This window comes from Macrobrachium rosenbergii, chromosome 43, assembly GCF_040412425.1.
Source record: "Macrobrachium rosenbergii isolate ZJJX-2024 chromosome 43, ASM4041242v1, whole genome shotgun sequence".
Lineage (NCBI taxonomy): Eukaryota > Metazoa > Arthropoda > Malacostraca > Decapoda > Palaemonidae > Macrobrachium > Macrobrachium rosenbergii.
This window is the reverse complement of record NC_089783.1, coordinates 679760-751848: the sequence shown is the minus strand read 5'-3', so window position 1 is coordinate 751848 and position 72089 is coordinate 679760. Positions and strand designations below refer to the sequence as shown.

Below are 72089 nucleotides of genomic sequence, written 5' to 3'. Positions count from 1 at the left end.
ACAGAGATGGTTCCTTCTCTTTTCTACAGAAATGTTTCAATGGAACCATGGCTAATTGGGGTGGACACACATCTGTACGGATATGCGTGCAATATAGCCATAGTGGAAAATAATTTGGATAGCCTTAAGTCAATCTTGGCATATAAGAGGAAATAAGACAATGAGTTTTTAAAGTTGCTTAGAAAGAGACTTGGTGTTATTATGGAACTTTAGGAGACAATGACAGGGAGTGGGAATTAGTTCCCACGTATTATGTTCTTTTGGTGACTGGGAAATTTCTGCATTTGGGTTTCCATAACTAACGTGCTTATTTTAATTTTACATTGATGAGTTGTTGGGCTTACTTAATAAATGTTTATTTTTGTAACTGAGGATTGATTATCATGCATTTTAGAATTAGGAACTGAGTCCATGTGAGAGGGAGAGAGAGAGAAAGAACTTCTCGGCTGCCAGCGAACAGGTGCAAACTGATCCGAGGAAGTGCTATTTGTCAGAGTTGACAGGGGCATAACAGTGGCGGCTAGCGGTAACAAAATAGATTTCCGTGTTTGAAAATCCACGCGGAAGATAGAATATATGGATGATGTTGAAGTGGGAGATAGGGCGTTGCCTGGGGACGGTATCCGTGATTGCAATCTTGCACTTTTTGCGAGGCACAGTTACTCTGTCGTCATTTTAACAGTCAGTCTTGATAAGTGGGTGATTTAGGGAGGAGTCATTAACGAGTATCGGGGGTTATTACCGCGTTTTTTGGCGAATGATATATTTGGGTGTTTTTAAGTGAAGTGCGGTTATATCTCAGTGAGTGTAGGGATCATCACGCTGATACTGAATCAGATTTACAGGGTAACTACCTATAATTCCCCAATTCAGCCTTTTCCAGGCTTAGTGACAGGCATTTTGCTACAGCCTGTTCAAAATTTTATTAAGAGTGCTCAGAACCGTTTGAATACGAAGTAATTCACAAATGAGACAGAGGCGTTTAATGAAGCTAAAGGTTTTCTGGCTTTATACATGGGGATATTGGCTGATGCTGCCTTAGTTTCCATTTCAAGAAATGTCAGACTTGGGACGACCTAAAAGGGTTTCTTAGAACTGCTTACAGGGCAGCTGAGTGTGGGGATTTATTTCTGGATATAAGAGCCTTCTATAAGATTAGGAAGGGGCAGAGTTCGATGGTAGATTTTAGCTCACAATTATTTGACGCAGCAACAGACTTTGTAGAGAAATTAAGAAGTTCGAGGTGGGTATATGGTGATTCTGTATCTTTAGAGAATTTTCAGAAGTTGTTGCATTTGTCTTGGCTTTTGAATGAGGTTCCGGATGCTGTGGTAAGCAGTTTTGACAGTCGGGTAGATAGTGCAGCAGATTGCTGTAAAAATCGTTCAGATAGTGAAACAAGCATGAAATTTGGCACAAACATTCCTAAGACTACGCTCTCTTAGAAAAGGGCGCTGGCCACCTGAAATCCAAGATGGCGGCTATTTTTCAAAATGGCCGCCATCTATGTTGAGATTCACTGGTTTGGGAGCATCTATTGATGGAATATGCCAGTTTTTTTTTTTTTTAAACCTCGACTTTTAGGTTATAAAATGTTCCATACCACACATTTTATTGAAAACCCTTACTAAATGAATTGTAACCAAGATGGCGTACAAAATGGTTGCCATAAAAGTTTTTTTTTCTTTCCACAGCGCTAGCAGACATAGAGACCAACTGTTTTTATTTAATGGTATATTCATGTGATCAGACAGTTTAACTAATATGCTATTTTCAACTGAAATAGTAATGGTATGGTCACATACAACATTGTGTCTAAGACTGTAACCATAAAAAGAAAAGAAGAGAAATACGGACTAAACGCAACCAATCTATGTATAGGTCTCTCAACCTACACCTTGAAAAAATTCGAGGATAAGAAGGTAGGCATAGCATGACACGTTGGATGCTCAAGCCAGATTATCTACTGAAGAGAGGGCAATATTTATCTAGACTTCACATTTGCAAGTGCACAGAGCTGTGCAGGGAATACCCAGCTTGTAGCACTTGCACCTTCCCTGACAGCCTGCTTTGCATCCACATTTGGTAAGCTGTTGGCAACTCTTGGCTAAGGGCGAGTTGGTTGTCCAGAGGACTTGCCATGCTTCACCAGACTTTGCCATCCCCACTCAGCAGGGTTCTCTGGCTGTGGCTGACACTGGTGGCCTGCCCCCACACACAACCAGCCTGGCACGCAGCACGCTTGGTGTGTTGGAGGAGAGCTCCTGGTTGGTGGAATGGCCTCATATGCCCTTTGTTTTCTGGCAAACATATCAAGTCTAGCCTCATCCACAGTGCCAGCAGTGCTGGATCTTTCATACATAAGTATGACAAACCTCTCCAGGACCTTCAGGTCACTCTCTTCCACTCTGAGAGGGTAGTGACTCAGTTTGGAGAACACAGTGGAGGCCTCTGGAAAGATGTTCCATGTCTGCCAGGCGGTCTTCTTGCCCTTGCTCCGGAAGGCTGACACTGTATCACAGCCTGTGAACGCATGGAAGAAGAGCATGCCATTCACCTTCTCCTGGCCCAGAGAGTTGCACAGGTCATGCACAGCAATCCAGCGCAGGCTCTGGCCTTAGCCAAATGCCACCCATAGCTTCTCTAGCCCTAGATTGTGGAGAGTGGAGAAAGCACTGACTGCAACGACAAGAACATCTGTGTCATTTGCTTTAACCGTGATGGTCTTGGCTCCATGTTCTGTGGCATATTTGGCATGGAGAAAGATGCGGGTGTCAGCTTCCTCATGAGAGCACTTTTCCAGTCCCTGAAGACTAGCCTCATGAGTGCTGAGGACAGCAGACCCTTTCGTGGCAATGACAACATTTGTGGCAGACATCTGGGCAACTTTGTCTGCCAGGAACTGGAACAACTCTGTCTTGTTGGCATCGTGTCTTAGGAAATTGCGCCAGTTGGATGGAATTGTGTTCTTGTCTGTCACCTTGCGCCTTCCTCCTTGACCACGTTGGAGCCTGGTCTCAGCTTTGAGGCTGGATGTATTGTATACATCAAATACAAGATGTGATGATGTGTACTTCCTGCTATAGGATTGTATCACAGGCAAGAAGTCGCAAAGTGCATAGCCCTCAAAGGTCTTTCCTTTCTTTGGTGGCAAGGCATGGACCAAAGCTGATCCATCTACAATGAGGACATCAGTCTTTGGTTCTTTGTCTTCTAGTGTAACATGACTCTCCAGGACCGAGGTCAGCTGAGACTTCTGACATGTGTACAGCCTACCACCCTCACTAAGGGAAGCTGGGAATGTTTGATTCTCGTGCTGGAAGAATTCCTGCAGATCACATTCACGGCTCTGACAGGATATAAATAGCTTTGAGAAAGCTGGCAATCCTCCTTCAGAAGTTTCTGCTTTGACTGTTCTACAGGAGCAGCTTCTTGCCTGAAGAAGTCAGTTCTGTTCTTCTTTATCGGCTCATAGAAGGAGACTGCATTGTTTGCCAAAGAGTCTGAAAACTTCTGAAATTTAGTGCGGCCTCTGTCAAGGTGTGTCTGTAGAAGTTCTGCTGAGCTGGGGTGGGCAATGTCTTTGTTGTCAATGGAATACAGATCCTGGCTCTCTTCCTGAAAAGGACTTCCCAAGTGTTGCAAAGCCAATGACAGCTTGCTGACTCTCTCCAAGAATGTCTTCTGCGCATGAGGTGTTTGTTCATGGTGTGTTGTCTGCTCATTAGACTCCTTACTTTGAACCTCTGTTTCGTATGCAGACACCAAGCGGATGATCTCTGGGCCAGCCACCATCCATCTTCTGAGTGCTGACGGATCTTCAGTCAGCCCAATGGCTCTCGCCATCAGCCTTTATAAAGGCATTGGTCTGCTCATGAGCTTGGTCAAGAGCCATTGCTGAGAACTGGCGACTGGTCTTGTGCACAACAAAGTTGCCAGCCTTGAACTCCTTGTGCAACTCTGGGTGTGAACTCTCTAGGGTAAGCATGTCCCTGAGGTGAATAGGCAGCCAACGAGCATAGTTTGTATTATTGTTGGAAAAGAAGTAGGGTATCAGCTCATGCAATGCCTGGCAGTAGAGGACAAAATTGGCCTCACGGAAGGACCTGATCAGTAGGAATATCACAAGTTCCATAGACAACACCATGTGCCAGAAGTGGAACTGTGGACTCTGCTGTCTTCGAAGGTCACACCACTCCTCAAACTCTAATGCCTGCTCATTGTTGTTTGCTTTCTCAGCACAGTAGTCAGTGTATGCTGTCCTCAGGAGTTTGTACAAACTAGAGGCTGTAACCTGGTGCATCTGCCGTGTCCTGGTTACACTTGCAGCTGACAGGAAGGATTCTGCAGTTCCAGATGAAGCAACTCCTGCCTCCACCAGAGCTCCTGTCCAACCACTGCCATGAAGAAGAGTACCAAGAGATGTCATTGCTGCCATCTCAATGTGCAGACCACCAAACATTACCAGATACTTGTCTTCGCCATACTGATCAGGCCACTGCCACTGCACCTGCTTTGCTACGGCATAGATTGGCTGATCAGCTGTGATTATGGGTATCTGGCCAGGGTTCAGAAAATCAGTGACATCCTGCACTTTCTGCATCACGTGTTTGATCGTAGCAACAGAATGAGCCTGATCACGCAGGAGAGGAAGCAATGAAGTTATGGTTACTTCAAATTCTGGGCTTCTCTTCATTGAAGCGTGATGAGCTGACCACGTCAGATTCACTGCATCATCTATTTCCTGGGTGACTATGACCTTGTCTAGCCACTGATACTCCAGTGCAAGCTGTGGCCCCAAGATATCTGTGGGTGGCTTTGGTATTGCAGTGTTTGTTGGCACAGGGTTCTTTGTTTGAAAGGAAGCTGGTGAGATGTTTGTGAATATGTCCGGCAATTCAGGCACCGACCTCACTTTCTCAGGTGCAAACTTTAGTTGCTGTCTTTCCTGTCCAGTGTTCTCCTTGGTGGGGTGCTGAAATATGGAGATGCTAGTTCCATGGAAGGAGGTAGTGGCAGTAGTTGCAGATGGGTTGTGGTCGATGTTGTCCATCACTGCAGTGGTGAACAACCCTTTTGGCAGTACTGGGGGACAGACCACACCCTCCTCCACATATTTGCTAACTGTGGCATCTCCTAACTGTGCAGAGACCTCCAGTACTCTGTCATAAGAGATACTGAGGCCATACTGATGTAGCATTTCAACCAGGTTTCTCTTCCTGGTTTTGGCATAGACTGAGAGTTCCATGTAGACTGGGAATGGTGTTTTCTGTCTTTGGAGTGTCTATGAGTTGTTGCTCCCTCTTTGTATCGGGAGTAGCAGTTGAACTGCATGAGCTGTGCAATGGCCTGGTCTGACTTTGATGCTCCAAATCGTAACTGCGACTTGATGTCAGCCCCATGCTCAACCATCCCTACAAACTGGAGCAGGAGAGGAGGCACAGAATTTCGTACACAAGCCTCAGAAAATGTGCCATCAAACCGTGACTGATGATCAAGTATAGACTTTCTGAGAATATTTGCTGCTTTAGCAATGATAACTGCCTCTGAAAGATCAGATGATTGAGCAAGCGCTTTTCCCACATCCTTTTTGAAATGCAAGTAATACATCTCTGCCAGATTTATGAGCCTCAAGTTCTGGAATTTCTGCCAGAAGTTTGTCTTTGAGTCTCGTGGAATTTACACTTGGTGACTCTACACCTAATTGTTCCAGACGTTGTTGGTAGAGGTGGCAAATATCTGCCAGCCGAAATGTGACTGGATCATCTGAACAAAGGTTGTTTTCAACAATGTATGTCATCAGTTCTGACAGAACTAGTGGATACACATCTGATTCTGACTCAGTGCTACCTTGGTCTTTCTCAAGGCCTCAGGTAGGACCTTTTTCTGTTGTAGAGGGCACAAAGACAGGCATGGTGATACTTAAACTCCTGTGCAATAACATCCCCACCAGTCAACTTAGCAAGGAGCTTGCCATCACTAAGTATCTCTGCACATTCACGCAATTTCAAGTCAAGGCCCTTAGTACTAGCCTGTCTGAGATCAGATGCAGGTGCCACTTTCTCACAGAAAATGCAAACTTCATTGTCATGACTGGTTCGGCGCAGTTTTGCACGACTAGTCTCAGTGTTGCTGGTCTGGTCATTGGATTGTCGCTTTCTTGCACGGTCCAGTTTAGTGTTGTTAAACAGCAAGCGACAGTTCACATGGTATTTTGCTGCATTTTTCCTGAGAGTGGCCTCTATGCCATCACCTTCATCCAGCCTTGCTGGATCCATTATCAGTGGCATTTCATTAATTTCACTGAACATGGGAATGTTCCTTGCCAGCATTGTGTACCCATCATGGTCTAGGACATGATGACTTGGAGGTGATGTCAAGTGCTCACCTCTTTTGTCCTTCTGACAAAGACAACACAAACTCCAGTTTGTTTTTCTACTGCTCAATATTGATTGGCATCACATTCTGCCATGATTTCACTTTTGATTAAGGCCGAGGGGTTATCCTTTACCACCTTAAACAAAGCACACATTCCTGTATGGGATTCAACTAGGTTCGGTCTCCCTACACCTAGCCCGATCATTCATCCAGTGCCATTTAAGTCCTGTGTGATCTGTACACCATCCGGGTAAGTACATGAACCATCATGTACAGCCCCCATACCTTGGCTCGGCTCTCCGCGCTGGCACATCCTGTCTATTCAGGTGCGGCTATCTAACTATAGCTGGTCTGGGGCTGTTAGAAAGCATTTGGGACACTAAACTAAACTATACTACAACTACTAGTCTAAGACTACAGGATTAGTAAAGCTGGATTAGCTGGCACTGAACCCCATGCTGAGTTACACAGCAGTGATGTCACCAGTGTGCCCTGGTTTGTGCAGACATACACTCTTTTACATTTATTAATTTTCCTTCAAAATTGATGAGTTATTCGAAAGAGATGGCCTCATTAGGATCTAAAACCACAGAAACCAAGATCCATGCTTAAAACGATAATTGTTGAACGGGCATTATTTCTCATTATAATTATTGTTTCTACCTTTTCTTGGCAGCCATATAGCCCCATATTTAAAGGTAAACTGTACTGGGAAGCTACAGAAACATAATATTCACAAGAAATAGTATGGAAGAGCTTTACCATATTGCTAGAAGCAAATACATGCCATTCTAGTGAAAAATTAGCCAAAATCTGTCGATACTGGCCGCCATCTTGGAATTTGGCCGCCATATTAAATTTTTTTGTGGCCTTCCCTCTTTCTGATAGAGGAACTTTAAAGAGCACTTGTGCAAAATTTCATGCTTGTTTCACTATCTGAACGATTCTTATGAAATATGCAATTATCTGCTGCACTAAGAGCCTACAGCTGATGAGACATTGATTTTTGGCGAGATTCGAAAGCACATGTCGAAATGTCCAATGGTGAATGGCATGCCGAAAGCCACATCAGTAGGCCAGAGGGTCTTCCCACAGAGAGAATCTAATTTTACTGCCAGTTGTTTTTGCGGTAAAGTAGAGAGTGATAGAAGATCTAATTTTGCTTCTAGTAGTGTTTGTGCCAACGTGGAAATTGATAGGAAATCAATGGATCAAACACCACAGTTTTGCTGTTTTAACTGTAATAGGCCAGGCATACGAAGAAGTTTTGCTGAGTTAAATACTGTGGGGGGTGTCGTAGTTTAGACCATTCTTGGCAGTTTTGCCCATCACTCAAAAGAAGTAATGTTAGGCCAGGAACTCAGGATTTTGGTGGTAGCTATAGGAAAGTTCCTCAGGAGGGATTCCAAGGTAGTCTAGAAATAGACATAATTTTTGCAGGACAGATCAGCCAAAGAAGAAAGGTGAATCTGTTCATGTCATAAAAGGCTTTTGGGAGATGTAATGGAACCGAAGCCTGTGGTGAAGGGAGCCGTGAGTGGGTCTAGTATTTTGATTTTTGTAGATACGGGTGGATCAGTCAGTTTGGTGGATTATGGTTTTTATCAATTGAAGTTTTCCCAGTATTGGTTAAGGCATTCAGAGGGGAAGGTGTGTGATGTTCAGGCTCATAACCTGGATGTTGTAGGTGAGGTGGATATCTGGTTTTTGCTGGGGAACCAGTTAATAAGGGAATCAGTTTTGATGGTGAGAGGTGTTAATTTGGGTAATAAGGTTTTATAGGGGCATCCAGTGTGTACTAGGATTGAGATTTCTATATACACTAGTAAAGAGATATAACAGATGGTGACACTGGAGGTTTTATCCTGTATGTGGGTACTGAAGAAATGGAGGGGATTATATCTAGAAATGGAAATCAGGAGGAAATTGTAGATGATCAGTCATAGGGAAATAGTGAGACTAATGGTGAGAGCAAGAGAACATATAAACGTGTCTTTTTGGAGGATATTAGTTTAGAACCCGGTATGGTTGGTCTAGTGAAAGTTAAGGTGGGTGATTTAAAGGCGAGTAAACAGGTATGTGTGGTGGAAAGTAGTGAGAAACTTAAGGGTGTTGTGGGTATGGTTTCAGTAAATAATGTGTCAAATAATGGAGTTACATGGGTGGAATTGTTAAACTGCAATAATTCAGTTAGGAGATATTAGAGGAATACCTATATTGTGGATTTGTAGGATGGAGACAGAACACAGAATCAGTGACGTTCATACGGGAGGAGAATGGCTTCTTGCAGGCTGAAATGGAGGTTAGAAGGAAGACTTTTAGGGGTCATTTGGCTGAGACAGACTGTAAAGAATATATAGCGGTGTTAGGTGAGTTGTTAGCATAATATGCAGATGTTATTGCTTTAAAGGGAGATAAGAGAAAGGTATAATTAGGCCTAGCTCGTCACTGTTTAATTTCCTGTTGTTCACAGTACCTAAGAAAGATGCTCAACCCGTGTATGTATAGATTTTAGGAAATTGAATGAGAAGACCATTCCAGATAGGTGCCTAGTAGCATGTTTACCAGATTTATTTCTGGAGATGGAAAGTAGGAATATCTATGCATCAACTGATCTCATGTAAGGGTTTTTGAAAGTGCCATTGAGTGAGGAGGGTAGGAAACCTACAGCATTTTCCAATCCAAAGAGGCATTTTGAATTTACACAAATGCCTTTTGGCTTGCCAGATAGCCCTATGATATTTACCAGGCTAGTGAATACAATCCTGCACAGGATATTGGGGAAAAAGGTGTTTGTGTATATGGATGACATTTTTATCGCTACAGGAGATTCCCTAGAGGAACACTTAGAAGTGCTTAGGGAAATCCTTAGGATTCTTAGAATGGCGGGTCAAAAGGTTAAACTAGCCAAGTGTGATTTTTTCAAGAGATGGATTATTATTTAAGACATGTAATTTCGAAAGAACGTGTTCGAGAGAATAACAAAAAGGTCAGAGCTATCGCAGATTTTCCTACACCCAAGACTAAGAAACAGGTCTGCTTGTTCATCGATATGGTGGTATTTTTCCATCGGTTTGTGAAGGGGTTTTCTGCATTGTCAGCACCTTTGACTGATGTACTGAGGAATGATGTACAGTTTTAATGGGGTGAGGCTCAGCAGGCAGCCTTACAGAAAGTCAAAGAGACTTTGATGAGTCCTCCAGTTTTGAGATTTCTTGATTTCTCTTACCATTTACATTAGTGACAGATGCCAGTCAAGAGCAGGTAGGTGCCTGCTTGAGGTAAGTTACATCCTATTGCATTTTTCAGTAGGAAGTTCAAGACATGAGGAAGTAAAGAACGGTTAATGGCAACGGTGGATAAGGAGGCTTTTGCAGTGGTGTCTAGTTTGGTTCATTTTAAGATGCTACCAACTGGGGATAAGGTGGAAGTTCTTACAGATAATAAGCTATTGTTGGATCTTTTTAATAAGACATATCTTTCTCCTAAGAGGGTTAGGCGGCTTTTGACAATTAGAGATTTCGATGCTAAACTTAGATATATTGAGGGTAAACATAATGTGGTGGCGGATGCTCTTAGCAGGAATTTTGTGGAAACGGAGGGTGAGCATGTGTGTACTGCAACTAGTGAGTATGTGGATTAGGATATTAGTTAGGTAGAGAAAAAACAGATAAAGGTGGTGTTTTAGCAGACGCAAAGGCATTTCTTAGAGGTGAATTAGCGAGAAAGAGTTATAAGTTGCCTTATGCAGGTTTGGAGTTAGAGGGTAATTTGTTGGTGAGGAGAATTAAATATAAGTTGAGGAGTAGTGAGGATAAGGGTGATACGACACAGATCGTGGTGCCAAAAGAAGTAATTCCAGTAGTTTTGGAGATTGTACATTGTAAATTTGGTAGTCCACATTTTGAGATTGAGAAGACGTATCAGAGATTACATGATCAATTTTTCTGGAGAAATGTTTTCTTAAGTGGAGAATTTTGTGAACAGGTGTTGTGTGTGTAATTCTTGTAAACCAGCGAGGGTTACGTTGTCTAAATTGGGGTCTTTCCTATCCGTAGTAGACCATTTTTGAGGGTTCACATGGATCTGCTTAGGAAATTTTACGAATAGGCATTTGTTGGAGATTTTTTAATGGGTTTATTTGCTGATATGCAGTGCCAGAGGTTCTTGTTACTGATAATGGGAGAGAATTTATGAATAGAACGTTAGAGTGCCTCGTAGAAGTTATAGGGATACAGAAAGTACACATTCTTCCGTATAGGCCAGAAGCTAATGGGTTGTGTGAGCGAGCTAATAGGAAGGTGCTCGAAGCCATTAGAGTTATAGTGGATGGTAATGATAAGAATTGGGAAAGGTATTTAGATGTGGTGAGACATAGCATAAATGCAATGGATAGCAACACGATTGGTGTCTCACTGGTTGAAGCATTATTTGGTTATCCAGTTCGGGGTGCATTTGATTTGATGTCCATACCCTCACATTGTGATGTTGCAGTTAAATCATTAATTGCTACAGCTACAGAGAGACATGCATGTCTTAGTAGTGATTTGGAGTCAAAGACTTGAGAAATGGTCACAAGAAGCAATGCGAAATCGGATGGCGTAAGAGTTGCAGTCGAGGATAGGATGTTTTAGAAGATTAATGTCAAGAGTTGCTTGAACTATAAGCTGGGTTCAAAATTTGACCGCCCATTTCCGATTATAGAAGATAAAATGGGAAATAGGTTCTTAGTTTCAGATGGAGATACGGGGGTGACGAGGTTAACACACATTTCAAAGATTAAAAGAACAGTTTAATGTTTGTTTTGTGTTTTTTTTAGGATAACAAGATTTGAAATGGGGGTGCATAGATCATGGAATTTTTTTTTTTCCTCTGCTTTCTCTTTGTAGGTTGAAGCATTTATTTATGTTTCTTTTTCTGTATTTACTTGCTCTTCGCCTTGATGGCGGCAATGGATGCAAAAGGAAAGGTGTACTTGGGACCGGCTGTGGTTATTGAGAACGACCACGAAGTGTGGTTGGCCTCTGATAATGTTTTGTTGAGTGTGGAATTCGAGGATCTGGGATCGGCCAGATAAGAGTTGAAAAGTTCTCAGGATAGTGTCGAAACGCTAAAGAGGACACTAGAGGAAGCGAGTATTCAACGTAATTTGTCCAACCCTTTGGACGTTTGTTATCAGAAGTTAAGGTTACAGCAGACAGAATTAAGGGTAAAATTACGAAAGCACAGAGATGGGTTCCGGATGCATAGCCAAATAATACACAGTTGGCAGTTACTCGTCCTAGGAGGCGTGAATGGGCAGTGGTCGCTTTGGTGGGAACAGCAGTGGCCATAGCAGCAATTGGTGGGGTATCTATCAATTACACGTTTAATGAAGGCGGGAATTTTGGAGACTTAGCTGGCTGATCATTGTCGAACTCAGGTATTTGTAATTAGAATCGATATCAACCCACCTCTAACTCGGAATAATATATTTTCATAAATGTTACCGAATTGGATATTAAAGGAGGTTTGTAACTTAATGCTTATATGTGAATCACGGTGATGTGATAAAATTCATTCATAATATGGCTGCGTGCGACAAACGCACTACATGGTTAACATGGCAAAGGTGGGTTGATATCGATTCTAATTACAAATACCTGAGTTCGACAGCGATTCGTAGGTGGGGAGTCGCTATCAACTTATACTTCACTTGTTGACGGTGTGGTTGAATGCACATCACTGTAGTCCTGAGTTCTTGTCTTCCGTGCTTCGAAACAAAAATAACAAAGCTCAGCCAAAACTCCTTCATTATAAACCGTTGGGTCATTTAATGTTCAAAGTTTGTGGACAGTTATTAAAATATTATTAATGAAAGACATTATTATTGAAAGAAGACATCTTCACAACTCCAGGATCCTTCGAAGCAGTCTTTAGTTCCTGAAGCATTCCTGGAGAAACTCCCATTTGATTATAAAGTCTTCTTAAATTCTTAAAGACTGCAGGATCCTGTGAAGCCGTCTTCAGCTCCTAAACGGATTCCTGTCGGATCCGCTTCCCTTCAGGGAAGTGTTAGCAGGCAAAATTTATTGCATGATATGGTGACGAATAAGATTAAATAGAAAACTGGACCATTCTGGATTTCTTCCCCGAAGGGAAGCGGATCCGACAGGAATCCGTTTAGGAGCTGAAGACGGCTTCACAAAGTCATTTCTTCCACCTCCTGGAGAAACACCCATTGGATTATAACGTCTTCTAAAATCTTATAGACTCCAGTTGTATAACAGGAGTAGTATTTACTGTGATCCTTATAATGCAGGTGGTTTCATAGTTACCACATGAGGTTAATTAAATAAATAATTAAATAATTCATAAATTCTAAAGGTCAAGCAAGTTATATTTTGATTTGAAAAACCTGTTCATTACCTTTAAAATATAAAATGGTATCCTCAGAAATCTATAAACCTTTTGTTAATGGTGCTCATCTCAACACCTTTTATTTCATCATAAAACATGGAAAAGGAAGAGGAAAGGAGGAGGCGGAGGGAAGAGGGATGGGAAAGGAGGAGGGGGGGGGAAGGGAAGGGGAGGAGGAAGGGGAGAGGAGGGGAAGGGGAGGGTGGACGGAGGAGGGAAGGGGGAGTGGAGGGTAAAGCTGAAGGGAAAGGGGAGGGAGGGGAGGGGAGGGGAGGGGAGGGGAGGAAGGGTAATGGGAGGGGGAGGGGAAGGGGAGGGGATGTGAAGGGGAGGGGATGGGGAGGGAATGTGAAGGGGAGGGGATGGGAGGGGAAAGGAGGGGAGGGGAGGAGAAGGGGTGCGGAGGAGATGGGAGGGAAGGGAGGGGCGTGTGGAGGGAAGGGGAGGAGTGAGGGGAGGGAGAGGGTATGGAGGGGAAGATGATGGGAGGGGAAGGGGAGGGAATGGGGAGGGGTATAGAGGGAAGATGAGGGAAGGGAAGGGGGATGGGGAAGCGGGTGGGAGAAGGGGAGGAATGGGGAGGGGAAGGGTGAGAAGGGAATGGGGAGGGGGAGCGGGTGGGGAAGGGGAGGGAATGGGAGGGGAGCGGATGGGGAAGGGGAGGGAGGGGAGGATAGGGGAGGAGGGAGAAGGAGAAGGGTAAAGGGAAAGGGGAGGGGAAGGAGAAGGGATGGCACATACACACACACACACAGAAAGGCAGCCAAGGAAATTAATATAGTTGAAGATATCGAAAGCAAAATCGACACGTCAGCAATAACACTAATAACAAATCCAAAGGTGAGAGAAAATATAAGAAAAATAAATTTTTAAATGTGTATTAACAATTAAATATTTTGTCATATTGTTTACTACAAGTCTTGTTACAAACATACTATTATAATATAGCCAGAGGATAAATGCTTTGCCCTCTGAAATGCGCAGTAGAAATGAAAAACATAAAACTCTCTCTCTCTCTCTCTCTCTCTCTCTCTCTCTCTCTCTCTCTCTCTCTCTCCTGTGAGTGAAAAATTCAGAATATTTTAAGAATCTTAGGTTCTTATCATGGCAGAGCATTAAAAAAAAAAAAAAAGCCAAACCACTGAGGAGTGTTAGGCGCCAGAATCCTGAAAGATGAAACCAATCAGTCAAAGTCAAAAGCAATTATGCGTATAGCTGCTTCAGGACCGTGTCCCTGTTTTCACAGAGCAGACGGCAATAACGGAAAGGAGACAACTGCAGCTTAGAGTTATTGTTTCATTCTCTTTACTCATCCGGCCTGGCACTGGCTAAGTGCTTGCTGCCTCATTATTGAACTCATATGTCACCAGCTTCATTACCATTTTACTGAGATCATCTTTGTTGTGTTGGAGGAGTGTTTGGAGACCAAGGAGACGACAGGTAATGCTCATACGTATGTATGTAACCCCAGACGTATTTTGTATTCGGGTCTTACATTTTCCAGGTCGAAAAAAATAAAATTAAACAGTTCATCTTTGAAGCTGATTTCCAGCTGGCTTGGTTCCTCTGTTTTTGCTCTCGAGGCAACCTGCCATCAGTTATGTGCTTTTTCCTAAACATTTATGCCAAAAATGGTATTTTCATGCTGTTCTTTTCCTAATATCCAATAAATCTCGAAGATTAACTGTTACAGAGAAACTGGCACTCCGTGGACCTGAGCGGAAAGTTCAACTTAGTTGAGAGAGAGAGAGAGAGAGAGAGAGAGAGAGAGAGAGAGAGAGAGAGAGAGAGAGAGAGAATACCTAAGATTGTTTTTAGTGGTATATATATATATATATATATATATATATATATATATATATATATATATATATATATATATATATATATATATATATATATATATATATATATATATATATATATATATATATATATATATATATATATATATTATGTTTATTGGCGGCTATGATAAGTTTACCTTACCAGAAATCAATTAATAGAGGGCCTTGTGGCCCCCCATCAATATTCATACACGAAACAAAGGTAGAGGGTAAAACTAAATTACTCGACTGAGGTGTAAAACAGACTCAGGGAACAGTTAACTTTATTCATTTACACTAACACCAATCAAAACAATCAAGGGGATAAATTTACAGCTATATAGGCCGAGAACTGGTTCATAGGCCCTTCTCGGAGAGTTTGAGTCACTTGCATAAGGTTGGAACAGCGTGATGGAGAACAGCTAGAAAAAAAAAAAACACACACACCTCTGCAAATGGAAAATTGCAGGAATTAATAGCGATAGGGTCATGCACAGTATGATAAAGGCTTTGGGCAGCCCTAAGTGACTGATAGACTAGGGGTGAGATTGATATTCTTGGATAAAGTTAGTTATGCACAAAGCCCTTCAAGATGGTGGCTGGGATGTAACACACTAAACTAAATCACAAAATTTCTCAAAGCATTACTTACGTTACTCCAGAGATTAGCCAGTTCCGATGGGGAAAGTTGAAAGGAAATTACAAGCTCAAGGGAATGTTGGAGGGTGATCTTTCAGAAGGCATGCGGGAGAAGAACAAAGGGCTGAGGGATGGAAGCCGATGGGTTCTGACAAACTCTTACCTGGCGTAATAAATTCTAGTGCTTTGAACTAAAAGCATAGATTCAGACTCCGAGCTACAGGTTATCGGAAGATTGCCGTCCTCTCTTGAGTTCCTCTGCTCCCTGTAGTTGATAGTTTATGCTTGATGAGTCTTTCTCGTCTCAGATTGGTTGAGAGTATAGGCACAGAACAGCACGTCCTTATGAGAGGGAAGCCCAGATCAGAGTAAGAATGATACCAGGTCTCTCTGGGTCAGATGCCCGCTCCAATTTCAGTGGGGCTCTGAGTTGCCAGATAGAGCCTGTCAAAAATTCCAAGACCTTGGAACTACAAAGCAAAAAGACAGGCGATAGGTGTGTGTGTGTGTATGTGTGTGTGTGTGGGTTAGATATGGCTAGCTGGCAACTTTCCAGACTCACGTATGCAAATCAAAATGTCTGGATGCTGACTGAACCAATGGTTCCTAGTTTGAATTAGAATATTAAATTGAATATCAAGGTAGCAGCCTGATGAGTTATATATATATATATATATATATATATATATATATATATATATATATATATATATATATATATATATATATATATATATATATATATTGCCATTAATGTACGCTAGGCTTTTTAGGTTCTCAAATGTCAGACGGCATATACCCCTTAATTAAGAAATCACTTTACCCAGGGAATAATTTAAAGCAAAAGGCACCATATTTGATGAGTGAATCTGCCTTGCAAGAATTCTGACCTATGCTGGTTCGAATTTAATGCAGGAATTATTATAACTACTATCTATTAGCAATATTATTACAAGCCAGTAACTTATTAATTCAGCCGTAAGTTGATTCTGACTTCCCTCTACTGTACATGTTGCTGTCTCATTGGAGCACATTTCTTATAATCGAAATCATCTCATCTCCATCATTACAGCTGGGTGCCAAGTTTGTAAAATCTTGGCGATTTATGATAATCTTGTTGCTAAATTACGTTCAATTTTTATATTATCGAATATTAGAACACAAATACCAATTTATTTCGAATTTACTTATCCATGGAAAGAGCTTAAGGTCTTTCCAAGGAACATCTAGGCTGAGCAGAATTCGAACCTATGCCTACTGTATTTGATGCAGGGACGAGATTAACTTGTTCGTTCATCAACGGTGAGAGATGAAAGCTGATTTCTCGTGTACATACACATTCCTGGTTAGCTCAGGTTTTGAACTTAAAATCAAAATCAATTCCTCTCCATCGCGATAGCAAGGTTGTGAGTTTGTAACACGTGGCTGTCTGTGATAACTTGGCATTAATTCACATTTGACATTTTAGCACTCTCAAATATTAGACCGCAAATACTCCTTACCTTGGAATTACTTACACGGCCAGGAGATCATATACGATAAGTCCATCTGCCTTTGCTAGGAATCGAGCTTATGGCTTTTGAGTCTGGATCAGAGACAACAGTAACTTACTCATTTAGCCATCAAGGGAGATATAAGCTGAATTAGACTATGCTGAATTTGTTCATGCGGAATTCATAAGCTATAGCCTACTTAGGTTGGAGTAAGTAAGTATACCTTAGTTTTACCAGACCACTGAGCTGATTAACAGCTCTCCTAGGGCTGGCCGGAAGGATTAGACTTATTTTACGTGGCTAAGAACCAATTGGTTACTTAGCAACGGGACCTACAGCTTATTGTGGAATCCGAAACACATTATAGCGAGAAATGAATTTCTATCACCAGAAATACATTCCTCTAACTCTTCATCAGCCGGCCGCGGAAATTGAACTCCGGTCCATCGAGCGACAGTCTGAAGCTCAACCGGTTCGGCTAACAAAGGGCTAATACTTAGGTTGGAGATCAGCATATTCCTACCACACTAGTCAACATGCTAGCTTGTAAACACGACTATTTATGATAAGTACCCTATCCGACCACAAATACCTCTTGACATCTAATTCACTTAGTATCGAAATATTATTTTTCTTAATTACCTATAGATTAATTCCTTTGCATCCGCTAGCCCTTCTTCCTGTTTTGGCTGCAGTGATTGTTCTCTGCAATGGAAATTACCCGGGACTGTCGTTTTAATGAGGATTTCTAGCTTTTAATGATATTTGGTGATATCATTTTGATCATATCCATTTGTATGAATTATAATATCTATGAAAGTGCACATTAAACTCTGCAGCTCTCTGTGAAAGAGATTATCGTTTTGGTGTTTATGTATATTTTTCATTTCATTAAAGGAGACTACAGGTTATTCATCAGATTCCTAGGCTAATTTGACAAGAGGAGGGGGATTATGTAAGTCTTAAGTGTGTTCGTGTTTTAATTAACAATGTTTACCGGTCTTTTCCCCTACCTGATCATATAGTATTATTCTCTGTCTGGGATCACAGGAAATGCCCCCTCTCTCTCTCTCTCTCTCTCTCTCTCTCTCTCTCTCTCTCTCTCTCTCTCTCGGTAGTAGTAGTAGTAGTTGTTGAGGGATTTGTTTGTAAATTTTGTTAACTAAATCATAAATCCCAAAAATAATACTTAGTAAAAGAAAACAAAACGAACCTATTTGTGAGACAGTGATTATCGAGCATCAAAATACTGGTGAACCTCTCAGTGATGTAGGACCGTTGCTTGTGTGCACAGGTTTATAAATAAATCAATGCACGGTAAAATTGGGTTAAGGAAACGCGAAAATGCATTAACAATTCATTACAAAAAATATTATGTAATACCTAATCCTGCGATAGCTAAAATTAATCAAAGTACAACATAACAATACGACAAGACCTTCAGTAATAAATGAACATATACATGTATTCTTTTGACCACTCGTATAATTATCGAAGCTCTCGCAGGCAGTCGGGTAGCGTGAGTCTAAAACAGACAATCACCAACACATAGTGACACTAGAAGGCGATGGTACTTGGCATAAGGTGAAAACCTCTGATTCAAACTCTGCAGATTCTAGCATTATAAACCTGCTTAATTATCAATAACTATAATCTTTTCCTGAATATACATCGTCGAATTTAGTGCTTCAGAAGGGTTTGTAGAGTTCGGTAATATTTCACTAGTATATTCGTTATAATTTTTCTCTGTAAAAAAGGAAATTATAAGAAAACGGTAAGAGCATAAGTGTATGCCACTTCTGAACCCTGTTTTTCTCAATTTTTGCATTTGGATTGAAGAACACAATCTTTGCAGCAAATCTGTGACATTACTAATTTTTCAGGGCATTTATATGTATCAGCTCTCTAAATCATTGCCGTATATCGGAACTTGGAGGAAGAGCTGCGGAAAAGAAACAAAAAGACAAAAGTGCAAAGAACAGTGTCATAAAATGATAGTGAAGTGACCATAACAACCTAATTTATTACGTTAATTAATACTACGTTTGTGGGTTGAACTATTGGGCAGTTGTTGGTCTTCCGTGCTGTGCGGAGTGGACGGTGGGATCCTTACATCAGAGAGTCACTTGAGCACTGAAAACCCTGAGGACTCTGTAGGGATAGGAAGTGTCGTGGAGTACGGGGTGGAGTAGAGAGACTCCACTTATAAGTCCAATCTCTACTGCTTATGTATTTTTCAGGTGTGCACACACAGTAGCCACTATTTAATACACTGATGATTTAATGTGATAAGTTTTTCACTAAAGAAAGCGTGAGATATGTTTCAAGAAACTATTTATTACAGGTACAGGATTAGGAATATAGTGGCTAATGTGTGTGCACACCTGAACAATACATAAGCAGTAAAGACTAGACTTACAAGTGGAGTCTCTGCACTCCATCCCGTACTCCACGGCACTTCTATCCCTACAAGATCCTCAGGGTTTTCAGTGCTCAGTGCCCAATGACTGACTGTGATGTGAAGGCTCCCACCGTCCACTCCGCGCACCAAGGAAGACCAGCAACTGCCCAGCAGTTCAGCCACCAAACGTAGTATTAATAAAGTAATAAATTAGGTTGTTATGGTCACTTCATTATCATTTTATGACAGTATCCTTAGTAGTTTTGTTTTTTGTGTTTCTTTTCCGCAGCTCTTCTTCCAAGTTCCGGTATGCGGCAATGATTTAGAGAGCTGATACATATCAATGCCCTGAAAAATTATAATTTGCTGCAAAGATTATGTTCCTCAATCCAAATACAAAAATTGAGAAAAACAGGGTGAAGAAGTGGCATAATTATACGCTTACCCTTTTCTTATAATTTCCTTTTTTACAGAGAAAAATTTTAACGAATATGCTAGTAAAATCTTACCGAACTCTACAAACTCTCACGGAGCAGTAAAATAGACGATGAATATTCAGGAAAAGATTATTGCTGCTGTTGATGATTAAGCCGGTTTATAATGTCATGGGAGCATCCCTTAAGAAAAAGACTTTAGTTCTGATTCGACTTTGTTTTTTCTGTATAATGAACAGGCGAGTTAATTTTCAAGCAAATATAGTGGGACAAAATTTGTTTATAGTTGAAAGAAAAGCATCAAGATACTTTTAGGGAAAGTAAGTAATTCTTCAGAGATCGTTAGATGATGTGGGCTGTTGAGCACGCTGCAACTGTGCATACGAATCACTGTCCTTATGCACAGCTGCAACGTGTTGAACCGTCCACAGCAAGCGTTCTCTGTGAATCGTCCACAAACAGCGAACGACCTCTGGCACTTGGGCATCATGGGGAATATCAACAGGTGACGGAAGATCTGCTCACCGTGTTTGGCGCAGCACGTGCTTTCTTTGTTTACTCAAACAAATCTAGATCTATTTCACAGTCCACCAGTTAAGGAATCTAACATTGACATCTAGTAACATGTACGCTTTTGCCCCATCACTTGCGTAGTGAAGAAAAAAATGTATATTCATTTAAGAGGAGTAGAATATGAGCGCGAAGAGCAAAATTAACAACTGGCAACTAACTCAAATCCAAGGGGAAAGACTGCCAAGTATTCGGTGCTGGTCTAGTGAGCCAGTGTGTGATGAAGGTTGGTCGTGGACGGTAACTGGAAAACGCCTCCCGCCACTGTTCCCCTGGCTCGCTTTCTCGGCCAGCGTCGCCATACTGTAGAAACTGTTTGATCTCGTAATCCTTGGCGTTGTCAGGGAATGATAAATTTCCATACATTTTAACTTATGATATTCTTTTTTACATTCATCGTGATGTGAATTTGGCTTTTAATATTTATTACAGCGACACTAATTGATGGAAGAATTGTTCCAAATAAAGAGAGATGTACTGATTAAGGTAACAGTCCTTTAATCAAATAAGAAGCGACAGTTGCACAAAAATTTGTTTTGTCATTAATTGTTCAGTAACGCTGTTTCATAGTTACACTATCTTCTCTGTGTAGCTGAGGTACATGACTTGCAAGAAAAGGAGAGTCGAAAATGTGAGAGTGAAAAGTTCGGGTTCGCAGCCCCCTGAGGAAAGGGGAGAACACGTGACGACTTAAATGCGTCAATATTTCGCGATACCTTTGTGAAACGAATGTCCTGAATCCTACTCAAGCAATTAAGGTAAGAATAGTTTGATGCACTTTTCAGATGAAGAAAAATCGCTCTCTCTCTCTCTCTCTCTCTCTCTCTCTCTCTCTCTCTCTCTCTCTCTCTCTGACAAACACAAAACATAAGTTATGGAACCATTTTCATCTTAGACAAGGAATTCACTAAACCCAGGCTCACGTTTCTTCACACGCGCACAACGATTTCAGCATCCATCAACTTTAGAATTATCAAGCTCAACAGAGTTCATCAAACACAGACATCAATTTCCGAAACAGTCATTGGTTTCTTCTAATATTTCCAACGAATGCATCAACACAACAAACTATTTCTTCAACGCAGACACTTATGTCAAAGAACAGAAACTCAAATTTCATAGAACAAAATCACATTTCATGAAGGTATTAAACACTGATTTTTAAAACCCTTGGCCATTGCCGTTTAAGAAGAGCACAGCGCAGGCACATTATTGTCCAGACTTAGAAGCTTATTACTGTACATAAACTTTTCAGCTTTCCCACGCACTGAATAAATCTATCTGAAACAAAAACTGACTTCATTACAGGCAAACATATAAAACGCACGGACTATTCAGATGCAAATACTTTTTTTTAATTAAATCTAAACACTGATGGCATGATAAAGTGCACATATTTCATGAAATACTAGCAATAGCACATGTAAACATATCCACGGTCACGAAACACTGTGGTTAAACGATGTACTTTGAAAAGTAAAATGATCAAGGCAGTTGGTAGAACATAAAAAAAAAACTTCTTTATAAGGCTTTCGTTACCTTTTAACAGGTTTTTTACTTTCCTATTGAAACCACTGTTCACATTGTCTAATGGGTTCTTATTTATTACTTTATATGTACTCTCATCACCCAAAAGACTATCCATTTTTTCTGTATATTCACTTTTATTTAAAATTACAAGAGCGCCTGAAAAAAGAAAAAAATATACACATGACAAAAGCAGATAAATCAGGCGCTCTTGTAATTTTAGGTAAAAGTGAATATATAAAAAAATGGATAGTCTTTTGGGTGATGATAGTACATATAAAAAAATAAATAAGAACAAGTTAGGCAATGTGAACGGTGATTTCAATAGGAAAGTGAAAAACCTGTTAAAAGGTAACGAAAGCTTTATAAAGAAGTTGTGTGTGACCTCTCCATCGCTACCGTATATGTATGGTACAATAAAAACCCACAAAACAAACTTTCCTGCCAGGCCAATTATCAGTTCAGTTGGTTTCGCATCTTACAGTCTAGTGAAATACCTAGAGGATATTCTCAACCCATTGGTAGGTACTATCTCAAATGCCAACATCAAGAGTAATGTGGACCTGATAAATAAACTAAATAGTGTACAGATTAATGAGTTTTGATGTAATCGCTATTCACAAAGTTGCCAATTGATGATCTGATGGAGTTTTTATCAGAATTATTAGAGAACACACAGCTGGCTATCCCATTTTTTAAAAGCACTTTAACTGAACTGATTAAATTATGTGTGTAAAAGAATGTAAATTTGAATATATACATACAAATTGATATACAAGGTATGACTGAAGCTACGGTACATATGGCTGAAATGCTGACATTGCAATGCGTACGGTGACAATAATACATTTGATCTGACCATAATATGAAAGAAGATATGTGTATACAAGATGTGTGATGTATATATGCTGTTTCTTGTCTCCTCACATTTTGCACGCGGAGGTGTTGTTGTGAGGAGATTAGTGAGCCAGGTGAGATGATGGTGGGTGGGGTCCACGTGGGACCTACACCCTAATATCGGAACTGGCTGCATAAGTCTAGGCTTTATTTCAGTTCATGTGGTCTATGTGGAATTGCTTATGCAGGTCAACACCAATTTAAAAAAAAGAAAAAGCAAGATGCCTGTGTATTTAGGCTGCTCATCATCTAAATATGAAAAAAAAAGATGCTCAGACATAATGCACCAAGATCTTCATATGATATTATATAACTTAATGTATCTTTTATCAGAGATATCAGTTGCATACTTCACAGTTGCGGAAACTCAAATATATGGTGTCATCATTCATGGACGGAGCTCATCATGACCGAAAGGAGTCAAATCCGTACTGGCAATCATTGGTGTGATGCATTCCCCTTTCGAGAGCTAGCCAATCACTGGTGTGTAGTGGGCGGGACTTAGCTGCAAAGGGCCATGGATTTTGCTACAAACAAGGCCACCGAAAATAGGTCTATCTTTCGGTGGTTTCAGTATAGTGCTGTATGAACCACGGCCCATGAAACTTTAACCACTGCTCGGTGGTAGCCTATCCTATATCGTTAACAGAAGCACGATTATGGCTAACTTTAACCTTAAATAAAATAAAAAACTAATGAGGCTAAAGGGCTGCAATTTGGTATGTTTGATGATTGGAGGGTGACTGATCAACATACCAATTTGCAGCCCTCTAGCCTCAGTAGTTTTTAAGATCTGAGGGCGGACAGAAAAATTGCCGACAGAAAAAAAGTGTGGACAGAGAGAACTAAAAATTAAGTCCAAAAACGGTCAAGTAGGAAAATAAGAAAAAATATTGTTGAGAAAACATTTATAAGAAAGATTAAAGGAGAAATCTGAGTTAAAAAATGATTAAGGAAGAAAATGAGTTGCTGCCTAAGAGCTAAAAATGAAAAAAAAAAGATGAAAAATAAAATATATATATATATATAATATATATATATATATATAATATATATATAAATATAATGTATATATATATATATGTATATATATATATATATATATATATATATATATATATATATATATATATATATATATATATATATATATATATATATATATATATATATATATATATATATATATATATATATATATATATATATATATATATATATATATATATATATATATATATATATTTATATATGTATATGTATATATATATATATATATATATATATATATATATATATATATATATATATATATATATATATATATATATATATATATATATATATATATATATATATATATATATATAAGGAAAAGAATGAAGACGCAAACTGAGAAATAGAGATGAAAAAAAGAAATGATTAGAAGAGGAAAATGGAAAGATTAAGCAGGAAGGAATTAAAAAAAGGCAAGAGAATAAGCGGAAATAGTATCAAAATCTAGTATTTAGAAGGGGAATAAACGGAAAAAAATAAAAGGAATTAAAAAATAAGATTAGCAAGAAAAAAATATTAAAAATGGAAAATAGAGGTGAGTAAAATCTGCATTAGATAACTAATATTGTAGTCATATGCAAATACATTCAGTAACAGATCACTGATTTATAATTTCATGCGTCTCTGTCTCTCTATCTTTTTCCAAAATTTCCGGGTAAAATTTATATACAGCCAGCACCTACTAACGTTTCGTTCATATTAATGGAAACACTACTCTGTTTCACTTACGTTTTTTTTAACAAATGCCAGAATGTAATTCCGCTCTATCTCGGAAAAAATGCCAAAGGGGCAATTATAACTAATAACTGGTTAGTCACCTGGTTGATTAGAACCACCAACAGCAACTACCTCAGACTTCAGAGACGGGTTGTTTCACCAGTAAAAAACACAGCACCGTATACTGTTTTGAATCTGTCTAGTGTGAAGGCATTTTCATTCTCTTCAGTTGTATTTGTTAATAACCTGATTATCTTTTTTTTTTATTACCCTGTGACAAATTAGCTTTCGACGGTTCCATTCATGTGATTCTCTTCAACTCTTGTAAAATATGAAACTCTGCCTAATGCAGCAAAACAACGATAGACGTTGTGTGGAAATATTTTCTTTTCACAAAATTCATGGAAATGACATTTATCGGCGGTTATGTACATACCCTTCCAAACCACACATCCTCGTTGTCAGTAGCCAGAGATGCACAAGCTGCATCGAGTTCGACACCTTTTCACCTATATTTTCATAATACTCAAACAGAAAAACTAATATAAAAATGATAGCAATTCTGTCTTGAAAATCTGGCATCTTTCCCTTGTCTATATCCCTCGTGGCGCAGTCATCAGGGATATAAGTTCCATGTCGGCTCAATTACTGTTTCACTCACTCTTTTTAAGGAAAATAAAAATACTATAAATAAATACAATTCATTCTAGGAAGTCTGGTCTCATTGACATTCAGGTCTCAACTGCACGGCCAAGACGCAAGCATACTAGCCAATAAGAAAGCATCGCGCTCGTTATGTCCAGTCTTTGTTCTGCGAAATTCGTGGCTTTCTCTCGGCACCCATAGTTCTCAAAAAAAAAAAAGTCAAACAATTACTATAATCACTTTTATAATCACCTCCTTCGTAACCCTTAGACTCGTTTATCTTTTACAAGCTAGTATGGAGCATCTATGAGCTTAAGCTTAGACAGACTGGGCAATGTTTTTATTTGTTTGTCATTCTTATAAGCTTTTTTTTTATTACGTAAGCAGTCATACCATTGAAGAGAGCAGAAGCAGTGGAATGGAAGCGAGATACTTGCAGGAGGAAGAAGAATAACGGTTTCTTATCGATGAATCATTGTATTGCTATTGTGTCTATAATGAAATTTCTTTCTGTTTGCCTAGTTATATGATTAAATATGCAAGTAGATTCATAAATACGATATGCCTAAACACAGCAAATATATGACTAGAGGCACACTCTGAGAATAGAGAAAAGTTGTTTATAGTAGGAAAGGGAGAAGGTGTGTGATTTGAAAGAAATTTTTAAATCGGTTTTGTGAGTGGCTGAATGTACAAGCGAAATTAGGAGTTTGATAAATTACAAGAAATTTTGTGTGATATTACGAATAAAAAAAGATTGAAACACCATTTGCAAAAGAACATTTGAGGAAAGAATAAGCATTGTTTCCATATTTCGTGTTTATTAACAAAGTAATTATGAAAGTATGCGGAAGAAGAACAGGTAATGGAGAATTGACTATGATTTACAAACTACTTAGCACCGATTGACGATAGTGAGGAAAGTCTGAATGACGTGACAGGGTCTTCATCAATTAAAAGAAATCATATCACACTACAAATAATAATACGAATAAAGGATGTGAGCGAGAGTGAATACGCATCATGCAATGATGGAATGTCGAATGTCTTATTCCTGTATTTGGGAAAATTTTCTACAGACTGTGGCAAAAAGAATACAGTTAAGATTTATATTTGATAGTAAGAGCAACGCAGCTGAAACTCAGAAATTGTTGCATAAAAGAAAAAATCAGGAGAAAGTTATGAAGTTAAAGACTGAAAGGGTCCGATAGGCAGATTCAAGAGAAATCATGAGACAGACTAAGCTGAGGTGACATGCCTCTATAAACCACCTTTCTGTTTCTATAAATTGTCAACCTCAGGTTAGTCTGTATCATGTTTCCTCTTGTATATATATGTATATATATATATATATATATATATATATATATATATATATATATATATATATATATATATATATATATATATATATATATATATATATATATATATATATATATATATATATATATATATATATATATATATATATATATATATATATATATATATATATATATATATATATATATATATATATATATATATATATATATATATATATATATATATATACACACACATATTTATCAGAATGAAGAGGCAAAGGCATGTATGTTTCTCACAGGAATACAGTTTGTTATCTCGACGTTTCACATCACCGCTGCAACTTCAAGGCTGGTAAATAGACTATAAATACATAAAACGCCTCTTCTATACCGGAAAAACTTTACTATTTTTATTTATATTGACAAATGCAAGAGATGAAAAAAAAATAGACCGAACTTGAAAAAAACACCCACCAAGGCAAGAGCTAAAAAGTGACTAAACAGACAGGGAGAAAATAAACATAGATGTAAATAAGCGTGTAATTAGTCAACAAACAGCTAGGTGGCCGAAGATTGGGTGCCCAGTGTAGTAAAATAGTTTTTTTTTTTTTATTTTTTTTTTAAGAGACGTCATCTTTCTTTCGGGAAGCTCCATTAATTCTAAAATCATATATGTCCAACCGGGTACCATAAATTTGAGAATGGCTCCGAACATTGGATAATTGAGGACTGGACAATCTGCAACCCAATCCTGGTCCACCCACCCAGCTGTTTATAGCCTAATTACCTGTTTGTTTACATTCCACCTTCGCTTTGGGTATCTTTCGCATGTTTATATTCTCCTGTCTTTTTAGTCACTTTCTAGCTCTTCCCTTAATGGGTGTTTCTTTCAAGTGCCGTCTATATTTTTTTATCGCTAGTAATTGCAAATTAAAATAAATATATAAAGTTTTTCTGGTTTATAAGGGAAGTTTTACGCATTTGTAGTCTATTTAATTTTCCAGCGAGAGACAAACCTTTGCCTCTTCATCCTGGGATGTTTGTCGGGTCTATTACTCCTACGAGTCTTATGTATATGTATATATATATATATATATATATATATATATATATATATATATATATATATATATATATATATGTATATATAAATATATATATGTATATATATATAAATATATATATATATATATATATATATATATATATATATATATATATATATATATATATATATATATATATATATATATATATAAGGATCGAGATCAGATATAAACGAATTCCATTGGTAAATAAAAGTCACAAGTACAATACGAAACACTTTTGCTTCACATATGTTTGGCAGCAAACAGATAGTGTTGAGAACAATTGGTGAAAAGTAATAAAATACGTAATATTATCCTTTGTGAATTTCAAATGGCTTGGGTTCATAGTCATATACCTAATTGTTCCTTGAGTAAAATACCGAAATAGAATTTCCGAATGATATTCTTTTCAAAGAAACCCACCCCTACCCCTCAAAATTAGGAAAAACGTGTTTTATACTTAAACATCTGAAGATATTTCTTTGTTTTTTTCACAAGACGTACTGTCAACATTTTAATTTTTCTAAACATTTTCTTTCTGTTTTAATTAAAGTTAAAAAAAAATCATACGTATGAAAAACAATTATTCACTGAAATGAATAACACTGCTTCTGCTCTCTTCAATGGTATGACTACTTACGTAATAAAAAAAAAAGCTTATAAGAATGACAAACAAATAAAAACATTGCCCAGTCTGTCTAACCTTAAGCTCATAGATGCTCCATACTAGCTTGTTAAAGATAAACGAGTCTAAGGGTTACGAAGGAGGTGATTATAAAAGTGATTATAGTAATTGTTTGACCTTTTTTTATTTATTTTTTTTTTTGAGAACTATGGGTGCCGAGAGAAAGCCACGAATTTCGCAGAATAAAGACTGGACATAACGAGCGCGATGCTTTCTTATTGGCTAGTATGCTTGCGTATTGGCCATGCAGTTGAGACCTGAAGGTCAATGAGACCAGATTTTCTAGAATGAATTGTATTTATTTATAATATTTTTTATTTTCCTTAAAAAGAGTGAGTGAAACAGTAACTAAGCCGACATGGAACTTATATCCCTGATGACTGCGCCATGAGGGATATAGACAAGGAAAAGATGCCAGATTTTCAAGACAGAATTGCTATCATTTATATTAGTTTTTCTGTTTGAGTATTATGAAAATATAGGTGAAAAGCTGTCGAACTCGATGCGGCTTGTGCATCTCTGGCTACTGACAACGAGGGTGTGTGGTTTGGAAGGGTATGTAGATAACCGCCGATAAATGTCATTTTCATGAATTTTGTGAAAAGAAAATATTTCCACACAACGTCTATCGCTGTTTTGCTGCATTAGGCAGAGTTTCATATTTTACAAGAGTTTAAGAGAATCACATGAATAATTAGTGTGGCTCAACAATGAATGGAGCTAATTTGTCACAGGGTAATAAAAAAAAAAAAGAGAATCAGGTCATTAACAAATACAACTGAAGAGAATGAAAATGCCTTCACACTAGACAGATTCAAAACAGAATACGGTGCTATGTTTTTTACTGGTGTTTAACAGCTTCTCTTTTTTATCGAAGCATCAAATTTAAAATTACTACCTGACTAAATCCTCCAAGTTATAAAGTTATTTTTTATGACGTCAGTCATTTATTTCTTGTTCACAACAGCATTCATCTAAACAAGGTATTTTTCTTAATCAACCAGAGGCATTGTTGAATTTCGCATTACTCTTTGTTTAACATTGAAATTACTCAAAACTACCTTGATGCTAAAAAAAAAAAGAACGCTTAAAAATCGTAGCCATGCTTTAATTTTTTTTTTTTTATTTATATCAGTTCTTGGTTTGCTCTTTCATTTAAACGAAATGTTTTCCTGGCTATTTTCCACGAGTGTTTATCATTCAGCCAATATCAGGCTCGTCGTGCGGTAGAAGGATAGCTCTTCGTTTGTACGTAGTCCGATTTTGATTTCCAGATATTAATATTATTTTCAGAAATGATATTGAAGAGATATTTTGAATTCTGCTGTCATAGTGAAGACCATGAATTTTATTTTAAAAGTGAATTTTATTTCATAATAATAATAATAATAATAATAATAATAATAATAATAATAATAATAATAATAATAATAATAATAATAATAATGTTTAATAATAAAATAATAATAATATAATAATAATAATAATAGTAATAATGAATAATAATAATAATTAATAATAATAATAATAATAATAATAAATGTTTTAGTTATTAAAGCAAAAATAATTAATTATTTTACAAATTGACAAAATCTTCGCTTCCTTACCTTTTGTCAGACCAATAGTTAATACACAATATAAATTACTGTTGAGAACGTTTCTTGCTTATGTTGATCGAGGAAGACAGTAAAATACATGTTGACTTAATCTTATTATAATATCCTCCAGATCTTTCAGCATTTTTCCATTTCGTTGCAGGATATAAACGATGGCGATAAAAAGGGCGACGGAGGGCCATCTTGATTTATCCAGCTTCTTCATGTCGTTTACTTCATTGCCGCCTAAAAGTTCGCAAGCATTACCATTCATCCCCGGCTGCGCGCAGAAATGTTTAACCTCACCCCACCGCTGTGTTGAGACTTCCAAGGCGTCGTGTCCAAGCTTACAAGCGAGACTCCTCCTCCATTTCTTTCTCATTCTCCTGCACCTTGGATCAGGTATGAGATTTAAGTAAGGCGTGAGAATGCCAGAGGTACATTCAAAAGCAAAGTACTGACGCGTAGAATCGTGCTGTAAGATATCAAGAATCTGAGGCTCAAAATTTCAAGGTGGGTGGTCGGGGCTTATGAAACGATTTCGTTCTGTTTAAGAAATAATAAAAAATGGTGCAATGAGGTAGGATTTGCTGGGCCTTCAAGAGACATTAGGGGACTCTAAGAGCCTAAAGTATTTACGTGTATATTTACATAAAACTTAGGTGCCTGTAAATTATTGCAATTATGTTTTATTTGACCTTATATCTAAGTATGTGATGTGATGAAATTGCCAAAAGATTTCTGACGCCAGGAAATAAGTAGTAATGGAAGGTGGCAACCACTTTGAGCGGAACCAAAGCAATACAGTTGAACATAAATTTTCATTATTTTCCCTTCAGGTTTAAGGTAAATTGACGAACTGTGTTGTTAAATTGCAACCCACTTTCAGTTATGCAAACACGTTATTGACACAGTAAAACACGGATATATTTGTCAGTAAAGGACATTCTGGAGTGTTAGTTGCTATTAGATTTGCTTTAAAACAATCCCATGTTAGCAACGATATTCTGCCGGGTTTTTTTGAGAATTGATGTATTAACAGATAATGTGAAAATGTGATATATGTAACCTTATTTCTTGCTTTTGAAAAAAAAAAATTATTTGTAAATTGCCAATATATTTAATTTCTAACAGTCATTTCACATGATAAAAAAGAACAGAGTTCGACTGTATATAAAGGGGTTTAGTATTCTTTTAAAAATTATTTGCTTAAATAAAATGTCGTAAATCATACCTATAATTAAACTTAAGTATCACGAGAGCGTTCGTACAGAGTTCATTTCACTTATTGTCTATTTAAGTGTACTGGTATTCACAAGGTGAGACGCCAAGCATCCACATTCCATGTGCACAACTTAGAAACTACCAATAAGAGGAGGTGGAAATTCTATATAAATTATTAATTGACAGTTTACTTATACTTGTGACAGGAGCGTTTGGCATCAAAGTCCAGAAGATAATTGTGCCGCATCCTGGTGTCGTCGAGCGTCCAGCGACGCTCGAATGTGTGTACGACACACAACAAGATAATTTCTATTCCATACGATGGTATTTAAACGGGGAGCAGTTCTACAGTTTCATCAAGAAAAATAATCCAGAAAAAATAAACCATAATCATACAGATGTTGATGTTGAGGTAAGTTGGACTGAATAGATTGTAATGAGAAGAAAAGCTATATCTTTTTATATCTCTAGATTATAAAAAGTTTGCCATCTTCTGACGTTGGATCATAGGTAGTATAGATTTATTTACTTATATATATATATATATATATATATATATATATATATATATATATATATATATATATATATATATATATATACACATATATATATACATATATATATTTCTTTTTCTTCTTAATAAAAAGTTGGACCACTCAGACACGAGAAAAGTCACCGTAAGAGAAATCACAGCTGCAGCCGAGGGCCAGTACAGATGCGAAGTTATGGGAGAGGCGCCCCTCTTCGAAACGGACTCGACAACGCAAAACCTCTCAGTCGTCAGTAAGTATACCTCATGGAATTCATGGCTAGCCCACACTCTCTCTCTCTCTTTCTCTTTCTGTGTTTGTGTATATATATATATATATATATATATATATATATATATATATATATATATATATATATATATATATATATATATATATATATATATATATATATATATTTCACTGGCCAGTTGTGTCTGTAGCCATTATCAGATGATCCATATAACGATGTACACCTTTACTGAGTAATCCAGTCAGAATCTTATCCATTAATCACACAAAGGTCACTCTATTATTCCTTCTTTTTCCATTTTTTAGTTTTCTGTAAAAGAAAACTATTATGCCGACTATGTATGTCCGTCCGCACTTATTCTGTCCTCGCCTTTTTCTATCCGCCCTCAGATCTTAAAAACTGCTGAGGATGGAGGGCTGCAAATTGGTATGTTGATCATCCCCCCTCCAATCATCAAACATACCAAATTGCAGCCCTCTAGCCTCAGTAGTTTTTATTTTATTTAATGTTAAAGTTAGCCATAACCGTGCATTTGGCAACAATACAGGACAGGCCACCACCGGGCCGTGGTTAAAGTTTCATGGGCTGCTGCTCATACAGCATTATACCGAGACCACCGAAAGATAGATCTATTTTCGGTGGCCTTGATTATACGCTTTACAGAAAACTCAGTTGCGCTGAAAAAACATCGGCGCATTTTTTACTTCTTAACTTTTCTTTCAATAATCTCCTTCGGGGAATGTACAGGTATGTACTGTAGATTGTTTTGGTATATTTTGGAATATCTATCTATTCTATGATATGAGTTATCTCATCTGTATTTCCAAGATTGTCTCCATCTGTGGCAACTACAGTACATCCTTATACTCACTCAGTTAATCCATGAGTGACTCCAAATTTGAACTCTTCTCACCTCTGTTTCATAAGCTGAGTTTTCCTTCGCATTATTAATCAAGTGCCATGGTTTCCTTCTCTACAATTTGAGTAGGAATGGAGTAGACTTCAGCTAGGGCTATTTCTGCTACCTGTTTTATCATAATCTTTCCTCCTTGATTGTTTGTTATTTCTAAAGCTATCTTGCTCTGACTAACTTCATGTAAACTTGAGGAGTAATGTACTCCATGCACTTGTGACATTTACTATACATTCTATCCATGTGGTTTCTCCAGGTTAAAGTTTTAATCTCGCCCGAATATTATTAAGTATATAATTTATAAGTTTCTTGGTTAGACTCCACGTTGTCAATAATTTGTTGAGAATTCGTGCTGAATATCTGATGCCTTCCCTCTTTTTTCTTCTAGCCATTCTGCACATTGGAATAGTAGATGTCTATTAATCCCTTTTTTATCACCAATTGTTCTTTAGGTGCTTCGATAGTAATCCTTTTTCTGGCCATACTTAGATAACCATTTGATAAATGGGAGAATTCTAAATGTGCTTCTCTTACAACCAGAACCTTTTCCTTAAGTGAGAATTATCCCAAGTGAAAAGGAAAATCAATTTGTCCGAGGTTTTTAATTTCATTGCTGTGAGCATTTTGAATTCTACAATCTACAACTGGTTTCAAATTTAAGTGGATTAAATATGTCTGGTATATCTTTTCGCTCGTAATGTCCTTCAGCGACCCATATCAAAGAATACAGCAATTGGCTTCCTTAGGCCGTCATATGCAGGATATACTGGTCTACAATCAGATTCACCACCAGTTAATTTTACTAGCATTTGCTACTTGACTTAATTCTGACGTTCCAGTCTTCTTCTCAACTATATAAGATTGTGCATTATTCCGGACGTACGGAAATTTACTGTTGGTTCATTTGATATTGCTTGATCTTGTTACATTAAATTTGCAGCTTGGTTAGTGTTCTTGTTCTAATGCCTCCTAAATGGTGGAGATTGACTGCGATCTCTACCTCTACCTCGCGGCTGAGATCTATGCCTAGACCTGTTTCTATAATCTCAAGTGCCATGTGCTGTTCTTTTATGATAAGAGCAGTACGCTGGTCCACGGCAATCACTCGCATAATGGCCCTTCTTATGGCAATTATAACATGTGACTGCTGGAGATTCCCTTGAGAAGAGTTACCTGTGTTTCTATTCAGGTTTTCATCTGGTGTCATAGACCTACCATGATTATTGTGCCTTTTTATATTTTGCCCTATGGTGACTGAGGGTCTGCATAGATAATTTCCTTCAGGATTTCTACCTAAGATTTTCTTTACCTCATTTTCAATCTCAATGACACCATCTTCTAATTTTCAAATATGGGTCATCTTTTCAATTGCCTTTGACGACAAACTTCCCGATAACAGAGCTAACATCAATCAACTTTTCAATTGTCAATTGTTTTTACTTGTTGACCTGCCACTATTGATGTCTACAGAGTAGTTGAAATCAAATGCCCCAACTCATTCAGCTGGGGACCCATTCTGAGGTCATTCGTCTCATCCAATTTCCTGCTTTGGATTCTGTCTTCGGGGTCTGTCTCGCTTTCTGTGGAATTTATTTTCCTCAAATATTGTTTTAAATCCTCCTAAGTCTTAAGTCTTCGATAGGCATCCTATATCCCATGTAGAGAGATCAAGGAAGCTTTTGGGATCATTTAATTTCTCAACATCGCTACCCGTTAAAGAGTTTAAATGTATATCCACTCGCTCAATCCAGTTCTCAAAGTTGCAAGCATCATTTTCTGCATTCCATCCCAAAAATTTAGTTATGTGGCTATTCGTCTGGGCATTTTTATGGGTAACTAAAGCACTCCCAGTAGCTGACGTAGTCGGAGGATTTGGAGTGGTAGCCATAGTTAATCTACGTGCTTGGCCTCTTGTAACAACTGAATGGATTGGTTTCCCAAATGCAGGTATCTTACTTTTGGGCATATAACTAATCAGTGGTAACTAACCAGGGTTAGTTCAATTTTAATCCTAAAAAGACACTAAAAGACACAACGGGAATCGTCTGGGAACGTAAGGAATGGAAGAAAAAAATAGTCAACTCGCAATTTTTTTTTAATTATGCCCTTAAATAATTCCCATGAAATAAAAACAAAATTAAACGAGATAAAATGCTAACACAAGTTAGTAAAAATCACAACAAAATAAGTCAAAATTTTTATTAAAATTGTTAGTAATATAATTAGTAAAGAGAGGTAGAAAGTTTGCCAAAATTAGTTGTATGTCTATTTAATTCAACTGGAATAATTGTTTCAAATGAAATAATTAAATGAATTATAGTGTCAAATTAGTTTTAACACTTTTCTTCCATTCTGCTGTTTTAAATGGAAGTGCCATCAGCTGTATAGAGAGAGAGAGAGAGAGAGAGAGAGAGAGAGAGAGAGAGAGAGAGAGAGAGAGAGAGAGAGAGAGAGAGATACTCCGAAACACTCGTTAAAAGAAAAGATAAAATGAGAAGAGAGATTTTATCCGAAAGGCATAGGAGTAATTAGTGAATTAGTGCTGGACAAGAAATTTTAACGTGTCTTTCGGCGTAACTCTCTCTCTCTCTCTCTCTCTCTCTCTCTCTCGTTTCCTATGTAGAACTGTATATTAAGTACGTTTGGGCTTTAATGAGCTCGTGTTTTGTAAACTTTAAAGGGCGCTGTGCTTACGGTGGAAATTTTTACAATGTGTCGCGTTGTTTTTTTCTTCTCTTGCAGTAATGTTTGTTGAGTAATTCTTCTCTACTTTTTCAACACTTTATCTTCTTCATCTAAGTCCCACTAGATCTGACACCAAATTATCTACCCTCTGTTGCATAAAGAAAGTAAATCTAAGGTAACATGAGCCGAGAGCGTTGGTGGGTTCAAATCTCTCTTGGGAACAATTAACCCTTTCGCTGAGAGCCTGTTGTTGCCACGAGTGACGAGAGCACTGTCCTGCTAATCGTGCAACTGACTAATTTTCTTCCTTTTATATTTGTAATTAAATTTTTTTTTCATTACTGTTATAATATTACACTGTATATATTATTATGATGTTTTATTGTAGTAGAGTAAAGAAATATGCAACTGATATGTTGATAACTATCAAAATATCAAATTGTGTAGTTTTTACAGGTGATTCATTTCAGGGTGATACCTCTCAAAGGATGGAGTAAAGTAATGCCATTCTCCTTATTCAGTATGAAAATCTTTATTACAAACTTTGAACGCTTGCTCTTGGCGAATAAATTCGTGTGGAAAAACAAAGGAAAAAAATCAAATATAGACTTGGCACTCAGTAAAAAATATGAATTTATTATCACCAATAAAAGTTTCAGACCACCGATTTTTCACGAACTAAATCTTCGCAAATGTTATCACGTCTTCTTTGTTTACTCAACAACTCTGGTGCTTGAAAAATCTACTTCCTCTGTCATTTCCTCTGATCCACGATTATATCTTTTAATACCTGAATTTAAAAAATGATCAAAGGTAGGTTTGTCTATAACTACGATGTAATAAACATCCTTCATTCACCACTGTTGTCACTATCAGAACTATTTGATAGTTCAGGTCCACTGCTATCCTGTCATTTCCAAATAAAAGTCTCTGTATTACTTCATCATAGAGAGAAAATTCCTGCCTCTGTACCATTTTGATGGTTACTGAAGGTCTAGCCCTTGTTCTCAGATTATCTTTTAAATGGGAAATTAGAAGTTGTCATTTGTTGCTAGAATATAGAATAAAGCTCCTAAAAATAACGAGGAAAATGTGTTATCTATTACGAGCTGCCTAAATAGAACCAAAAGAAAGATGACTGTGACCTTTTGATGACTCTGGAGATCGATCCAGCACAGTAAAAGGGGTTAATCCTATTGCAGATGATAGCCTAACCTTCAAGGTTATTCAGCCAGGTATTGTTCCTTGGAGCAGTAATCCTTCAATTATCCTGATTAGGAGAGGCAAGGCCCCGTCGGATAATGGTAACACCCGGATGATGGCGAGTAAAAAATTCTAGGGGTGTCCAAGGGCAACTCCGTACCCTTCCTCACCTAACCTTGTCAATACCACATAACTGTAAAAACTCAATATGCTTATAAACAACAACCATCAAACTTTCAACTTTAAATTTTATGTAAAAGTCAATTATCCACTTTTTTCCCAAATATTCCTAACAAAAATATACTGCACAAATACGCTTTGAAAAAAATGCAACCCCTCCTTTTCTCTCTTTTGTAAATAACACATTTCAGTAGGCAAGTAGCCCAAATATGTTTACATTTCACAGTCAAGTATGGTTTTACATTTCCATCAATGTAGCCCAAAGCATGTTTACATTTCAGTAGGCAAGTAGCCCAAATATGTTTACATTTCAGTAGGCAAGTAGCCCAAATATGTTTACATTTCAGTAGGCAAGTAGCCCAAATATGTTTACATTTCAGTAGGCAAGTAGCCCACACGTTAACACACAGTCTCGCATGGTTTTAGGTCCATCAATGTATTTTCATAGAGCAGCTTCCTTATCAGGTGTTATATATTGTATTATATACACGGGATAAAAAAATATATGTGAATATAGTATTACATATATATATATATATATATATATATATATATATATATATATATATATATATATATATATATAATTTATATGTGTGTGTGTGTGTGTAATCTTATAAATTGTCCGAATTGCTTAATTTTCACAAAGGACTCCCGGATAAGCCTGAAATCCGAGTTACGAGAAGCTCGTACCGAGTGGGAGAAGTCCTGGAGGCGACTTGCACGGCGCGGCACTCTTGGCCAGCTTCGGCGATTTCCTTCTCTGTCAACGGCGATTACATTTCTGTGAGTCATTCTTTGTTTTCGACATTTTTTATTTTTAGACTTTATATCTGTATTAATTTTCATAGCAGAAATAATCTGATACTATACTGTTATTGTTTGTTGTTAAAGAACCTGTCTTTTCTAAGTACGATATTGTTATTAATTGTTGTAATTTCTACTGTTTATTTTTCCTTGGGTAAATCGAGCCGTCCATTTGGCTGTTAATCTATTTTCCTAAGTCGTCAAGACCTATAAACCTTTTACGCATGCCAATGTTTTAATTTAAACAACTAAACGTGTAAGGAGAGATGCAAGCGCTTGCAATGATCGTAAATTGGGGCCAGTTTTTTTTTAATTACTACGTGAACACCGTCAATTGAAGCGTTTTAGTGGTCTGAATTACAGGAGAATAAGGAGTTATCGAATAAGTTCACAATCAAATTAGAAATTTAATAAACTAATATTTTCAGCTCAAACGCGGCAGCAATGACTTTTGAAATACACAGAGCAACAAAAACACAGTATGGAAACAATGACTACGTTCATTTGCAAGTGATTAAATCGAAAGCATATAAAGAGGATCCCTTCCGACGAAGAGTTATTGACCCTCAGTGTCTTAGTCATTCGATGGGATTAATAGATGTCGATACAGTTTTGTTACAGGAATATAGCCTCTTCTGCAATAGTTACAAATAAGTTATGCCATAGACCGGAATACCTATCGGTATAGATTCTATATCGATGGTCCTCCGTTCTATAGTATAACTTATTTGTAACTGCTACACAAGAGGCTATATTCCTATGATATAATTACATCGACATCTGTAGTAATTATTATTATAGATGATGAATTTCGTATCCAAGATCTTGGATATGCATGAGGCGTATTGCTTATGATTTAGTTCTTTTATGGGAAGAGTATAGTTTCTCTGGAAATGCGAGCACGAAGAGACTAGAATAGTAGTTCATGTTTCCCTTAGAGTTAAGATACTCTTTATTGAAGAAATGCATCGGTTTAGCGCATAAGTAGCTCACCTACATAAATTTTGATATGCTTTACAAGAACTATTTCTGGTCACTTACGAATCCGTAGTGCTAATGAACAGTCACAGTGAGATATTACAAGGACACATGAAAAATTTTCAAAGAAGAAATAGAACGGGAAATTCTTGAGTTTGCTGTATCTTGCCATGAGGTCAGGAAAGCTTTAACACTTTGCAGCAACAATATGCGTGACCGTTTGACAGGACAGTAAAACGGACAAGAGATATAAATAAATAAATAAATAAATAAATAAATAAATAAATAAATAACCTAGGTAAAATAAAAATAGGGAATAGAGGAAGGATTTTTTTTTACAGAAACTAGGTTATGATTTTGGGCGAAGCGTGGTTTCTACCAGGATGATTTCAGTATTAACTGAATATTGAAATAATATTGTGTAGTAGTTACTGATTATGAATGTCTTAGATATTGGCGTGTTTTAGTTCTGAAAACTGTGTTCACATGTATTTTTTCACATCACTGAAGGGAGATGAATAATAAATAAGTATAGTGGTGCCAGACGCACGACCATGGCTAATTTTAACCTTAAATAAAATAAAATTAGGGAGGGTAGAGGCCTGCAATTTTGTATGTTTGATGACTGGAGGGTGGGTGATCAACATAATAACTTGCAGCCTTCTAGCGTCAATAGTTTTTAAGATCTGAGGGCGGACAGAAAAAGCGCGGACGGACAGACAAGTAGCCATCTCAATAGTTTTCTTTTACAGAAAACTAAAACCAGTTTACGTCAACGCCAACTTTCTGTAACAAGAAATTCGGTATGTGGCATATATAAATAGAAATTGTTTACTCAGTCTGACCAGTGAGGGCGGTTGTTAGACGCCACTGGCATATGGTTTCCATGGCCGTTCCCAGACTTACCATGGACTTTGGGAGCGGTTGAAGTGATATTCGGACACAAAGGAATGATAATCTAACATGCATACACCAAGAGACTATCATACCTGTAAGAACAGTACACAATAAAGTAATGTTTTGAAGAAAAAGAAAAAATCCAAAGACAAACAACACATCGCTTACTAGAGATCATAGGTACAGCCTGTACTTTTCACATGTTCGTAGGAAATGACACGGGAGGAAAAATCCCTTATCTTTTAAGAGCAAAAACATTAGAAAATATTGGCGACAGGAAATCCTCCTAACGATTCTGTCTCCATGGCACCCACTTTTCTTTAAAAGAAGAAAAGTATCTCCAACGCTAACTTTGGGACTAAGCAGGTAAATGAAAGCTGAGGTGACGGTAAAACGAGATGAAGCTAAACATTTTAAGGTCCTGTGAAAGTCTGATGTAATTAATGCTGCATAATACTTTTATTCAACGCTTTTTGGTTGCATTTTTCGCAAGAATATAAGTTTCTAGGAGGTCACACCAGCATCTGGAAACTTTTATTTCTTCGTTATTTTGAAACGAAAGTTAACAGTTTTTTCTAACGAAGGCTGTTACATCGTCGTGAGAGTGTTCTCCACTAGCTTGTCTGTCAAAAGGGAACTATCTTGGTTTGCCTTCTTGGTGACTGAGTTCCTTCTGTTAGAGCCTATCACTTCCTTCCCCGAGCATCAGAAAACTTAGTCCAGTTGAAGTAACAGATTATCAAATCGTCCTGTTGCAGATTGTTATTATCATTATTATTACAACATGAACTTGTTGCCACGCGCTACGCGTGCTGGGACCCAGGGCTGGTGTCTCTCCTACCCCCCAATCCCCTACCTACACTTCCCCCGGACAAACAGGTTTGCAGGAGGAGGGTAGATGCCTCCCATACCCTCCCATTCCCCTACCCACCCCACCCCCACCTGGGGAGGACAAACTGGTTTGCAGGGGTGGGTTGTTGTGTCATGTCTCCCTCTTTGTTGCTCAGGGGAGGACAAACAAGATCAGACCCTCTTGGATTTTATTATTATATAATTTAATTAGATCATTAAATCCAATTTCCAGGCCCCCATATTGCCGCTCGAAGGACTTGTTTTTAATTGGAATGGAAAGACTGGACCAAGGTAAAATTTAACAGCCAGTTGAATGGTCAATCTCTCACCCTCCATTCTTTCCACATGACCAAACCATGCAGTGACACTCAAGCTCTGCTGTGAGGAGCAGTTCCACAATAAGCTGTAGGTCCCATTGCTAGGTAATGTAAAATAAATCATAATCCTTCGGGCCAGCCCTGGGAGAGCTGTTGATCAGCTCAGTGGTCTGGGTAATCTAAGGTATGCTTAACTTTAAGCTCTCTACCTGGATGCAACTGTACAAGGGTCATCATGGCAGCATTATAGATATTGGTGATGGAAATTTCAAAAGAGGCTGATCTGCTTCTTTAAAGTGGTATCTATTTCTCATTTGTTTTATATATAGTACTGGCAATCTTCTTAGACCCCAAGATATGTTATTCAGTTGTATTCCACATAGGGAAACGAAAGGTGTTTTTGTAAGGATATGCCCAACAGTTTCGTCCTCCAATGGACCTCTTCTTGGAGCGTTTATTAAGGAAAGAGAAAAAGTTCACAATGTATGTAGCCAAGAAAGGCCTAAAACCTTAAACACATGAAATACCGTTACCAGAAACTACCAGTTAAAAAAAAAACATATAACAGTAAAACAATACAATAAAATAAGAACAATAGTTGAGCAAATGAAAATTACCAAAATATCAAATGAGGCAATATGTCCGTTTGAAACAGTAAAACAGTAAGTACATATTAACAAAAGTATATTATATGATAGTTAATGGATAACATTATCCAATTTGTACTGTCGTATTATAACATGTAAAATAAAAGGATCAAGTTTATATAAACAGGCGATAAATTAAAATTTTTACCTTTGCTCCTAAATAAAATCTTTGACCCGAGCCAGTCAGTTGGTAAATTAAACATTCTAAGTATATTTTTAAACTTATAGCTAGAACTTGCAACTGACCTCACAACTGTAACATCCCAAAAATGAAATAATGCCATTGTCTTCTTTGTCAACAGTAAAAGTTATAGAGGAAACTAAATGATTGAGATCTCTTTAGGTTTTCTGAATGTCAATATAAGTTTTCTGTACAGCAAATACATCGTCAACATATCTCACCCAGGGAATAATGTCTGTCATAATCGAATTAGCTATTCTGCACTCATAAAATTCCATGTAAACATTTGATTATTTTTGTCGGTAAAATTTTCTATTAAAAACAAAACAAAACAAGTGTCAACCATGCAGAGTCTGATTAGATGTAAACTGACATGGCTAAGCAGAGATATGACATGCTTATTTAGTTCACTGTTTAAAAAATCTAAGTCGTCGTTGACAGGTACTCTAGTGAACAGACTTTTAACATCAAAGCTTACCATTATTTCATCATCTAAATTATTTTCAACATGAGAATCAGATATTGTACCTACAAATGGCTGCAATAATGTGACCAGGAATTTAGACAATTTATAAGACACTGAACCAATAGTACTAATTATAGGACGTAATGGTTGTCCTTCCTTATGGGTTTTAACAGTACCATACAAATAGGGAAGTCTAGCATTTACAGTAGTAAGCATGTTTACCATATCCTGATTATTCCTAAATATCTCTCTCAATCGTTTAGGAAATTGTGCATTTACACACTCACATAGATTAGAAATCAATTGTTCATAAGTATCTTGGTCATTTAACAGAACGTTCATTTTATCTATATAATCTACTCGATCCAAAATAACAATAACGTTGGTTTTATCTGCCCTGGTTGTCCCCAGTATTATAAAATATTTATATGGAATTTTATGAATGTAGAATAGCTAATTCAGTTATGGCAGATATTATTTTCTTGGTGGGATATGTTGACGATGTATTTGCTGTACTGAAAACTTATCTTAACATTCAGAAAATCTTAAGAAATCTTAATAATTTAGTTCCCTCCATAACTTTTACGGTTGACAAAGAAGACAGTGATATTATTTCATTTTTGGATGTTACAGTTGTGAGGTCAGTTGTAAGTTCTACCTATAAGTTTAAAATACACAGAAAACCTACAAATAACAATCTTATAATTAACAATTACTCCTCCCACAAAATAGACGTAAAACTCTCAGCATTAAGATCAATGTTTCTTAGAGCGTTTAATATTTGCAGTCCAGAATTTATCAATGAGGAATTAGAATTTATATACCAAGTTGGTATTAAAAGTAACTTTGATACTGACTACAGTCTAACGTTAGCTAGAAAAGCATTTTACTCATGTGAGGAGAAAAGTAGAAAACTGAATTTTATATCTTTCCCATACCATCCCACATTAGAGTCTATAGTCTACCCCCTAAAGTTACCTGGTTCTAGTGCAACATTTTCATATCCTACCACTATTGGAAAAAGTCTAAATTGTAATAGTCCGGAAAGCAATGAAGGAGTCATTTATAAGATACCAGTGCTGTAGTTTTTATATAGGACAATCTCGGAAGGAACTCGAAAAACGCATTTTAATTCATAAATATAACATAAGAACAAATAATACAAGTAATGCTTTATTGTGCTCACAGTAGCATGTGTAGTTTACCAATTGACTGGCTAGGGTTGAAGATTTTATTGAAGAGCACAGGTTTTATTGAAAGAAATTTGACAGAGACAGCTTGCATTGCTCATGGCAAAGGTAAAAATTTTAATTTATCGCCTCGTTTATATAAATTAGATCCTTTTATTTTACATGTTATGAGACGACAGTACAAATTGGATCATGTTATCCATTAACTATCATATAATATGCTTTTGTTAATATGTACTTAGTGTTATGCTGTTTCAAACGGACATATTGCCTCATTTGATATTTTGGTAATTTTCATTTGTTTAACTACTGTTCTTATTGTATTGTATTGTTTTACTATTGTATGTTTTTTTTTCAACTGCTAATGCCTGGTAACGGTACTTCAAATGTTTAAGACGTGAGGTCTTTCTTGACTACATACATTGTAAACTTTTTCTCTTTCCTTAATAAACGCTCCAAGAAGAGGTCCATTGAGGACGAAACTGTTGGGCATATTCTCACAAAAACGCCTTTCATTTCATTTCCTATGTGGAATACAACTGTATATATATATATATATATATATATATATATATATATATATATATATATATATATATATATATATATATATATATATATATATATATATATATATATATATATATATATATATATATATATATATATATATATATATATATATAATATATATATATATATATATATATATATATATATATATATATATATATATATATATATATATATATATATATAATTTTAGCTTATTTGTTATATACATCTTGTTTTGCTTTGCTTCTCTTAGCGCTAATTGTTCGTTTTAACTTTAGGCCATTTTATCTATCCAAAGATAAGTAAAGAGTTCTGGAGGGGTAACTTGTTAATCTTTATTAGGGGAAATTCGCCATCCTCCAAGAACTAAACTTACACCCCTCAGACCTAATCCACAGAGGGCTCAGACAAAGAATCAAAAGAACGCAGACCTCCAGCTATCATAATTTCATCAAAACTAGAGAAGAAAAAAGTCTGTCTTTAATTTTATATACGACGCTAAATTTGTCGTGGTTGAAATCATTTTGAAGATCACCAATCGTAACGGTACATACCTAAGGCAATATTAGCTATCACAGATCAAAAGAAATTACTGGCCAAGTTGGATCATTATCATTCTAAACTCAAGAACAAACAATTAAAAAATGCGCAGAAGTTTCTTCGGTGCAATCGAGTTTTCTGTACAGCGTATAATCAAGGCCGCCGGAAACAGATCTATTCTGTGATCTCGGTATAATGCTGTATGAGCCGCGGCCCGGTGGTGACCGGTCCTATAACGTTGCCAGACGCACGATCATGGCTAACTTTAACCTTAAATTAAAAAAAAAAAAACTACTGCTATGTTTGATGATTGGAGGGTCGATGTTCAACATACCAATTTGCAGCCCTCTAGCCTCAGTAAAAGTACGGACAGAAATTGTGCGGACGGACTGACAAAGCCATCTCAATAATTTTCTTTTACAGAAAACTAAAAGGACAAAAGGGTCTCCATCCATCAACTTATATAAATGGCCCTTATAACAGAACAATAACGCCTGATTGATCGAAAATCATCAAAATGAAAGCGAAGGCTATTTTGATGGTAGGACGAGAGAGCTATTCATTTTTCGAGCTAAAACTCTCAGAGAGAATAAATATCATTAGTAACTCAAGACCCAGTTGATCTCAACTTACCTTCTGCTTTCCTCTGTGGGTTTTTTCTTTGTGGTTTTATATAGCTTCACACTAATAGTTCAAGGCATAGTTGTTAACAACCTGCAAGATATATTTCCAGTATGCACATAGAGACATAACTGCATGTCTGCGCAGTAGATGTATATGCTTGAACATATAAGAAGATAATACACACAGATTTATGCATCAGTTTAATTTGAAATCCGTATCACATATGAATAGGGAAATGTGACGCTGAAAGCGACAGTATTACGATACTGGACGCACTCATCTCTTTCAAGATGCCATTAGTCATACCAGCCAACGATTCCTTTCTCTCCCTTAGGCAGAGCCAGGACGCGTGCGGAATATGGGCGTGTCCAAGGACGAGGGTCATTCCTATTTCCCGAAGGGATCCTACACCTCCACCAGTATGCTGATCCTTCCCGTAGAGGGGCGATTCTCTTCCAGCCTCCGCCTGGGGTGCCACGCTCATGTGCAGTCCCTGGAGAAGGCCAACTTCGTCACCGTGGAGGTGGACTTCGGGATCTCCAGCCTGTTCTCCTTCTTCAATGCAGGTGATGTGGACGCTTCGTTCTCTCTTCTGATGCACGTTCTTCTTTCCACTGCCTTTATTAGTTGATAGCATCGAGGGAACTAAAAGCACGATACGAGGAAATACGCTTTGGAAACAATGCAGGAGTGGATACTGATTTTCATATACTTTCCTTTTTGTCCTTGACATCCCATGCTACATATCGCTGATGTGTTGTCATACTTGATATATTGTCGCTGAGCAACAGCAACTTCTTCATTTCTGGTGACAGGTTCCCCTAGTATGTTTTTTAATACTATTTGTATCACAACTGAGATGATAACTTGCCAGTCACTGAGGACAGTAGTCTTACCGAAAAGCATTATTTGTAGAATAGCAGTACATGATTTAATTCAGGTGAGCACAATTTTCATAATGAAAGCATAAACCTGTATAACATTTGCCCTTTTTTATGTAATTATATAGATATATATATATATATATATATATATATATATATATATATATATATATATATATATATATATATATATATATATGTGTGTGTGTGTGTGTGTGTGTGTGTGTGTACATATATATATATATATATATATATATATATATATATATATATATATATATATATATATATATATATATATATATATATATATAAATTGTGTCCTTCTTGATCTACAGCTAATTTTGTAGGTCATCAAGGGTCAAAAGTTCAAAACAATTCACCAATATTACAGTGAATATGAGCAAGTACTTGTAAAAGTCAGGTCAAATGACCTCAGCCTAATCATGCAAATTTTAGTTACTTTGTTTGCTGCAGTTATCATAATGTATCATTTACTATTCATTAATTATTCGGTCTAGGTTATTATCTAACATGACTATCACTTCAGTATTGAGCCAATTACCGCTTTTCTATTAAGTTTATGAAGGTTTTCTAGAATGAAAAGTATTTTTTCAGTCCTTTAATTCTTCATATATCATATATATATAATGAAAATTATATTTTGAATTTAATATACAAGTGTTGATCGGAACATATTTTACTTACTTCACCATTTAGTAAACGCTGAAACATTTGAGTTTAACACGAAGTGCAAAACAGAAACTACTGACCTCCAGAACTTCTTCAACTTCAGCACCTGAGGGCATTTAACCTGCACTGCACTTGATATTAATCCTAAGTTCATTTAAGTGTGAGTCTAATATTCTTTTTCATGGAAGAGAGAGAGAGAGAGAGAGAGAGAGAGAGAGAGAGAGAGAGAGAGAGAGAGAGAATGACGATTCTTTAATTTTCACACGAAATGAAATTGTTTCTTTATTTCAGGATTTTCCCTCGTGACTAATGTTTATGATTGTAATGTAATGTGAAAAATATGAAAGGACTTTGCAAAACAGCAGTTGCCTCTAATTTGGCTGCCGTTCATCGGGGGAGCCAAGAGAGACTCCAAAATATCAATACTTCCTGTCCCTTTTGCTCACTCTATTTCTAAACTTTTTGTAACTAGCTTATAAAGAAATAAACCACACTACAACTGTTGCTTCTACTCGTGCACGCAATCTTTGGTTAAGAGTTATAGTTGAATAGTATGCGAAGAAAATGTCGTATATGGGAGTTTATATTAAAGGGTCTGTGAATATCAGTATAACTGACAGCATGAGGCTTGTGCACGTGTAAAGGATTCCAAGTAGTTAAATAGTAATTCTTTGTGGGAACAACAATATGTCCATTATGATTCGAGTGAACTGGGCTACATCAGACAGGGCTTCAATGGTAAACTGTACTGTCAAAGATTTATTAGTAGTGTAGATGGCATATCTTCTTTTCTGAAAAGCTGACTTTCATACAAGAGGAAAGGAGTAAGTATAGTAATCTCATGCATACTTGCAATCAGTGTCAGGCTTTACTAACGAAGTCGACAAGAGGGGCGTGGACTGTGACTCAATTTTTAACAAAATTATCAAATGAAGTTTTGCCTTGTTCGGAATGAGGGATGTTAATTACCTTGTATATTTTAACATTTTCATATTCTAACATCACGTTGAAAGATGGACAGTATGTTTATTACAGCAGGCAAAAGACAGCTGTAAACAAATTTAATATAAAAACTAACAGGAAAATTTGTTAACAAAACGGTGATATATTTCTGAAGGCCTTATTTTCATAAAAATGCGAATTTCACTGTTTGTGTTGTGCTTACCCTGAAAAGTATTTGTTTAAAGACGATAGTTATTAAATGCTGAACGCTTTTGAAAAGTTTCTTTACTAAATCTTTAAATTTTCCCCCTGAAGGTGTCGCTTGTTGGACTTCTGACATCGTCCCAACCACGATGATATTGGCGATGCTTCTTCTGCTGCAAAATCGGTTGTGATGAATCGCTACTGAAAATGAATAAGGACAAGAAGACTTTTGATGGTGCTTCCCCTCTTCCAATGGTTAATGGAAAAAAAAGGGAAATGTAAAGAGAGATAAAGTGTGAAGAAAAGCAAACAGTTCTAGTTATACTTGAATTCATGGAGATTTTTGTAAATGTTGGTTTTCTAATGAAACATATCGAGTGGTTTCATTTTTATTTTCAAAAGAGAAAGGAAACGAAAGAAGTACTGAATTGCCAAGAGTCTCCAGAAAAAACCAGAGCTCTGATACATTAATAAATATAAATGATAAAGAGAGAGAGAGAGAGAGAGAGAGAGAGAGAGAGAGAGAGAGAGAGAGAGAGAGAGAGAGAGAACCTTGCGCTTTCAATTGTTAAGTAACAAACACATCGCATTCATACCCAGCGAGATATAAGCCATACACGAAAGTACACTTGGAATTCTTAAATCAGATTGATTTTATGATGACCCTATTATCATGAAATCATCGCCACTTAATTCACCCTTTTCGTCAACCTAATGTGCGAAGAAAACTAAATTAAACATAAAGAAATTAAATATATTTCCTTTCCTTCTATTTAAGCAAAATTCATTCGAGGAAAACTGTGATGCCATTCTTGAACCTTTTGTAATTGTAATATTCGACTTGTTTGCAAGTATGTTATACATACATGCACAATAATGCATACACACGTACGTATATACGTACATACTTACTAGAAGCTTTTCAATGAATTTACATACACATTATTCCATAAATATTAAAATATAAAAGAGCGGCTCCATGCGTTCACACATTCAGCCATTCATTTGCAAAGTATTCATGCGTACAAATATTACAACTGAATAGATGAGGAAAGGCACCTTTTATTCTGAGGCAAGCAAATAAAGAGACATTTGGAAAAGAGAAGTCTCGCAAAAGAGAAATAGAAAAAACGAAGTGTAATACTGGTACGGGAGAGCATCACCAAATGCAAAAAAAGGATAGTGAGAAATGAAAACTGGAGGAAATAATTCGAGGTTAAGGAAAAAATATCCTTTCTTTTACTTGAGTTAACATAAACATCGAGTGCAACGAAAAGAATAAAAAGAGTCTCACGTTGGGAAACTTCGAGAAAGAAGCATCCCTAGAAAACGACTACTACAGAGAGAGAGAGAGAGAGAGAGAGAGAGAGAGAGAGAGAGAGAGAGAGAGAGAGAGAGAGGTCTCGTACATTTTTGTAAAGTGGAAATAGCAATCAATTAGAGAAAAAAGACACACACACAACACACACACACACACACACACACACATATATATATATATATATATATATATATATATATATATATATATATATATATATATATATATATATATATATATATATATATATACATATATACTGTATATACTCCAAATACTATTTTTTTATTATAAGATAATAGTCCTGGAGAAAGCTTGAATTAGACAGATGGTGTGAAAGAGGAACTGGGATGAAGGACCTTGAAATTCAGGAGACACAGTCTACTTTGAAAAGTAAAAAATATAGTGAAGGTAATACTGCTGAACAGTTATGGTGATAATGATGATGGTGATCACGAAAGTATTTGTGAACCTGATCTTTCATAAACTGAATTTATATATATATATATATATATATATATATATATATATATATATATATATATATATATATATATATATATATATATATATATATATATATATATATATATACTTCTGCACTGTTTATATTACCAATATTTTCGATTACAATTCAAGTTATTTAAGAATAGCGTTGGAGCCCAGCCTCACTTTTTGAGGCATTGCAGTTTAACGTCTATCCTGTATATAGAAAAAAACACAAGCTTGATGTTTACAATTACTGTTGTACAGACCCCTCATAATACACCACTCATTTCTGTACCATGCACACATTGCAGTCTATACACATGATAAGACCTTTATGACAAATTTGTTGTAACATAAATATTTATAAGGTGAGAATGTTTAAAGGCTTTTTGTAAATCATTATGACGTGACTTGGTGATAAAACATGAGAAATCAGCGCCTCTATAATGTTCCAAACACACATACTCGTTATAAAGCATATGTTTTATATACTGTTGTTTTATTAAATTCTGAAACCCATGTCCTTTTATTGTTTAACTGAACGAAATGCGACTTGGACACAGTTCTGAATTATATTTGTTTAAAGTATAAAATAAGCAGGCGGCAGCGAGCATACTGCCGGATTCTGATATCGTGACAATGCTTGTTGTCAGGCAAATTAAGGCGGCAAGATGATCCATTATTAACCTGAAAGAATGTAAAGGGTAGGTCCACTTTTGCTACATGGGCGTCATGAACCCATCTTTCACTACCATTGCCTAATATTCTGAAGAGTCATTATTTTTTTTAGTGTCAAGCATATTTATTACAAAGCATCATATTTATGTTTTCATGTAAGTTCAAATTGAAGCTCTGCGTTTTGATTTCCTAACCAGTTTAATTATTATCTATAAATCTTTTTAAAGGAATCTTGTGAATCCCTCCAAAAAAAGAACAACTAGACTAGTTCCGAAAGCATTCTCCTACAAATTTCATTTCCCAATAAGAGATATTCCATATAAAGGCTATTATTATTATTATTTTTATTTATTTTTTTTTTTTTACAGTTTTGTTAGGTTGTAAGGTGGGAGCATAAGGGCCAACAAGCTGCCACACTAAGGGCCAAAATTCTTCCTGTCTGCTCAATTTAGTATTTGTTCTTATCTCCCTGATGCCATGCCTTGGAATATTAAACAAGTGCCAGAGTTTTTTTAACTGTTAATCAACCCACTTTCCTGAATGCTATTGTGAAGCCCTCCAGTTTTTTTCGTTTTTTTTTTTTTTTTTCTCATGCAGCCATTACGCCGGATAACCCCCAATACTATTAACTGTTTCTCTAATATTTCTATGTTCTGGGTTAGACAAGGGGCGAGTTGCTCATTTCTTTGGCAATTGTAAAAAAAAATGGTAATGGAGTGAATTCTTTGCTAAAGAATTCCTGAAATCTATTGATTTCACAAATCTTCCGTTTTCATAATCACTGTAATTACATACGAATACTCACGCGAATACAGATTGATAAATATGATTGAAAATGAGCTTCCTTAGTCAAACGTGCACTTAAACTTTGTTGATGAGGCATCCAATGTCTACTGGAAAAATTTGTTTGTTTCTGCAATATTTGTTTGCCGGATCACTATACTACATATTCTGATAGCATCTGTAGATATTTGAAACGACAAGTAAGGGATAGAATCTGCTATTTATTGTCGAACACAAACAGATGGTGGCGAAGTATTGATTATTAACCCACAGAGAGAGAGAGAGAGAGAGAGAGAGAGAGAGAGAGAGAGAGAGAGAGAGAGAGAGAGAGAGAGAGCCAGTCCTAATTATCTTGCTCCTCATCTCAATGACTTAATACCACAATCAGTCTTTCCGACTTCCTCTGGAGGAAGATTTCTTAATCAGAATCATCTCATCTGCCACAAAGTTTCTCTATATTCTAAAACTGTAATGGTATCACATTTATTTTTCTTCTCTTATTTCCTCGGTAATTAGGTCATTTGCTTCACTGCGCGTTGCTCTGATATCTCGATACACAGCTAACAATTTCTTCATAGATTCTCTTCACACACTTCATTGAATCGTGATTGCATATATTATTGCTTTCAGGGCAATGTCATTTCTAACTCTCGGAAGAAGGGTTGCAAATTCCTCAACCAAAACAGTATGCTCTTAAAATACAGTCACGTGATACAGACTTCATTTCAGCGTTGTCCTAACATGCAATCCACTGAGACTTGACTGAAACATGTGGCGACTATATACAGAATGAGAAAGATATCCAATTGTGAAGTGAATATGCGCTCTGAAAGATTACCCTTTCATAGTTTCCCACCGGCAAATGAATAACTATAAGAATTTGAAATGAAACACCGGTCATAAAAATAGTATCTAATTTATAACTTGAAATAACTGACCCTGGGACATGCATCTAGCCTGACAGTCTCTTCAGAATTTTTTTAGTTGATGAATGCGGTTCGTAAACTATTATAATGAAACTTATCAATTCATCCTCTCCTCAAGAATTAAAATTGCTAGGCGAATGGCTCTCAGTTATCAAAGTATGTAAGCATGCATATGGAACAATCCTTACAGGCCATTAATTTGCAAAGCATGCTTCCGCAGAATTTGATGCCTAGATGCGAAAAGAATGAAAAAAGAGGGAAATGAATTGCAAATACTTTAACACAAATAACAGTATCAGTATTCGTCAGCGCCATACATCAAACTCAAAATGAATGCATTTTTAACTCTTTGGTAAAGAAATTAATCCTCTGCCATATGTGAATGACCTTAGCATGTGTTTCTAAATCTATGCCGTCAATGACATTATGTCCAAAATCTAATGTTTGGGCTTTTCGTTGGGGTAAGATTCTCAATTAAATCTGAGATTTCAGTGGATGTGAGTTTGTTTACCTTTGCAAAAATGCGCACGAAAGAGGAAAATCCTCCGGAGTAAGACAGTGCAAGCAGCGACATTAAACAAATAATGTTGTCGACGAGAATTGTACATTTAAAAATATAGAATGAACAGCTGGTTCTCTTTTGACCAATAGTCTTAGAAAATCAGTATTACGTGTATTGATTGTCTAATTTCAGACTGCCGTTTCCTTTTCTCAACAATTCTTTCTTTCTCGTTCTCTTGGAAACAACCTTGGAACGAAACAGGAAATCGCTGAAGTTTTACTTTAATAGGATAATAAGTGATCTTGTTTTTTGAAATAGCCTCATTATCATCAGTAAAATTAGACCTTCGGCATCAATATCAACTACATCTTATTTTCTACCATCGTCTCTTTCCTTTTCTAACAAGTTTTTCTTACCCTTCCTTTCCCTTCTCCATAGTGATATCATATATGCTTGCCTCCAAAACGTCTATCATCATTAGTATATCCCTGTTATTATCATTGTTGTAATCTTTCTTTCTAGTTTTCTACTTCAGTAAACTTTTGACAACAGTATTTCCCAATCCTACAGTCATGATGTTAAGTCTCAGCGAAATGTGCTTTCTCTCTCATCCCCCCACCGCCCGCAAAAAAAGAAAACTGTGAAGAAGTAACGCTGTCTCCACCTTTGAGCATGAACCTAATCTTATTGGTCTTGAAGAAATCATTAAAACATGAGAGAAATGGACAGGGACCATTAATGATGATCCAAAATCCTGGATAAAAGAAGAGGAGTGAGTGAAGGTAAGTGCATGATATCTAGCGTTTCCGAAACTTGAATCAAACTGTTTAGATCAAAGGGCAATGAGCTACAACGAATCCTAAAAGCGAGGAGAGTCAGAGGGTGAATAGGCCCTGATGTTTGGGCATTTCTAAAAGCTGAATGTTTAACAAACTCTCAGAAAGAGCTCAAGACTATCCCTGATGTAGCCTGACTTTGAGCAATGAAGAGCAATTGGAGGACGGAAGACGAGGCAAGATACAGACACTTCTTCTTGCCATACGTCATATTTTCACGGATAAGGAAAAGTTAACTGTTTTCTCATTCATATATTTATTCATTATGATAAAAAAAATTGCCAGATGGCTAACATAAACACAATATATTCAGTTGTTGCTACAGTAAATATTTGGAATTATTTTCTAATTGTAATAAACAATCATTTTTTCAGAGCTCTGGAAAAGAAAGAGCTTTGTGTGCTCTGATCCTGTTTGATAGTTTTCATCGACTTTGTTTCTTCATTTCCACTTTTCTTCAGAGTCCTTCATGTAAGTGCGATTTCAGATTGAAAGTCTGGGTTTCATCAAGGGTGAGGGACAAGTTTAACAGTAGTCCTGTATAAGAGTAATTGAAGTTTCTGAGTAAAAAAAAAAAAATAAAAAATAAAAAAAATATATATATATATATATATATATATATATATATATATATATATATATATATATATATATATATATATATATATATATATATATATATGTATGTGTGTGTGTGTGTGTGTGTGTGTGTATGTGTGTGTGTGTGTATTGAGAAAGAAGATATCTCTCAAGAGTAAACATCGCAACAAGCACCATAAGACTAAATTGTCCCAGAGAATTTCCATCTTGGAAAAGAAATTGAATCGCTGGTATGGGCTTAACGTAAATTGGACTGTTTTAACTCTTGGAGCAATTGATGAAATACATTTCCCAAACATACTTGTCTTCTCCTCCGAAAGATCGCGTCATTGCTATCGATGACATTATTAGAATATATTTTAAGAAAAACAGAACTTCTTGATAGCCTTCTAAAGCTCTTGCCGAAAAGGGAACTCAAGGGTAACGTAAGTGTTACGTATTAAATTCCAGCTATGTGTTTGTTGAAATTATTTTCTTATCTCTTCACGATTTTCAAATATTGCTTTTTACAAAAGATATTTCCAACGAAGCTTCCATTAAAACTGACTGCATTTCCATTGCTCAGTATTATTGCTCTGTGTATTTTTCTTCTTTGAGGGAAAATAAGTGACGTTTCGAAACGCCGGCGAAGGGCTTGTTCATAACTGTCATCAGTCTCATTCATGTTTCCTTCTTGAAGATACTGAATCATTTTCATTATTATTGCACTCACAAACACACACACACACGCACACACACACACACACACACACACACACACACACACACACACACACACACATATATATATATATATATATATATATATATGAAAGGTGAAAATTAAAGATATAGGTATATATATATATATATATATATATATATATATATATATATATATATATATATATATATATATATATATATATATATATATATATATATATATATATATATATATATATATATATATATATATATATATATATATATATATATATACGCATTTTTATGTTATATTGTTTCATGGCAAATACCTAAGGATGTGTTACCTTTCTCCTCCTTGCTGCCATGAGCATCATTTCATTCTATTCGACAACATTCTGTTGCATAGCGTTATGATAATTTACTCTCTCTCTCTCTCTCTCTCTCTCTCTCTCTCTCTCTCTCTCTCTCTCTCTCTCTCTCTCTCTCGTTTCTGCAGGAGATAACAAAACTCCCTCGTATCCTCCCAAAACAGAAATAATCGGATCAGTCAAATAAACGTAATCATTGTAAAGGAGGAAGATCCTGCTGCAGGTGTCTAGCTCGATTTTAAAGAATGAGGGTCTATGCGCAGTGTATCTTCAGGAAGAAGAAAAGCCTTCCTTTACTGAGGTCACACGTAGGATATATAAAAAAAAAATACAGGAAATAATACTACTTTCCTTTAATCTAATGGAAGCATTCAGAAGAAACGGAATGGAAACCTTTACGTATTCGTTTCATCATTCCTGTCGTATAAAAATCATTATGTGAAAAGAATGAGGAATTATTCCCGCAATATATAATGGTTGCTTGAATCAAGATTTACATAATCTACAATTTATTCTTTGTTTACCTATTTGACGAAGCAATAATGCGTTAGCGAGTAAGTAACAATATACATATATATATATATATATATATATATATATATATATATATATATATATATATATATATATATATATATATATATATATATATATATATATATGAAAAAGAACTCACGGTCTATTAACATTAACAAGCAGATGCTCACTATCACTCTCATTTGCTAGTTCCCATATCCATACCATGTCCTTACCCATATCTGTATCATACCCATACCCATAACCATACCCATGCCCATGCCCATATCTGTACCATACCCATACCCATACCCATATCTGTTCCATACCCATACCTGCACCCATACCCATACTGATACCCATACCCATATCTGTATCATACCCATACCTATACCCATACCCATACTGATAGCCATCCTCATATCCTTACCATACCCATACCTATACACATACCCATATACATTCCCATACCCATGCACATACCATACGCATACTTTACCCATACCCATATGCATACTATAACCATGCCCACATCCTATACCCATACCCACAGCTAAATTAACCCTACTAATAATAGTCAGCAAAAGTCTACAGGCAGCACCAGCACCGTTATATATAAACAACTGACCATATCTAGGTGTAGGTGCAGGAGCAGCTGTTGATGGGTTTTGAACCAATGCTGATACCATTGGTGGTTCCAGACCATCACCAGCAGTGCCTGCTGTTGCTCCAGAATTACCCACTAAGTCCATTTAGAACCGAAAATATCAAAGCTCAGCCAAAAAATCCTTTATTATATGTTGTTAGGTCACTTAATGTTGAAAATTTCTGGACGGGGATGGGAAAGGAAGAAGGGGGGGGGAGGGGGAAGGGGAGGGGGAAGAGAGATGGGAAAGGGGGGGGAGAGGGAAGGGATGGGGATAAGTAAAGGAGGGCAGGGGAGGGGCATGGGAGGGAGAGGGGAGTCGGAGGGAAGGGGGAAGGGGAGATGGGAGGGGGAATGGAAGGTTACTGTGTGAGGAGGGGGGAGGGGATGGGAGGGTGGGGAAGGGGAGAGGGATGGGATGGGTGGGGGAAGGGAGGGGAGAGGAAGGGGATGGGGAGAGGAGGGGAGAGGGAAGAGAGGAGGGGGGGGGTGAGGGGGGAATAAAGGGGAAGGGGAGGGAAGGGGTATGGTTAATGGAGGGTGGAGGGTAAGGGAAGGTGGAGGGGAAGGGGAGGGACACATACACAGAAAGGCAGCCAAGGAAATTAATATAATAGATTTCCGCCTTATAGAAAGACAATGGTTTGTACTAACTCCGCTAAAGCACTGATAAATAGCTGGACTTTCCATTTATAAGAAGGAGCCAGGATTTTCCCTTCAATTTCAACAAGTCAATGGCTGTAACAGAATCTACCTAAAACTGAACAAGAAGCCAGCTTTCTGCAGAGATGAAAAACACTGAAATAAGATGAGAGTAATCTTATTAATCAAAACTGAGATGAATGTCCAACTTAAACTTTTATAATTTATATTTTGTCATGAAGTGATCAAGTGCCTGGTTATTACACAAATAATAAGGCCAAAAAGTTACCTCACTTCAGCCAGACACTTGAAACCTCATAACAAAAATATTAAGACTGAATACTCTAAAGGTACAGTGATCCCGTAAAACTTGCTTATCACTTGGAAAAATCAATCTAACTTTATCAAGTTATGGATGAGATAACAACTAATAAGCTATAAACAGACTAGTGGAAAATGGGCATCACTTCAACAGACACTACAATTGTTTCCCTGGTTTTATTTCACTTTGCTAAAGGAGAACTAGACAGATATATCACTTACCTTGTACAAATTCATTAATTTCTCTAATGAATGGTGGTCAAAATGAAACACTGTGCTTTTAAAACTTTAAACAGACGAATTTATTTCTAAGTTCAAAAGTTATATACAGAGTTCACAATCTCAAAAAGATTTACTATTACTTGACAACAGCGTAAGATTTAAGTATTTTTTGATCAAGATTAATTAACAAAACTTTAATTTATCAAGAAATCAATTTCGTTAAGTAAAATTCAAACCATTAACTCTCACTCAAGTTTTAGATATATACCTGATTAATTAAACTCAACACAAGTGTTTACCAAAACATTAATAAATGGGAGTCAATACGGGTATTCACCTAAATCTCAATAATAAGTATGCACTGACAAAATGCTAAGTAATCACCAACACAAAACTTTGAAAAACACTAATTATAAAATTAGAGTAATATGATAACACAGACATATAAGAATGAAATATGCAAAAATGGAAATATACCAACAACACTTTCACTAAGACAAAATATGTTTAAAGATTATATAAATCTTTCAAAAGTTTATCTTCACTTTTATAAAAAAGGCTAAACTCACGTCTTTCTAAGACTTTCTCAAAGACAACACTGCCAAGTCACAATGATATGCCCTTAATAAGATATAGTTAGCAGCAAGACACATTAGAACTCACTATAAGAGATATTATCCACCTCTTATCAAAATTATAATTCTCTATCACAATAACAGCACAAAACATATCAAGTAAGAATCTTACCTTCTTCAACAGAAAATAGTAAAACATTTTCACAATGCTTGCACAATATAAATACTTTAGATCACTCTTACGAAATGTATAACACTTCGTGGGTTGAATTTATCAAAACTTATACATATAGGAGAGCAAACAGTATAACACCCTTATATATGAATGGTAATTAAGAGAGAGAGAGAGAGAGAACCTTATGCCAGTAACCCCTTTGCCTAACTAACTGTTTTTCATTCAGTACTCCTATTTTATCTTCATGCCCTCCCAGAATACATGATACATACATTATACATACAGGTACACATGTATGGTATACATACAGAACTGGAGCTTCAAGCGCCTTATCTCTATGATGGACATCTTCCGCTCACTCAAAATACCCGATCAAACAGAAAAAAGTATTTTGGACCAAATCTTGAGTCGGCTGTCAACGTGTCAACTTCACCTCTCTCAATTCCTAATTCTTTCTACTTAGATTATGAAAACATAACAGAGATAGACAAAGCTAATAACTGTGGAACAGACAAATGATAAACATACAATAAAGCATTCTGGCCGAGGCCTGTCAACTCATTAAAGATAAGCCAAGTGGTCCTTGCCTTTCTTCCTTCACCCCAAACACCTGTGTCAATACAGGATGTAGTGATCTGATAATGGTTTAAAAATATCTCTCTTTCTCTACAGCACTTACTTTAACTTCCACGAACACAGTGTGTTACAAACACGAATGATTATTACAAAGTCATCTCAAAGCATATTTTAGAATCACATGATACATAATTTATCTGTAAGAAAAAGACATTTTAAGATCATATTATCATATCTCACAACAAACGACGAATCTGCAAGCAAAACATAAAAAATTTCACAGAGACACATATCATACTTGTAGAATGGTTTTTATATTATAACACATTATAATGTATATATAAATTATATATATATATATATATATATATATATATATATATATATATATATATATATATATATATATATATATATATATATATATAGTATATATATGAAGAAAATCATTTAAAACTTCTTAAAAGTACAGAACATGTAAATTCTTGTACAGAAAAAATTATAGGACTAAACAATATAATCTCTCCAAAACAAGTTAGAAGTACCTGGTCACAAAAATAATTGATAAACATGTAAGGTTCGAATGAATTCTGGTTAAAATTAATTGATGAATTATACGGGAGAGGAGAAAGAAATAGGACTAATTAGTCTTGGTGGCAGCGAACTTCTCAAAGTTACGCCTTTTAGTTGGTTATAGAGCAAGAACAATCGACAGATGAGGGCTGCGAAACATGGATCGGAGAAGAGGTACACACAAGGGAAAGAACAAAGCCACGCAGAATTCACAAGAGTTGAGGAAGGGAGTGAATGATTCTCCTTCAGCAACATCACATATAAGAAGACTGATTAACAAGTTTAATATAATTTTACAGAGGGAAGGAAAGGAGCGAAAAGATTTAAGTTTGGCTAACAAAGCTTTAAACAAAATGATTTCGAAGGCATTAGAGATTGTTGGCGTGACAATCTCTAAGGAGAATGTCAAAATGCCACAAATCAAAAAACGCGTTTAAAGCAGTTTTTTTCAACAGTAGAAAATTTAATTTTAAGCTTAGAGACAACTTTTTAATACCAAATTGAAGCTTGAAGTAGCCTTTTTACGACTTTCTTTAAAAAAAAACTAATAAGCTGTATAAATTTATTAAGAACCAGTGAATATTTACAAGTAACTAGTTTTATGCTGTTTACTGGTTTTTTATTTTTATTAAATATTTTCTATAAAACTCAGTCTATATAATTGTAACCACTTACAAATTACCTGTTATGAAAACGAGAAATTAAAGTGTCTCTACATTAAAATATTCCTCCAAATATGCATCTAATTAAAAACAATTAAAAATTGTAATAAAAATTAACTCTTGAACAATGATTTTTAAATTTCAATTAGGTGAATACTTGTTGGAATTTTTTTAATGAACAGGCACTTTAAAGTTTTATATTAATAAGAATAAGTAAATTCTAATTGTTAACAATGGCACAGAATGAGTCCAGATAATTATAATTAAATAACTAGAGATATTGAAATTACCAAAAAATTTTCATGTTCATTATTCACTAGTAGTTATAAAAAATTATGATGTATTACTTTATTTATTACGAAAGTCGTAAAGAGGGTACTTCTAGCTTCAATGATACTAAACAAAATTTCTCTAAATAGTAAAATATAGATTCTACAGTTGAAAAAAAAATTAAACACAGTTTTCTTTATTATTGATTGCTTTTTATCTAAATTAATATTTATAATGTTAGTGTAATTGTTAAGGATTTTAATGTATTATAAAAATAAGAGTAAGAATATTATTTATAATCAGTTAAAAACCTAAACCGTCACAACTCACACCCTCTCACCCAAGACATGACCACGTCGCGCTGCCTTGGAATTTTACCCTTGTTTTCGAGGCAGAACTGACTAATGTTAGAGTTGGCAAACGTGCAAACGCGGACCGGGACATGAAAATATAGGTATTGAATGACGTTTTTAAGCAATAAAACGGATTTTGGGCCATGTGTGCCATTTTGACGTTCTCCTTCTTTTCGCCTAATATAATTGTCCAGAGAACTACAGAACAACTGATCAAACATCAGTGAGACAAAGAAAATGATAACCGAAGCCTTACCGCTGGTCTAAGAGGAGGAGTTGAATTCAAGCTGTTTCAGAATGTGAAAGTTGAAAGAACAACAATATTTTAACATAATCATAAGCTCAGGATAAATCTACTAAGGAAAATAGATGGAAAGGCACAAGGGCCAGTTAACCTGCAAACTCCTCGAGGATCAAAAAAGTATATGATAATAAACAAATGGTTTGGTAATCTTTCAAGATGCAAAAATCCAGAGGACCTTGCATGCAGAGAATAATCATGACATATAATTAGATAGGGTGGGGAAGGATTGTCAGAATCGCTGGAATGAGAGCTGAAGAACGCCACCTTTCCACGTGAGAGCAAATTATTGATCTGTTATGATGGGAGAGAGGAGGAAAGTTATGCATACTAAAGTTGTTGAGAACTTCATTGGCAAAGGAAAAGCTTTTTTTTTACAGCACAAGAGCGAGAATGAAATAAGATTATATCTTATTATGAAGAAATGTAATTCTGAAATGCGGTGGTACATAAATTTATAGCAGATGAAAAGAAGCATGAGTAGCAGCAGCAAAGGCAGCAGGAGAAGGTAGAGAGGGCTCACGTGCTTCTCTGTTAATCAAATGTCCGAGGAGCAGGAATGGCTAAACCAAGGGTTAGGAGAAGAAAAGAGAAAGTAACAGCAGGAAAGGAAAGCTATACAGGCGAAACGAAGCACCCAGTGCGATGTAAATAGTCACTTAGGCAGAGGTACTTTCAACGATTGTTAAGGTATTTCATAATAAGAAGAAAAATTGGTGAACTTGGTGAACAAAAGCAAAAGAAGATGATGGTGGTAGAAGTTTGAAAAAATAATATTTGAGAAATGGCAACGTGGAGGCGAGATTTGGGACTAGGAAGTCAGGCTATGGGTCAGTTAAGTTCACAGAAGTGCAGGAACCACTCCTATAATAAAAACATAGTTCCTCAATGTTTGTTTTTATGGTAATAATTATGTAGAATGGTCAAAAGAAATTTTATCTGAAAACTTTAGGGGAATGCGTCAATATTTATTTGTCAAAATTGCGAAAGTATGAACATGATTTATGGCTTTTTTCATAATTTCATTTTCTGACTTATATTTCAACATTCTACTGTTTTGTATACATTGTCATTTGTTATAATAAAACATATAACCAAAAAGCTATGTTCTTTCCCAGTTGAGATAACACTTCATAATTGAACGCGGGAAGTATTCGGAAGCCATTGTTCTGTGGAAGACAAAATTCCCTTCGAAATAGTGATGCACTTTGAATACAATGGAAATTCAAACTGATACAAATTGCTGATTGCAGATCGTAATGGACAAGTTAATGAAAGACCATCGGGTTGACATTTGAACAGACTTCGCGTTCATGAACGAGGCCATCAAAGGCCAAAGGACGTTTTTTTCGGAGAAAATTAATTGAACTAGTTTAGTGGAACAAAAGAAAGGAAAATCAAAGACAGCATAGCAGTCATAATTAATGACGATAATTTCGAAATGAAGAGTTCATACATTTGAAACGATTGGAAGCCATACCTCCATTCATTAGAGAAACACTCACCTTACCAATTTCTTTACTAATATGATTGTTTCACTTTGAGCGAGTAATTAGAATCGGAGACGATTATAGAAACTGATTTAGAATTAAATCTTATAAAAAATGCTCCGAATTTTCTTCGGCGCAATCGAGTTTTCTGTACAGCCACTACAGTGTATAATCAAGGCCACCGAAAATAGATCTATCTTTCGGTGGTCTCGGTATAATTCTGTATGAGCTGCGTCCCATGAAACTTTAACGACGGCCCGGTGGTGGCCTGTCCTGTATCGTTGCCGGAAGCACGATTATGGCTAACTTTAACCTTAAATAAAATAAAACTACTGAGGCTAGAGGGCTGCAGTTTGATATGTTTGATGGTTAGTGGGTGAGTGATCAGCATACCAATTTGCAGCCCTCTAGCTTCAGTAGTTTTTAAGATCCGAGGGCGGACAGAAAAAGTACAGACGGACAGACAAAGCCATCTCAATAGTTTTCTTTTACAGAAAATTAAAAAGAAACAAAAATTGTGATTGGTTAATTAAATTTTACGTCATATATACAGAGAGAAACGGGTTTAGCCCAGTAAGCAAACACATGCACACGGACGAAAAAAATAAGATGCTTTGGTTTCTTTATTAACTCTATTCTTTTCTTATAGGTTTACTTTGGTAAATAAACTTCATTTGATATGCTTTTTCGCTATTACTTGTAGTTCGATTGAATGACTGTGACGGTCATATAACGCGTCTTACGAGGAAATGAGCAATATTTCTGGCTGATTCTCGTGATCCTTTGGACATTTCTGTATCTACGCTTATAATGTCGAAAAGGCAAAGAGGATAACAATAATAAGATATATACCATTCAAACAGCATTTCCAAGATCAAAGAAGCTTATTTTGCAAGAAAATAAGAAAAAAACAAATTAAAAAAGCATTTTATAGCCAGAAAAACTTTTTGTGATGTGCTAAAAAGAAAAATCGCTCCCCAGTTCTGTTGAAATAGCATTAACTGAACATGATCGAATATTTTGCCCATTAAGGGGTTGATGTGAGCCTGCAGTTTTTACGATTACAATCAGCCAAAGCGCCCATGAAATGGAGTTATTCATTCCACTTTTCGTTTCCTTGTCGAATATGCTTCAAATGTACAGTACGAGTCTACACTGTTCCACTGAAACTAATTCTTTTTTATTTACTTTTGGCATTAGAAGAAATGTGCGAGGAACTAAACGAAAGCGATTCGATACCCGCAAGAAACTGAAGGAAAAATAAATTTATTGATAAGGCACATGAAGAGGTTCCCATTAAAGGCCTTCAATGCTTGCTTATGGAACCTCTGTTAATAATGAGATGGCTCAATAACAGAACTTCTTTAAATAAATGAAAACAGCAGGTTACAACTTTACCTGGTTATTATTCCCACTAACTGAATTATGGAAATGAAAAGGTATCCTCATCACCACTGCGACTCCTTCCATTTTGTTTACCTCGTTTCACATTTACCCTAATGTGAAAATGTAGACAACGTATCGTTCATAATCTCAAAACTTGCTTAACTTATCCGTTAGTAATTTTACCTTCAATTCTCACCTAAGATAATGATATGAATGACTGAAAACATCATTGTCACTTTCAGTTAGCTATGTATATCAATAATTCATAACTGCATAATGGGCATTTATGACACACAGCATAAACTGAGTAGAAGCACTAAATATATAGGTGGGCTATATATTGGACTCGTGCTTATAGAAAAATAGACAGATTCTTTGTCATGGATGTCTGGTGCCTGTGTGTGTGTGTGTGTGTGTGTGCGTTTGTGTTTTGCGTATTTATATGTATGTTCTCTTACGCACATATACTTTTATATAAAGCAGCTTATGATTCTAAATTTCTTGCTGGTATAAAAACGTGAAGTATACGTTTAAGAATGGACTTCACTTACTACTGTATATTACTGACTAATGTATAATCAGAAATAATATAATACTGTGTACAATTCAAACATATAAACATGAAATATAACGTGTAATTATATACACATACACATACATATATATATATATATATATATATATATATATATATATATATATATATATATATATATATATATATATATATATATATATATATATATATATATATATATATATATATATATATAATATATATATATATATATATATATATATATATATATATATATATATATATATATATATATATATATAGCTATATGTATTATATATATATATATATATATATATATATATATATATATATATATATATATATATATATACTATATATATACTAAAGGAAGGACTTGTAAGGCTGCTGACTTGAATTCCTGAGTTGGTAGAACATAGAAGAAAAGGAAATGAGATGAGGGCTTTACTAGTAATGGGAACTTTAGGTAAACTCTAAGGATAACTAGAATCACATATATTTATAATAACACAAAACAGATGGGAATAATTAGGAAAGGGAAATGGGATCCTGTTGGAGCACTAAATTAAGATAAACAGATGATAACTGGATGCCTGAGATTTCACTTCAAGGGCACCATGAGTCAATTTGCAGTGGGTTTACCACGGCAATGAAAGCACAATAGAAGCAGAAGGATCTACAGTGAGAAACTCTGCCTGCAATGGTGAATGCATGTTATTAACTAACAAAATTAGCACAATTAAGGGTTCAAGGATGCGGCGATGGGTATAACACTGTTGATTTGACTAATAATAACAAAGTCAGGTCTGTATGAGAACTGCGTTGGAAACACGGAAAATGGAGTAGCAACAGTAAAAGGACTACATGACTGGTAAAACTCAAATTCCTGGCACTGTACCTTGTGTCAGATAAATGGGTCCTCATAGACATGCCGATGGTGGGTATTAAGGGAATTGGCACTGGAAATATACTGGACTGGAAGTCAGCCAAGTGGTTTGGGAGATGGCTCTTAGGGAGCAGAGCTCAAAGGGCAGCAGGTGTCAGTTCTGCGGCCGGTGTGTCTCTAACGAGAGGGGTCACGTGTAGGTCCTATTATCCCTTTGCCTGGATTATTTTCCCATTCTTGCAGGAATCATCTGTTTTCAATTGTGCTGCCTTGACATTGTGGTTCACTTTGTTGAACGCAAGCCAACATGCCAGGCCCACATGGGTGTTCTCGTGTCATGTGATCACCCAATTTTGTTTTTTGGGATGTGGGCCAGTTGTCCCTATTTAGTGCCTCCTGTGGCACTGACTCAGAACTCCCTTAAGTAGTGCCTGGGGCAATTATCAATCGAGGCTTGCCTTCAAGGGAGGCGAAGTGACCTGAAAAGGAGTTTTAACGCAGTCACATGGTCTAGGAAAGGAGTGAAAAGACCGCAAAACGGAAGAATAACAAGAGCTTGGTAGGAGAAACAAATTCTCTACAACCGACTGTTAATGTTGACAGCGATATGAAATTATATATATAAACTTTGTAAATCTGTATATTTGTTTTATCCTGGAAAGCAATAGCAGACATGAGAAAAACAAAACAAAATTATAGTGGCAATTCGAAGGGATGAATGACTACACAGTTAATGCTTATTTATACTCCTGAAATGCCTGATCCTGAAGACACCACCATTAGTTATTCCATTAAGGGAAGAAAGAAATAATTAAGGAATATATTTATGGATATGACTTAACCTATGGTATATAAAAAAAATATTTCCTCTCTTTCACCTTAGTCCTGTATTCCCTTACTGTTAAAAATAAAAATGATGAAAAACAAAAACATAACAATGAAAATAAAAACGATTAAGAGAGCTACTCGTACTAGATCTTCCGATCTTGTTTATCAATTAAAAGCTAAGGACATTTTGTGTGTCATGTTGCCAGAAAGAAAATGCATATATGCAGGAGTATATGTAGGTTTTCTGTATAAACCAAATATATCTCCATCATTACCTCTATATATAGACGGCTATACAATAAGGGTAGGTTATATATTTGGAAAGAAGCTTGGTTATTGTAACTACTTAGTTTTCAGTAAATATTTTTTGTAAGTATACTCTGAAAAAAGTTTGATAGATTACATTAGTAATGAATAAAAGAAACATGAAATATATATATCTAAATATGAGAAGAGAAGTGGTTGGTTAGTTAATAGTAATAATGAAATAACTATCAACGTTCTGTGCCATATCAAAAGTCCTTCAAAAGAAGGCATCGTGCTTACCCCATACAAAAATGGGAAAAAAACACGTTAAAAGAAGGAGAAGAAGAAGTTCTGTGCCATATAAAAATTGGAGAGCAATATATTAATAAAGTAATATAAATTTTACTAAGAGATCGGTTACATTATTTAAATAATTAAAGCTGACATTAATTTGAAACCATGGTATCAGTGGATATCTGCCTGCATATATTGACACGGGTATGTACATGAAACTCACTGATTGAGCTCCAACGTGAAAGTAATACAAACATGATTTGACCACGTAGACATAAAACGCTGTGTGAGAATAAGGCAGAAACCACAGCCGTTTTTTATTCGAATAGAATATATAAATGGGAAGAGTCAACTAAAACCTCAACAAAAATTTCTTAAATGTAAAATAGCATTAGCAAATAATATGGCATTTTCTCTTTCTTAGTCAGGCTGCCATCGAAGAATTTCCAGCGTTCATAAATTTCATTCAGCACACAAGTTTCGGAAACAAAGCCAGAATCCTGAATGAGAGAGAGAGAGAGAGAGAGAGAGAGAGAGAGAGAGAGAGAGAGAGAGAGAGAGAGAGAGAGAGAGAGAACAGTAACTTGTTGTTAGCTTGAATTTACATCTATTTCATTGCATGTCAGTTAGAGTAAAAGGGATAGGTTTGTATCCCTGATGTGCGTCAGTCTACTGGTGATGCTAAGAAAATGTCTGTCTAGCAGCAGCCTGCCTATTGATAGAGAGTACAGATGACACTGAGAACGGAGTTATCAATGTCATTGTGATTGTTGTATCGTTATCTGTAATCTGGTTTCCTCTGAGCTGAAATGCCCTCTTGATGCCGAGCTAGATTGTGTGTGGGATCTCTGAGTTTTTGCATAAAGCATTTGTAACAAAGTTAAACAGTGGTCCAGACAGCTTTGTATAAAAGATAAACCTTTTGATAAAAAAATGTTCTAGACTATCCAGTATACTTTCCAAATATTTAGCTGATGATGAAGTCCATTATTAGTGATATGAGACTAATACAACGTCCAGAAGAAGAATAGGAATAGCTAACGACAATGTTTTTAAAATAGTTAGAAATGAGGCGTCAAGGGGTTCTGATTTCCTCTCTGTGAGAAACGGTCCAATGCTCTCTCAATGCCTTCTCTCATGATTGATGGTGTTTACCATGCAAATACGAGACGATGAAAGACCTTTTCCAGGAACCCTCCTCGGTTAGTCATGTTTAGATTTATTTTTTTTTTTAATCTTAGATAAAATTCTGTCGATGTCTCTGCGTTTACTAGCTGACTAAGAAGCTGTATATGCCTGAAATTTTTCTTGAAAGATAGAGAACATACGAAATAAACAGGATATCATGATAGTCCTTTATCGCTCATTCATATTCATTTCTGATTACCCACAAGTTACGGGAAAATAAAAAGAATAGGAAATCCTAATGCTTCCTCATATTTGCTGATACAGTCATATTTAATATCAAGAAACACTTCTGCTTCGTCCTGTAAATCATAACCCATATCATGATATACTTACTATTAATTTCTACTGCCCCTCTATTAAAATTGCTTATATATATATGGCATATTTCATTAACTGAGTCTCAATTGAAGCTAGGTCCAGACTGAAGTTTACCGGAGCAATTGATTTAATATTAGGTATTCCAAGAAGAAAACGCTTAGAATGCGTCTTGTTTACACTCTTGGTCCGAGAGTATCATTCTAGGTTTTCTAGCAATGGGCACAGGTGTACAGTGAATACCTCCTAATTGTTGCTGCTTCTGGCAGTTTCCATTTCTTTTTTCTTGGGGACAGAGAGAAAGAGAGACCAGTTGTTTGATTTTAAACACTTGCCGTTCGTTGGTGGATTACCTGTTCCTTTATAGTCTTGTCTTTTACGAAACCTCCCACCTTCTTCTCGGGAAAATTCAGTGGGGAAAATTATCAACATAATTTTCGTAATATTTTCCTGCTCAAATCTTCACTTATCAATTCTTGTCCAAAAGGACATTCCTCCATTAAGTACTATTTTTCATTCAGTGAGAACTAGATTCAGTAAGCTTCGATACTGATATAAAGTTACAACATTATTATATCCAATGAATCAAATTTCAAACAAGGTAAAACATTTGCTACAGATTTAATCAAAATACAAAAACTGAGACGCTTAATAAGGTTGGCAGAGATACCCGGTAATTTTGCCCCCTCGAAATACTAGAAGACAAGAAACTGAGAATTGCCTTTACCTAAATTTGACTGAAAAGAGAGAAAGAGCGAAAACCTAAATTTTTTTTAGAGCCGCGATTGTAGATAACAGGACAAAGCAATGAACAAATTATTATTTTCTTTAAATTTTCGTCTGCTGAGTACTTTGTAGTCTCCCCACGGCCAAATCAGGTTACAACATTGTCGCGGTCACTGTCCACGTGATGTCAGTACCTTCCACGTTTAATTAAAGAGGAACAGAGTTTAGACAAAGGAATAACTTGAGCTTTTCCAGGCAGCCATGCGGCCGCACTCTCCATACATCACTGGAACTTCCAGCAGTGGTAATAAAGTTAATGCTATTCCGAGGGACTAACTGAGGTTTGAGTGCTGACCTCTATAGAGAGAGAGAGAGAGAGAGAGAGAGAGAGAGAGAGAGAAGAAAAGCTGTTAGAGAATGAATGATGAAAAGGAGGATGAAAATCTGATGTAAAAAGAAGAAATTTCTCGATTTTCAGGAATCGTTTAGTCTCAAGTAACAGGAGGAGGCTGCTGGGTTATTTTAAACACAAGGTGGTTCTTACAGTGCTTTGTAAGAAAAGGACAATATGGGCAACTTTGTCATTGGTAAAAGTGGGAGAGACGTTATCTTTAATGACAACATTACAAGATTTCTCATCCTGCTGATAATTTTGTGGAATGGTACCAGTACAAAACTGTTTTATTGACTGTTCTCCCAGATGTCTTGTGTTGACAGTTTTCTGTCCCCTTATTGGCCCTCCTAGGTTTGAAAAATGGGAAAGGGTTCTTTGGATGTAGGCGTTCATTTCTATTTTTAACAAATTTTCAGGTATTCACTTTACCCTTTCATGCTGAGGCCAGTCACTATCACTTAAAAGGAAACGATGGCCAATTCGCGCTTGTCTTCCTTGTAAATAAAATTTTTATTTTCTCTTGTTCCTTCCGCATTTCGATGTACTGGTAGGGGCGAGAATGGAACCTTACTGAATACTTTTCACCCTATAAAGGTCAAGAAGAAATTGGGTAAATCCACACTTAAGCCCCTTCTCAGTTCCCTCGCACTGCTTGCAGAGATTGCTCCTTGGGGTGATGAAGAGGCTTTCTTTTAAAGACAAACGTTATTTTTCCGGACATCTTCAAGGATATCAAAGTATGGCATTGTGTTGGCCTATGCACTGTACCCAGAGTGCATCAAGTTTTCTTACTGATTTTCCCTTTCATGAAGAGACTCTTCGCATCCATGTTTTCAGTGACTGTATTGGTGGAGAAGTATCCAAATTGCAGGCAGATTATTAGAGGTATGGCATGTTAGTGATAAAGGGGTTAAGAAAGACCTCTGTAAATATTGGTTAAAGGAATTAGAGACAACACAGCACTGGACCAAGGACTTTATGAAGAACACCTCCCAACAATGCTGGAGGCCTGCACAAAGTGCCCTCTTCATCACTCGCAGGGCACCCTGAAATTCCGTGCGATAGAGTTGCTATGGGTAAAAGTACCCCTAAGATTCTTGGATGAATGCTTGTCGTGTATCCTTCCCAAAACCTTGATTAAAATATTAATTCATTGATAAAATCAACTCATTATCAGGGCTTTTCAAAACTACTCACAAAGAGAGAATCAGTCATCCTAATCATATGTTTTTTAGTGATATGGGGGATAAGCATACTAGTAGACACTTTATCCCTTTTCCCCCAAGACCTATATCCCTGTGCTCTCCTTTTGCTGGTATGAATTGCTTTTCAGAATGTCAGCACACCTCCCCCAGGCAAGTTACCATTTCCGTAGCTGGAAGGCATATAGACAGACAAACATCCACGAAAGAGCCGATGGAAATCAGTCCCGCGTCAGTCACCCTCTAGAGCAGACATTTGATATGCGAGGTCCCGAATCTAGGGCCAAATCAGTATTTAGCGGTGATGTTAAGTCTGCCTGTAACTTTCTTTATTGAGAGCTAAATCAGTATTATTTTTATTGAATTGTTTATGTTGTGTGCAATAAAGTAGTATCTTGTATTAATCAAATCTTTCAATTATTATCCTCATATGTAAATTTGTATATTTCATGTATTATCTGGTATTTGGTGTCCATGGTGAGTGCAATTCAAGGCTTATCCTAGTAATTATCTAATTAACGTAATGAATCGTGGGCAATCGTATATATGAATATATATATGTATATATATATATATATATATATATATATATATATATATATATATATATATATATATATATATATATATATATATATATATATATATTTTTATGTGTGTGTGTGTGTGTATTTGTAATTCTAATAGCCACAATGCCCTCTTAACTTTCTCAGTGGAGTAGATCCTATATCTATATCTATCTATCTATCTATCTATATATATATATATATATATATATATATATATATATATATATATATATATATATATATATATATATATATATATATATATATATATATAAATTAGTTTTAGGGCATATTTTTCTCTTATATAGTTTTCGTTAAAAACAATTGCTTTAGTGGCATCAGTAGGTTTCTTGTAGTTATCTTCATACTATCAGAGTTTTTTTCAATTCTCGTTCGTCAACTTCTGGTGAAAAATACGTAGATTTCCTTCTTCTATTTACTGGTTTTTGTCGCGACAGCTGTTCCGCCTTTTTTGGCATTATCAGGCGACTACTTACTATCGGGCCTTTCAACCGATTTATATCATCGTGTTGGGAGAATGACTGTGAATTCTGGGTACTGGTTGGTCAGGGAATTAAAAGCTTAATCATCTCAGAGCATTGTTTCGGGTACACACAGCATGTATGAAAACAAGAGTAAAACTTTAAACATGTGGTTAAATAAATATTGAAAATATAATTCCAGTTCTTAGTGTTTCATTAAACTAGTGTTTAAAGTTTAAAATTGAGTAAAATCTTACATGTTAATTTCCAGTTGCAGAAAATATGGTACAAAAATAAATAAAATTATAAGTGCCTGTTTATATACAATTGTGTATAATGTAGTTAGAATGGAAGAGGGCAGAATGCCTGAAGTGGTTATGGAAGGATCAGTGAAAGGGAGAAGACCTTTGGGGAAACCAAGGATGAGATGGAAAGATGATGTGTTCAGCTATCTAAGAGAATTGGGAGTGGAGGAAGAGGAGGAGGATCATGAGGATAACTGGAGAGATGCAGCACTCAACAGGAGAACGTGGAGAGGTCTGGTGCAAGCGGCCATAAGCCGGCCACCAAGAGGCCCAAGAGAAAGGGAGTGAGTGAGTGAGTATAAAATTAAATTTGGGAGCAAGTGCTTCCAAATGTTCTACTCTAATTACAGCTCGAGGTTCGTGTTGGGCGGGGCCTCAGGGACTTATCAAGCATGTTACTTGGCCTTCGCTCGGCGCTCTCGTGATCCCTAAGGGGCGCGATGTGCCCGGTGGTTGGGGGCGTTCTGTCTGGTCCCTGTTGGCTCGCGTATTCCTTCTCCTGCTGGAGGGGAGTATATGATACGGCTCTTATTGGATATTCAGGGTCGGCTTCTGCATAGCGATGCTTACCGCTTCGGTTATTAAGAGATGACCATAGTTATCATCTCCGTGTACGACCTAGGAGCCTTCTATCTCTTGTAGGGCTGGCTTCCTGTCATGCACATCTACATAATGTTGATGAATGGCCCCTTGATTTCTATGAGCCAGCATACGTCTCCGAAGGGTTGTTGTAGTGTGCCCGATGTAGTTTTGGCTGTAGATTTACACA

The 72089-nt window shown here is 36.3% G+C and overlaps 1 protein-coding gene across 1 annotated transcript; it reads left to right on the top strand.

The window, feature by feature from the left end:
• Positions 1–20367: 20367 nt before the first annotated feature.
• On the top strand, positions 20368–48812 carry LOC136828468 (uncharacterized). The gene is made up of 7 exons (XM_067086529.1): positions 20368–20898; positions 29824–30062; positions 31091–31296; positions 31535–31670; positions 37301–37437; positions 45040–45271; positions 47540–48812. The coding sequence occupies exons 2-7, from the start codon at positions 29834–29836 to the stop codon at positions 47617–47619; spliced, it is 1020 nt and encodes a 339-aa protein (XP_066942630.1). The 5' UTR covers positions 20368–20898; positions 29824–29833; the 3' UTR covers positions 47620–48812.
• Positions 48813–72089: the final 23277 nt, after the last annotated feature.

Coding starts and splice junctions, on each gene's coding strand:
- LOC136828468 (XM_067086529.1), top strand. CDS start 29,834: ATGGCGATAAAAAGGGCGACGGAGGGCCATCTTGATTTATCCAGCTTC. Junction 31,671..37,300: donor GCAAAACCTCTCAGTCGTCA/GTAAGTATACCT, acceptor ATTTTCACAAAG/GACTCCCGGATAAGCCTGAA. Junction 45,272..47,539: donor GTTCTCCTTCTTCAATGCAG/GTGATGTGGACG, acceptor TTCCCCCTGAAG/GTGTCGCTTGTTGGACTTCT.